Below are 72,089 nucleotides of genomic sequence, written 5' to 3' on the forward strand. Positions count from 1 at the left end.
TATCCCCAACACACCTAATAGGTGCACTAGTTCGGCGAAGAGATAGTGAAATACAGGTGGTATAAATAAGTATGAGCAGTAGCAACGGTGCCGTAAAAGTGCTTGGCGCGTAGTTGATGGTGGTGGTATTGCAGCAGTAGTAACGCAAGAAAACGAAGAAACAAGCAAGTAGTAACTCAGCAGTAGTAACGCAAGAGTAGTAAACAAGCAGTAGTAACTCAGCAGTATTTAGGAACAAGGCCTAGGGATTACACTTTCACTAGTGGACACTCTCAACATTGATCACATAACATAATAGATAAATGCATACTCTACACTTTTGTTGGATGATGAACACATTGCGTAGGATTACACGAACCCTCAATGCCGGAGTTAACAAGCTCCACAATAATGCTCATGTTTTAGTAACCTTTAGTGTAAGATAGATCAACAGACTAAACCAAGTACTAGCATAGCATGCACACTGTCACCTTCATGCATATGTAGGAGGAATAGATCACATCAATATTATCATAGCAATAGTTAACTTCGCAATCTTCAAGAGATCATGATCATAGCATAAACCAAGTACTAACATGGTGCACGCACCGTCACCTTTGCACACATGCAGGAGGAATAAAACTACTTTAATAACACATCACTAGAGTAGCACATAGATAAATTGTGATACAAACTCATATGAATCTCAATGAGATCATTGTATTGAAGTACATGGAAGAGAGATGAACCACATAGCTACCGGTGACAGCCCCGAGCCTCGATGGAGAACTACTCCTCCTCATGGGAGCAAGCAGCGGTGATGAAGATGGCGGTGGAGATGGCAGCGGTGTCGATGGAGGAGCCTTCCGGGGCACTTCCCGTCCCGGCAGGGTGCCGGAACGCAGTTCCGTCCCCCGAATTGGAGTTTCGCGACGGTGGCGGCGCCCCGGAGTCTTTCTCGGAGTTTCGTCAATTGGTACCGTGTTTTTAGGTCGAAAGGGGTTATATAGGCGAAGAGGCGGCGCAGAGGGTCGACAGGTGGCCTCACCCTAGGCCGGCGCGGCCAGAGGCCAGCCCGCGCGGCCCTATGGTGTGGGGCCCCTCGGCCCCTCTCCGACTCTTCTTCGGTGTTCGGAGCCTTCCGGGAAAAATAGGAGGTTTGGCGTTGATTTCGTCCAATTCCGAGAATATTGCCCGAACAGCCTTTCTGGAACCAAAAACAAGCAGAACAAAGAACCGGCCTTTCGGCATCTTGTTAATAGGTTAGTTCCACAAAATGCACGAATATGACATAAAGTGTGCATAAAACATGTAGATAACATCAATAATGTGGCATGGAACATAAGAAATTATCGATACGTTGGAGACGTATCAGCATCCCCAAGCTTAGTTCTGCTCGTCCCGAGCAGGTAAAACGATAACAAAGATAATTTCTGGAGTGACATGCCATCATAACCTTGATCATACTATTTGTAAAGCATATGTAGTGAATGCAGCGATCAAAACAATGTATATGACATGAGTAAACAAGTGAATCATATAGCAAATACTTTTCATGAATAGCACTTTCAAGACAAGCATCAATAAGTCTTGCATAAGAGTTACTCATAAAGCAATAAATTCTTAGTAATAGGTATTGAAGCAACATAATGGAAGATTAAGTTTCAGCGGTTGCTTTCAACTTGTAACATGTATATCTCATGGATAATTGTCAATGCAAAGCAATATAACAAATGCAATATGCAAATATGTAAGAATCAATGCACAGTTCACACAAGTGTTTGCTTCTTGAGGTGGATAGAAATAGGTGAACCGACTCAACATTGAAAGTAAAAGAATGGTCCTCCATAGAGGAAAAGCATCGATTGCTATATTTGTGCTAGAGCTTTGATTTTGAAAACATGAAACAATTTTGTCAACGGTAGTAATAAAGCATATGCATCATGTAAATTATATCTTATAAGTTGCAAGCCTCATGCATAGTGTACCAATAGTGCCCGCACCTTGTCCTAATTAGCTTGGGTTAACACTGATCATCATTGCATAACATATGTTTCAACCAAGTGTCACAAAGGGGTACCTCTATGCCGCCTGTACAAGGGTCTAAGGAGATAGTTCGCATTGGATTTCTCGCTTTTGATCATTCTTCAACTTAGACACCCATACCGGGACAACATAGACAACAGATAATGGACTCCTCTTTTAATGCTTAAGCATTCAACAACGCTTAATTCTTTTCTCATAAGAGATTGAGGTTATTTGTCCAAAACTCGAAACTTCCACCATGATTCATGGCTTTAGTTAGCGGCCCAATGTTCTTCTCTAACAATATGCATACTCAAACCATTTGATTGTGAAAACCGCCCTTACTTCGTACAAGACGAACATGCATAGCAACTCACATGATATTCAACAATGAGTTGATGGCGTTCCCCGCAAACATGGTTATCGCACAACAAGCAACTTAATAAGAGATAAAGTGCATAATTACATATTCAATACCACAATAGTTTTTAAGCTATTTGTCCCATGAGCTATATATTGCAAAGGTGAATGATGGAATTTTAAAGGTAGCACTCAAGCAATTTACTTTGGAATGGCGGGAAAATACCATGTAGTATAGGTAGGTATGGTGGACATAAATGGCATAGTGGTTGTTTGGCTCAGGATTTGGATGCATGAGAAGTATTCCCTCTCGATACAAGGTTTAGGCTAGCAAGGTTGTTTGAAGCAAACACAAGCACGAACTAGTACAGCAAAACTCACATAAAAGACATATTACAAGCATTATAAATCTATACATCGTCTTCCTTGTTGTTCAAACATCTTACTAGAAAATATCTAGACTCTAGAGAAACCACTCATGCAAACCAAATTTTAACAAGCTCTATGTATTTCTTCACTAATAAGTGTAAGGTATATGATGCAAGAGCTTAAACATGAGCACAACAATTGCCAAGTATCACATTACCCAAGACATTATAGCAATTACTACATGTAGCATTTTCCAATTCCAACCATATAACAATTTAACGAAGAGGAAACTTCGCCATGAATATTATGAGCTAAGAACACATGTGTTCATACGAACCAGCGGAGCGTGTCTCTCTCCCACACAAGCATTTATTAAAACAAAAACAAAAACAAAAACAAACCGACGCTCCAAGAAAAAGCACATAAGATGTGATGGAATAAAAATATAGTTTCAGGGGAGGAACCTGATAATGTTGTCGATGAAGAAGGGGATGCCTTGGGCATCCCCAAGCTTAGACGCTTGAGTCTTCTTGATATATGCAGGGGTGAACCACCGGGTGCATCCCCAAGCTTAGAGTTTTCACTCTTCTTGATCATAGTATATCATCCTCCTCTCTTGACCCTTGAAAACTTCCTCCACACCAAACTCGAAACAACTCATTAGAGGGTTAGTGGACAATAAAAATTAACATGTTCAGAGGTGACACAATCATTCTTAATACTTCTGGACATTGCATAATGCTACTGGACATTAGTGGATCAAAGAAATTCATCCAACATAGCGAAAGAGGCAATGCGAAATAAAAGGCAGAATCTGTCAAAACAGAACAGTCCGTAAAGATAGATTTTATTAGGCCACCAGACTTGCTCAATCGAAAATGCTCAAATTGAATGAAAGTTGCGTACATATCTGAGGATCACTCACGTAAATTGGCATAATTTTCTGAGTTACCTACAGAGAATTAGACCCAGATTCGTGACAGCAAAGAAATCTGTTTCTGCGCAGTAATCCAAATCTAGTACTTACTTTACTATCAAAGACTTTACTTGGCACAACAAAATACAAAACTAAGATAAGGAGAGGTTGCTACAGTAGTAAACAACTTCCAAGGCACAAATATAAAACAAAGTACTGTAGTAAAATAACACATGGGTTATCTCCCAAGAAGTTCTTTTCTTTATAGCCATTAAGATGGGCTCAGCAGTTTTAATGATGCACTCGCAAGAGATAGTATGTGAAGCAAAAGAGAGCATCAAGAGGCAAATTAAAAACACATTTAAGCCTAACATGCTTCCTATGAAGAGGAATCTTGTACACAAATGAATTCATGAAGAACAAAGTGACAAGCATAAGAGGATAAAACACGAGTAACTTCAAGATTCTCAACATAAAGAGGGGAAACTTAATATTATTAAGATGCATATAACCATATTTCCCTCTCTCATAATAACTTTCAGTAGCATCATTGATGAAATCCACAATATACCCATCACTTAAAACATTCTTATCATGGTTCATATGCATAGAAGTATCATTAATTTTGGCATAAGGAGAGTTCTTTTCATTAATAGTAATTGGAGCAGGATTATTATCAAGAATTTGAACATGGTAGACAAGTTGCATATTAAGAGAATTGTTTTTGGTAACCCAATCATGACTATGACAAGTTTCATAAGGATAGTTAGAACCTATATCATAGCATTCTTTGTAATAAACATCGGAGATCGGAGGCACAGTTGTCATCATAAGAAATAGAATAGTTATCTTTCACAATCGGTTTATCTGTGTCCGCACCATTATTGTTATTAGAAGGAGATGTATCAAGAACATAATGACCAGTAGCTAAAGGATTTGCAAACACCTCTTCCCCAAGCTTAGAGCTTTCTATATCATTATGGGAGGAAGCATGGATAACACTGACACTATGGCAATCATTATCATCATCATTTTCAGAATTAATTTCCCAGAGATTTGCAATATCAAAAGTAGTGTGCTCATTCAAATCATGATTGCTAATGTATGTAAAGGGCATAGGAAGATCATCGTATTTAGATTCATTATCACAATAATCATCAGGAGCAACATACTTACGGTTACCTATCGTTATCTCATATACGCGGGGATATGCTGTTACCTCTTTCTTTTTATTCTCCTTCTTCTTCTTCTTCTTCTTATTCTTCTTCTTCGTTCCCTTCTTCTTCTCCTTCTCTTCCTTCTCATCATTCCCTTCTTCAGGAGGGAGAGGCTTGAAGGGTGGCTTGTCCGCATAACCTGATTTACTTTCAGAAACAATAGAAGAAACTTGGGAGGATCCCTCCTTTTCATTAATTAGTTGAAAACACACAAGCGGTCCTATCATATTTTGGCAAGGTGTCATCTTCTAAAATATTTTGTATGTAAGTATTTGTATGGCTATTATCAATGCAACAAGAAAAACACCCATGCATGACATCATCAATATCAAGATCACTCATATGTAACAAAGAGATTTTTCTCGACAGTTCTTCACACCCCAAAAATAAAGTAAGTTCATCATGCCGATTAGGAGTAATTTCATCATCACAATACAAATTTGCAGCACTCATTGGGTTCAAAATATCACTGGAGGAACATTGAAAATTAAAATGACCCACTTCATGGCAAACTTCACAAATAAAAGGATAGAGGGCACAAACTTTTTTACCAAGATCATCTAGAGCCCTAAACCACTTTCTAGTTTTTTCCTTAGCATGATGGATGCAATATTCATCTTTGATTTGATTAATTCCACAAGGTCTATGTATTCCACAAAAATTAACATGCTTATAGGAAATAGCATTCTTAGGAGTTTGAGCATGCTTATTGCAATAATTAACAACAATTTCATTCTTCATGCAAGCCTCTTTAAAAGGTTCATGATACTTATCAAAATTATTTTTAGGCAATTCGAAATGAGAAGCAAAGGCTTTATAAAGATTTGCAAGCAACTTGAGAGTCAAGACCATAAGTAGCACTCATATTTCGAAATTCATCGGTATCCATAAAAGCTTCAATGCATTCATAATCATAATTTATACTCGACTCTTTACCTTCATTGTTCTCCCATCCTTCAGCGTTGTCCTCAATCCGATCAAGGAGGTCCCACCTAGCTTCAACCTCCTTGCTTGTGAAAGATCCCTCCGAACACGCGTCCGGATAGTCCTTGTGTTGTCCCGAAAGCCTCGCATAAAAATTGTTAACAATAACATTACTGGGGAGCTCATGAATGGGGCATTTGAGCATTAGTGATTTCAATCTCCCCCACGCTTGAGAAATACTCTCTCCATCACGAGGATAAAAGTTATAAATATAATTCCTATCAATATGCACTTCATGCGGAGGATAAAATTTAGAATAAAAGAGAGATGCAATTTCCTCCCAACCAAGAGAATGCCTATTCTTCAACAATTTATACCAATGCGCCGCTTTACCGGACATGCGAAACGGAGAATAGCTTCTTCCTCACTTCATCCATAGAGATACCCGCACACTTGAATAACCCACATAATTCGTGCAAAAATAGTAAATGATCTCTAGGATGGACAGTTCCATCCCCTTTATAGTGGTTGTCCATAACACGTTCAATAATTTTCATGGGTATTTTATACGGAATACTTTCAGCAGGTGGATTTAAAATATCAGAAGCATTATTAGAGTTATCGCATATGGGAGATAAAGCATTATCATAACAAATTTTCTCCCCTAAAGATGGGAAGCTAAAAAGACCACAAAAACTAGCTTCCCCAAGCTTAGACTTCTTCATAGCATTAGCGAGTAATTGCATTCATACTAATAACATCGCTACTAACATGCAAATAAGGTTCCATAGGTTTTTTAATTTTCGAATCAAACAATTCTAAATCAGGAAAAAGATTAAAAAGCTCACTAAATTTTTTGTTGTTTTCCATTATGCCTAACTAGTGTAAACAAGAAACAAAAAGTTGCAATTGCAGGATCTAAAGGAAATAGCTTCGAGTACTTACAATGACGGAAAATAGCTTGGTAGCCGAGGTCCGGAGTGTGAGTACCTTTTACCTTTCCTCCCCGGCAACGGCGCCAGAAAAGTGCTTGATGTCTACGGGAGCTTCTATTCTTGTAGACAGTGTTGGGCCTCCAAGTGCGAGAGGTTTGTAGAACAGCAAGCAAGTTTCCCTTAAGTGGATACCCAAGGTTTATCGAACTCGGGGAGGAAGAGGTCAAAGATATCCCTCTCATGCAACCCTGCAACCACAAAGCAAGAAGTCTCTTGTGTCCCCAACACACCAAATAGGTGCACTAGTTCGGCGAAGAGATAGTGAAATACAGGTGGTATAAATAAGTATGAGCAAGTAGCAACGGTGCCGTAAAAGTGCTTGGCGCGTAGTTGATGGTGGTGGTATTGCAGCAGTAGTAACGCGATAGAAACAATAAACAAGCAGTAGTAACTCAGCAGTAGTAACGCGAGTAGTAGTAAACAAGCAAGTAGTAACTCAGCAGTATTTAGGAACAAGGCCTAGGGATTACACTTTCACTAGTGGACACTCTCAACATTGATCACATAACGGAATAGATAAATGCATACTCTACACTTTTGTTGGATGATGAACACATTGCGTAGGATTACACGAACCCTCAATGCCGGAGTTAACAAGCTCCACAATAATGCTCATGTTTTAGTAACCTTTAGTGTAAGATAGATCAACGAGACTAAACCAAGTACTAGCATAGCATGCACACTCGTCACCTTCATGCATATGTAGGAGGAATAGATCACATCAATATTATCATAGCAATAGTTAACTTCGCAATCTTCAAGAGATCATGATCATAGCATAAACCAAGTACTAACATGGTGCACGCATCTGTCACCTTTGCACACATGCAGGAGGAATAAAACTACTTTAATAACACATCACTAGAGTAGCACATAGATAAATTGTGATACAAACTCATATGAATCTCAATGAGATCATTGTATTGAAGTACATGGAAGAGAGATGAACCACATAGCTACCGGTACAGCCCCGAGCCTCGATGGAGAACTACTCCCTCCTCATGGGAGCAAGCAGCGGTGATGAAGATGGCGGTGGAGATGGCAGCGGTGTCGATGGAGGAGCCTTCCGGGGCACTTCCCCGTCCCGGCAGGGTGCCGGAACAGAGTTCTGTCCCCCGAATTGGAGTTTCGCGACGGTGGCGGCGCCCCTGGAGTCTTTCTGGAGTTTCGTCAATTGGTATCGAGGTTTTAGGTTGAAAGGGGTTATATAGGCGAAGAGGCGGCGCAGGAGGGTCGACAGGGTGGCCTCACCCTAGGCCGGCGCGGCCAGAGGCCAGCCCGCGCGGCCCTATGGTGTGGGGCCCCCCTGGCCCCTCTCCGACTCTTCTTCGGTGTTCTGGAGCCTTCCGGGAAAAATAGGAGGTTTGGCGTTGATTTCGTCCAATTCCGAGAATATTGTCCGAACAGCCTTTCTGGAACCAAAAACAGCAGAAAACAGCAACTGGCCTTTCGGCATCTTGTTAATAGGTTAGTTCCACAAAATGCACGAATATGACATAAAGTGTGCATAAAACATGTAGATAACATCAATAATGTGGCATGGAACATAAGAAATTATCGATACGTTGGAGACGTATCAATGCGCACAGCAGCAAGTTTTCCCTCAGAAAGAAACCAAGGTTTATCGAACCAGGAGGAGCCAAGAAGCACGTTGAAGGTTGATGGCGGCGGGATGTAGTGCGGCGCAACACCAGGGATTCCGGCGCCAACGTGGAACCCGCACAACACAACCAAAGTACTTTGCCCCAATGAAACAGGTGAGGTTGTCAATCTCACCGGCTTGCCGTAACAAAGGATTAACCGTATTGTGTGGAAGATGATTGTTTGCAGAGAAAACAAGTAAAACAAGTATTGCAACAGATTTGTATTTCGAGTATTAAAGAATGGACCGGGGTCCACAGTTCACTAGAGGTGTCTCTCCCATAAGATAAAAGCATGTTGGGTGAACAAATTACGGTCGGGCAATTGACAAATAGAGAGGGCATAACAATGCACATACATGTCATGATAAGTATAGTGAGATTTAATTGGGCATTACGAAAAAGTACATAGACCGCCATCCAACCGCATCTATGCCTAAAAAGTCCACCTTCGAGGTTATCATCCGAACCCCTTCCAGTATTAAGTTGCAAAGCAACGAGACAATTGCATTAAGTATGGTGCGTAATGTAATCAACAACTACATCCTCGGACATAGCGCCAATGTTTTATCCCTAGTGGCAACATCACAACACAACCTTAGAACTTTCTCGTCACTGTCCCGGTGTCAATGCGGGCATGAACCCACTATCGAGCATAAATACTCCCTCTTGGAGTTAAAAGCAAAAACTTGGCCAGAGCCTCTACCGGTAACGGAGAGCATGCAAGATCATAAACAACACATATGTAATAACTTGATAATTAACATAACATGGTATTCTCTATCCATCGGATCCCGACAAACACAACATAGAGTATTACGGATAGATGATCTTGATCATGTTAGGCAACTCACAAGATCCAACAATGAAGCACAATGAGGAGAAGACAACCATCTAGCTACTGCTATGGACCCATAGTCCAGGGGTGAACTACTCACTCATCACTCCGGAGGCGACCATGGCGGTGTAGAGTCCTCCGGGAGATGAATCCCCTCTCCGGCAGGGCGCCGGAGGAGATCTCCAGAATCCCCCGAGATGGGATCGGCGGCGGCGGCGTCTCTGGAAGGTTTTCCGTATCGTGGTTTTTCGCCTCAGGGTTTTCGCGATGGAGGCTTTAAGTAGGCGGAAGGGCAGAGTCGGGGGGCTGACGAGGGGCCCACACCACAGGGCGGCGCGGGCCCCCCCTTGGCCGCGCCGCCATGTGGTGTCGCCACCTCGTGGCCCACTTCGTATGCTCTTCGGTCTTCTGGAAGGTTCGTGGCAAAATAGGACCCTGGGACTTGATTTCGTCCAATTCCGAGAATATTTCGTTACTAGGATTTCGAAACCAAAAACAGCAGAAAACAACAGAATCGGCACTTCGGCATCTTGTTAATAGGTTAGTTCCAGAAAATGCACGAATATGACCTAAAGTGTGCATAAAACATGTAGGTATCATCAATAATATGGCATAGAACATAAGAAATTATCGATACGTCGGAGACGTATCAAGCTGATTGAAGGAGACGGTCACGGACATCCAACAAGAACTGGTCGCGGTCCAGAATTTGTCGCTCCACTGCCTGCTTACGAATCTCGCCTGGAGTATAATCACGAAGAGACGGAGGGTCACAACCATACACAATCCTAAAAGGTGTGTCCTTCAGCGCCGAGTGATAGGAAGTGTTGTAGCAGTACTCAGCCCATGGTAACCATTGAAGCCACTGTCGAGGCCTATCCCCAGTAATGCATCTAAAGTACATAGTGATGACCTTATTCACTGCCTCAGACTGGCCGTCCGACTGTGGATGGAATGCGGAACTCATGTCTAAGCGTGTACCCGCAGCCGCAAATAAAGCTTTCTGAAATCCCGAAATTAATACCACATCTCTGTCCGAAACAATGGACATAGGAAAACTGTGAAGACGAACAATATGGGAGAAAAACTCCTTAGCAACCGTCTCAGCAGTATATGGATGTGCCAAAGAAATAAAATGGGCATACTTGGAGAAACGATCCACCACTGTAAGGATGACACTCCTACCGCCCACCTTAGGTAATGCCTCAATAAAATCCATGGAGATGTCTTCCCAAACACGAGATTGTACTGTCAATGGCTGTAACAGTCCAGCGGGATGAAGTTGCTCTGTCTTATTGCCTAGGCAAACTGTACAAGCACGAATATACTGCTGTAGGGCGGATCATGCTTGTGGCAAATAAAAATCCCAGCGTAGGCGATGCAAAGACTTCGGATACCTTCATGACCATCATCGTGAGCTGCCGCGAAGACCTCCCCGACAAGCGGCGACGAGGGAGGCACATAAGCCCGTTGCTGGAACCTAACAATGTCGTCGACCAATGCCCAAGGCTGTCCCAACTCGCCCGACTCAAGCTGTTCCCGAAAGGCGACCAATGGTAGGTCTGTGTGCGCGGCCTGACGGAGAGCCTCAAATAGATCAAAAGAAGCCCCGATGATAGCGCGGTATGGCCGGTAGAAACCTCACGGCGAGAAAGAGCGTCGGCGACAATGTTTAGTCGTCCTGGTTTATACTCCACTCGTAAAGTCAAAGCCCAAAAGCTTGCCAACCCAATGATGCTGCAGAATTGTGGCCAGGCACTGGTCCAGCAAAAATTTGAGGCTGTAATGATCAGTTTTGACAATGAAAGCATGACCCCAGAGATAAGGGCGCCAATGCCGCACGGCTTGAACAAGCCCTATGAGTTTCCTCTCATATATAGCTAGAGAAACATGTCGTGGAGCGATGGGTTTGCTAAAGTAGGCAATTGGCCCTTCTCCCTGATGCATCACGGCACCAAAACCAGATCCAGAAGCATCACATTCCACAATGAACGGAGCTGTAAAATCAGGCAACTGAAGAACCGATGCAGTAGTGAGTGCAACCTTAAGGGCATCAAATGCGGTCGCCGCCTGGTCAGTCCAGAGAAATCCATCCTTCTTCAGTAGTGCGGTGAGGGGTGCCGCAATGGTGTCGAACACCTTAATGAACTTGCGGTAGTATCCCACCAAACACAAAAATCCCCTCACAGCTCGAACTGTACGGGGTACCGGCCAGTCGACCACGGCGAGGACCTTATCGTTGTCCATGGCCACTCCTTCCGCAGAGATGACATGTCCCAGATAGACCATAGATTCCTCCCCAAAAGAGCACTTGGAGCGCTTGAGATACAACTGATGTGTGCGCATAGCCTCCAAGACGAGCTTGACATGATGAAGGTGGTCCGACCACGAGGAGCTGTATATCACAATGTCGTCAAAGAAAACCAGATTAAATCGACGAAGGAAAGGTCCAAGTACATCGTTCATCGGTGCTTGGAAGGTCGCGTGCGCATTGGTTAACCCAAATTCCATCACCACAAACTCGAAATGGCCCTCATGAGTGCGGAACACCGTTTTGTGGATGTCTTCCGGGGCCATTCGAACTTGATGGTAGCCTGATCGAAGGTCCAGCTTCGTGAAAAATCGGGCGCCTTTCAGCTCGTCTACCAGCTCATCCACAACTGGAATAGGGAACTTGTCCTTGATGGTGACCATGTTGAGACCATGAAAATCGATACAAAAACGCCATGTACCATCATGCTTGCGGACCAGGAGCACATGTGATGAGAACACCGATGAGCTGTGGCGGATAAGGCCCCGAGCAAGCATCTCTGCACATTGACGTTCCAGTTCATCCTTCTGAATAGCCGGGTAGCGGTAGGGCCGGGTGTCGACGGGCTGCGTCCCGAGAATGAGGTGAATATGATGGTCATGGGTGCGTGGTGGCGGTAGACCCTGGGATCGGTGAAGACGTCCGAAAACACGACCAGGAGGTTGTCGAGAAGAGCTCTGCCCTCGCAGACATGTATGTGTGCAGGCCGGCCTGAAGAACCAAGACCTGTCCACTCCACCCGATGGTCAGTGTGCCAAAACGACATCCACTGAGTGGTGAAATCCCACACAATGGGTCTGAGCGTCTTGAGAAAACGGGTACCAAGAACAACGTCAAACCCGCCCAATGAAATGGCGTGCAAGTCGACTAAAAAACTCTCTGTGTCAATTGTGATCTCTGCCTGCTTGAGTAGTCCACGGCAAGTAACCTGGTCCCCATTAGCCACTGTGACTCCAAGGCGGCGATCAGAGGAGAAGGGCAACCCCACGACGGTGGCCAATTCCTCGTGGATGAAGTTATGCGTACTACCAAAATCCAGCAGGGCAACCAGGTCACGATCCCCGATACGTATAGCAACTTGCATGGTATCGCTGGTGGGAATGCCAGTGACAGCGAGAAGTGAAATTTTGGCCTCCTCGTGTGCATCCGCTAAGGCCTCCTCCTCGTCATCAGCGGACTGTATGTAGAACAACCGTTTGCAGCGATGTCCCCGCACAAACTTCTCGTCGCAATTGAAGCACAGGCCCTTGGCACGGCGGTCGTCCATCTCAGCAGGGGTGAGCTTTTTGAAAATGAGTGCTGGTGCTGACCCGACTGATTCATGGGCTGCCGGAGTGGGGCTGGCTGCGGTCCTGGACGGGCGGATTGGCCGAGCAGCAGTTGTGGCGGCTCCAGTAACAATGTTCATGTGCTCGAAGGATATGTCTAAGTCCATCGCGGCGTCCGAGCGTAGCAGGTTTCAACATCTCCACCTGCATCTTCATGGGCTCCCCCAAATTATTGGTGAATATATCCCGCTCCTCGGCGTCGGCGATTGGCTGGATCCGTGAGAGATTTTCGAGGAAGCGATTGGAGTAATCCGCGACAGTGCCAGTACGGCGTGTCGAGATCAGCTGACCGAAGGGGTTGGCGCGCGTCGGTGGTCCGAAGTGGCTTGAGATTAGGGTCTGAAACTCGCCCCAAGATGGCCGCTGACCCAGTTGTTCCTCGAGGTGGCCGTACCATAAGGCGGCGACATCGATGAGGTGGTACGAAGCCAACCAGGTCTTATCGGATTCCTGCGTTCGCCGACCGAGGAAGAAGAGGTTGCGGAACATCAACCATGCTCGTGGGTCGCTCGCCCCATCAAAGAGGGGAAAGTCGATTTTGTAGAGGTGGGGGCGCGATCAGATGCGTCCGCCATGGCAGGCGGTTCACCAACCCTGGCCGTAGACGTTGGCGCCTGCATGAGGCCTAGGCCACCAAGTTGGGGCGCGCCCTTCCCTTCAAGGCGAAGGAGAGCGAGATTGTGGGCACGTTGATGCTGAACTGTATCCGCGATATCGCCCTGAAGCTTTTGGGAGCATCTCGGCGATGGACTTGAGGGTGGCGCGGTCCGCCGCACGTTCAACCCTTGCTTGGTGATTTTCATCGGCGAGGCTGGTGAGGGTGGCGAGCACAGATTGGTGATCCTCCTGCTATTTGTCGATGATCTCGGCTAGGATTTGCGGAGGTGGCGGCAGAGGCGCCATGGCAGCCGCCGGGATCGAAGATGAATCTGATACCAAGTTGTCACGGGTTGGGGGAGGATTGGATCGTAGGTTGTAGGTGTGATCGGTGGGTGGCTTAGGGCGATAATCCCGTCGGCCTATGGTTGGAGAAGGAAGTGAGGATAGGCGCCTCGGCGCAGGAGCAAGAGGTGAGAGATTGGATTAATTCTTCTTGTCCATTAAAATGCATAGGGGTGGCTTTATATAATAGCCAATTACAGAATTTGCATCTAACTCTAACTCCAGTTTAGGTAATTGGCAGGGTAACCTTCTTCGAGACTAAACCTTTCCAATTATACCCAAACTCTACTAACTTAAACTAGGAAGACTGTAAGGGGTCGCAGGGCCCTTGCCCTTGCGATGGCTGTAGGATTGGCCCCACATGACACTCATGTTCAGAAATTTGCTAATTTTATTTTAGTTTAAAATTTATTAAATATTTCAATCATTTTTCTAAACATGGGCGGGCGCGGCAACGCGCGCTTTTATGGTCTAGTAAATTATATGGCTAGTGTATGTAGGACCCTCGCAAAAAAGGGAATATATATAGGTATGTGTATATCACATTTGGAACTAAATATCCAGTTATGTCACCTACACAAAAGTAAAAAAATGTATTGTACACAATATAGTAGTAGACATGTACTATTCATAATATATAGCGAAATTCAATACATGCCACAATCATCATCCTAATTACTGGAAAACCACACACGCCTCGATGCCACCAGAGAAACGAACATCATCATTCATCAGTTATCTTCCTTCCACACTTGATGAACAACCTCCACAACTTTCTTCTTCTGTATTGGCTTAGTTAGGTGGAGATCCATCCCTGCTTGGATGGTCTTCTGCAGGTCCTCTTCCTCAGAGTGCACAGTCAACGCGATGATTGGGGTGCAGATCCCGTAACGGCTTTCTTCCTCATGGATGCACTTTGTCTCTTCGTAGCCGTCCATCACCGGCATATGAAAAACATAGAAGATCGAGCAGTGTCAAAACCGTCATCAGAAACAAAAGATTGATTGAATTGACTTGCTTGGCATCGACAAATGGAAAATGTACCTGGCAATCCATGAATATCACGTCGTAGGGCAAGGCCACCCATTCCTCTGAAGCAGCACCACCACTTGCAATCTCAAGAGCATTGATGAACATTGCCACAACCTCGGATCCATCCACTGCTACCACAACAGTTGCAACTAGAGTGCTCAACATTTTCTTCTGAATAAACTGCAGCGCCCTCGTGGCTTCCACCAGCAGGACGCGCTTCCCTTCCAGAGGGTTGTCATCTTTAAGCTTGGGCGGCTCCTGGGGCACTTCAGCCGTATACGTGGTTTCAGACGACGCGGCGTGGCCTCCAGAGGCTTGTCGTCTCCAAGCCTGGGTGGCTCCTGGGCACTGCCGCCGCAGATGTGATTTCAGACGACGCGGCAGTGGCCTAATCCACCGCCGGTAGCTCATTGATGGTGATCCCAACATAATGTGAATGCTGTTGAGGAAATTGAGAGGCCTGGAGCTCTCTCATGACCTGGAGGAGCTTGCGCAGCCGGGAGCTGTGGATCGACTTACGCAGGTCCATGTCGCAGCTCGTCGCCTACTTGAGCCTCCTCGGATCCTCGGAGGAGGTCATTTAGGTCGCAATGCACGCCACCATGCACGGAACTTGGTGCTTGATCCTCACGAGGCTCAGCGCCTCCTGGAGTATCTCGTTGAGCCTCCCATCGGAGATGTCGACGATGATGAGCAGGCCGAATGGGTGGAGGTGCCCTTCGTGGTTGCCGCTGCTGTTCCGCAGGACCTGGGTGACCATCTCTTTGGAGCTGAAGCACCGGACAGTGATACGTTGCAAACGTATCTATAATTTTTGATGCTCCATGCTTATTTTACACCAATTTATGTATGCTTTTCTTACACTTCGTTGCACTTTTATACATTTTCCGACACTAACCTATTGACAAGATGCCACAATGTCAGTTCCCTGTTTTCTGCTGTTTTGTATTTCAGAAAAGTTGTACAGGAAATATTCTCAGAATTGGACGAAAGGAAAGCCGAAGATCTTATTTTTCCGTAACAAAGACGAAGTTCAAAGGGGGGGGACGAAGAGGCGCCATAGGGCGGCCAGACCAGGCCTAGGCGTGGCCCGGGCCCTGGCCGCGCCTAGGGGTGGTCTGGGCCTCCTGGCCTCCACCGGCCTCGCCCTTCCGCCTTGATGGTGCTGCCAAGGAAGTTGGCAATCACGTTGGGGAACCTAGAGAGGAAGGCGTGATGATCACATCAGCAAGTTTTACGTCAGTAAGAAACCTAGGTTTAATCGACCAATATGAGTAAGGCGTGACTTCTGAAGGTGTTGCTAGCTAACTAGTGGCAGGACGCACTACCAGCGTCAATAACAACGTGGAACCTGCACACAACACAACCAAAATACTTTGCCCCAACTTACAATGAGGTTATCAATCTCACCGGTTTTGCTGAACACAAATGATTAAACGTATCGAGTGGAAGGAGATGTTTGCAGTAATTAAAGAGAGCATAGCTTACAGTAAGAAAACAGAACAAGATTGCAGTGGATGAATTTATCAATATAAAGGAAAGGACCGGGGTCCACAGTTCACTAGAGGTGTCTCTCCATAAAGATAAATAACATGCTAGGTGAACAAATTACAGCTGGGTAATTGACAGAATACCGACCATACATGACAAGATGATTACTATGAGATTCATCTAGGAATTAGAACATAATACATAGACCGTAATCCAACTGTGTCTATGACTAATAATCCACCTTCCGGTTATCGTCCGAACCCCTTCCAGTATTAAGTTGCAAGCAATAGATTATCGCATTAAGCAATGTGTGTAAAGTAAACAATAGAGTTACCCTTGGATAAAACATTGTTGTTTTCTCTCTAGTAGCAACAACACATCTACAATCTTAGAAGTTATTGTCAATCTTCCATAAAACTAGAGGCATGAACCTACTATCAAGCATAAATACCCCCTCTTGGAGCCACAAGTATCTAGTTGGCCAGAGTATCTACTAGCAACAAAGAGCATGCAAGATCACAAATAACATGTGACAAGAATATATAATAGATCTCAACATATTAGACAATATTAATCGGATCCCAGCAAACACAACATGTAGCATTACGTAAGGATGATCTTGATCATGTAGGGCAGGTCACAAGATCTAAACATGAGGCACAAATTGGAGAAGACAACCATCTAGTTATTGCTATGGACCCATAGTCCAGGGATGAACTACTCACGCATCACTTCGGAGGCGGGCATGGCGATGTAGATGCCTCCGGTGATGATTTCCCCCTCCGGTAGGGTGCCGGGAAGAGCTTCAGAACCCTCCCGAGCTAGGGTCTGCAATGGCGGCCGTGACGGAACTTTTCGTAGATGGAGGCTCGAGTATTCAAGGTTTTCTCGAGATCATGAATAAATAGGACGATTGGCGATGTCGGTGGAGGGCAGGGGGCCCACACCACCCCTAGGAGCGGGCCAGGTCCAGGCCACGCCTAGGGCTGGTCTGGCCGCCCTGCTGCCTTTCTTCAACCTCCTCTGGACTCTGTCTTCGTTACGAAAAAATATTGACTTCGGCTTTTGTTTCGTCCAATTTTGAGAATATTCCCTATACAACTTTTCTGAAATACAAAACAAAAAAAAGGGAACTGGCACTGTGGCATCTTGTTAATAGGTTAGTGCCGGAAAATGTATAAAAGTGCAACGAAGCATGAGCAAAACATATATAAATTAGTGTAAAACAAGCATGGAGCATCAAAAGTTATAGATACGTTTGTGACGTATCACGCCTATAAGAAGCTTCCCGACGCGTGAACCCTAAAAAACCAGCCTCCATCCACGTAAAGTTCTGTAGCTCCGCCGCCGTCGCAGACAAGATTCGGGGGACAGAAGTCTCTGTTCCGGCACCCTGCCGGGACAGGGAATTGCACCCGGAGCCATCTCCATCGACTCCATCGCCATCTTCATCGCATTGCTGACTCCCATGATGAGGAGTGAGTAGTTCTCCCCCGAGGTTGAGGGCTTTACCGGTAGCTACATGGTCTATCTATCTCTCCATGTATGATTTTTATGTGATCATGAGCTTTGTAATCTAGTTTAATAAGTAGATGTTATTCTTCAACTATTGTGCTACTCAAGTGGTTTTATTATGTGAACTTCGGGAACACCTTGTCCCGCGGTGTGAAGGTGACAGTGTGCACACCGTGTTTGTTTCTTAAGCTTAATTTACATAAATATTTATGAATTGTGGTGACTAGTTAGTACCATCTTTGTATGCTCAGAGTGACAGCGTGGGGTGTCCATAATTGGGAATGCGAACTTTAAGGAATGCTTATGTAGCCCTACACAGTGAATTTGTGTTTATTAGCAAACCGGAGAGTGGTTCAGAGTAGCATAGTGAAATGATAATATCTATGTATTCAATTATGGTATCATTATTGAGAGTGTCCACTAGTGAAAGTATGATCCCTAGACCTTGTTTCCAAGCATTGATGCACCGTTTACAACCAGTCTGCTACATGTTTGCTTGCTGCCATTTTTATTTCAGATTGTAATTACTACTCATAATCATCCATATTACTTGTATTTCACTATCTCTTCGCCGAACTAGTGCACCTATACACCTGACAAGTGTATTGGGTGTGTTGGGGACACAAGAGATTTCTTGTATCGTAATTGTAGGGTTGCTTGAGAGGAATATCTTTAACCTCTACCTCCCCGAGTTTGATAAACCTTGGGTGATCCACTTAAGGGAAACTTGTTGTTGTTCTACAAACCACTGCACTTGGAGGCCCAACACTGTCTACAAGAATAGAAACGTGCGTAGACATCAGTCATCTACACCGTCCAAGTCATCACCGCCGCCCTGTGGCGAAGAGATCGACACTGGCCTGGACGGCGAGGCACCCACGGCGGCGCGCGCCTTCTCCATTGTCGGGGCGAGGAGCTCGGCGCGCGGGACGGGCCAGACCTTCATCCCGAGGTTCTCCATCCATGTCTGGAGGACCCGCCGGGTCTTGTCCCCGTGGACTAGGAGGACGCATTGCCCACCCTTGAAGCAGCCATGCTCCCTGAACAAGGACGGCGCCGCCCTCCCCTGCTCGATGTCCTCTTCAGCATCGCTGATCTTGAGGAAGACGTTGAATCCGAAGCACGTTTCCGCTTCTCCAGGCTCTTTGTCCTTGATGCTTATTTCACCACCCATCAAACGTACCTTATCAAAACAAGAACAACAAATAAGTAACAACATTGTAAGAAATACAAAGTAAAAAAAACATCACAGCCTGCAAAGTTATACATAGCCTGCAAACCAAAAGGTACACTAATACACAATACCTTGTGTTATTAACAAAAGCAACATAAGTGTTGTCTCTAGTTTTAAACCTAGTGAAAAAATAGCTTTTGGATCAATATGTAGCCATCCTAATTCACAAAGCAAAAAAAATACACCGTTATTTTTACTAAAGTTGCAAAAGGAAAAAAGAGTATAAATTTTACTAGTCTATAATTTATGCATCCGGTCATACAACTGTTTGATTGGATTACAATAAAAGCAAAGGATTTTCAGAACTCTAAGACGCAATATTGCAATTTCATGCCCATTTGAATCCTATGGGATATTTATTTCTTTGATTACATCATAATAAAAAAACAAAGGGTATTCTAAAGAAATAAAAGGATTATTTCCAAGAGGGTTGAGTGGATATAAAATTTATCATCAATATAGCGCAAATGAATCCTTAAAAAAAAATCCTTATGTTATTAGGTCCTACGATCAATCAGCAAACATAGAAAATTTTCTATGTATTACAATCCAAATTTCCCATGAAACTCCTTTTAATAAAATAGAGCATTGGCTACAATCACCGTTCTAATTGTGGTAGTTGAACATGAATAAATAATATAAGAACGTAAGCCACTTACAAAGGATTGCACAATGCCTAGGCCTAGGCCGGTGCCACCATGCCCTTCCTTTACCTGTACGTAGTTTTCAAATATAGATTTCCTTTTCTCCTTTGGAATCCCAACACCTATATCTACTACATCAAAGTAAAATTCAATAGCGTTAGGATCATTCTGAATAAGTGATCGGTTAGCATTGTGCTCGGCACCTTCTTCCCTCATTCCTAGCAGCCTTCGACAGAACACGCTCGCACGCCAGCGGGGGGCGAACCTAGATGGGGTGCTGATCATGGAAGTCCTTACGATAGGGCGGTTGGCCCACACACGGAGCACGACATGGCCGTCATGCGTGAACTTGATGGCATTTCCAAGAAGGTTGTCAAGGATCTATTTGAAGCGCTTGCGGTCATCGATGACCGCATCGCATCGAAGAACAGAGAAGTCATAGGGGTCCCAAACCACCTCAACGCCTCTATAAATACCGACGAAGTTCGCCATATCCATGGATTCTTCAAGGACGTCGGCCATGCTGAACTGCACCTCCTCCAATTGCATCTTCCCGGACTCCATCTTGCCCATGTCTAGTATGGTGTTAAGTATATCTGCAACACACGTGTTACATATATGAGCTGAATCAACATGTGTTGAACAAAGAAACTTGTTACACATCCAAGTACGCACATAACCAAGATGGAGCCTCTCAATGTGCTCCTACATCCGAAAACGTACACAACCAGGATGAATCGTACATTTGAATATTTGATAAAATATTAGCCTAGCTCTTTAATAGACAAAGACTAAACACATGGTGTGGCTAACATGAGTGCGGCCATCTATGTGAAATTGTGAACTACTCAAAACATTATATATATTCTTTCTTGGGAACTAAATGAATGTTAACTCGTCAAAAAATAGAACTGCACACTGTAGAAACTGTGGACTACTTTTTTTCTACTGGAAAAAGGTTCAACTGAACTATTGCACACTTTACAAATAAAAATTGTGAACTCATTATTTGTACAACCTCACTTTATATATGACGTGCAAATTTGTAGTGATGTGATTACATTAATTAGCTAAATTACCATGAACGGATCATATCTTCCAAAAAAAGTGGCAAGCATACATGACATGCATGGTATTGTTGACGTCAGAAACCCACTGGCGGGTAGAGACGGGCAACACCGTAGAGCCGGGAACAACTAGGGCTGCGGCTGGCCCTAGTCCCTCTGAGCGACGGCCCGCAAAGCCTTCTGGTCGCACGCACCGATGTTTATCACAAGGGCGTGCCACCTGACCTATACCTGGTCAGGAAGGTGTGGATGATGCCTCGCTTAGTTTCCTGCAGGGCACACACGTAAACGTTAAATACGAGCCTCGATCGGCTCTCAGGTTATCCCGTGAATCGGCTCAAGGAGCCGATCCACCCATGATTCAGACGAGGTGTCCGAATATATGGTGGTCCTGCTTGATCAAGGTAAAGCTGATGAGATCTACGACGATGTGGGGTTTTCACCGCATAATCGGATCATCCTACTCCAGGTTGGGCCTCGCGGCCACGCACGGTGATCGTAAGCCGATCCTAAACAGGGCCTAAAAACCAACACGAGGTTGATCCTCGGAACATCCTGCTTAGGGCCAACGAACGACACCCTACGTGCCGCTGGATCCTCCCCCCCTTTGTAAGGCCTAACTATTGCAGATATTAAACTAATCCTTGTAGAACAAGGAGCAATCGTAACGGATCAGATCTACTATACTACGATCAAGCGGGGTGCCGCCCTTACGCCTAAAATAGGCGTAAGGGCGGCTAGACATGCAAGGGTTGCACTACGAAAACATGTAACATGAAGAACAATGCTAACCCTAACATGTCTAAGATAACTACGCTGCTCGCCATCAAAAACGCTTCAGCACGAGCAACACATGAACAACATGGGTAGGCTTGTGCTGCCTAGATCGCAAGATGCGATCTAGGCAGCATGGTGCTTACCGGTAGAAACCCTCGAGACGAAGGAGTTGGCGATGCGCCGAGATTTGTTTGTGGTTGAACGTTTGTTGTTTATTCCATAAACCCTAGGTACATATTTATAGTCCAGGGGACTTTCTAATGTGGGCGTGCACTAAACCGTGCACGAGATAAACTCTAACTTTTAATCTAAATACAATCTATGGTAATTAAAGATACATGGGCAATATAGCCCAAATTCCCTAAACAAGGCCGCTTCAGAGATCTTCCACGTGTAATCTTTCAAGCCCATCTTGACCGCGGCCCACCTCTGACTTGGTCAAATTCTGGTGATAACACATGCCCCCCTGGTTTTGGAAATGACATTTCCAAAATCATTACGCTTTCTTTCGTCGGGTCATGTCGTGGCAGAGCAGAACCGCCGCAGAATCTTCCATCATTACGCCTCGCCTCCCGGGCTTCTCTGTATGAACTGTCAATCCCGGCCTCACGTCCTCGAGAACCGTCATGGCATTAAATCTCCACTACACTCTCTTTATTTATCTGTGCCGAACAATTCACCACTCCATCGCCTTGCTCTGCTCCGTTCACCAAACCAAAAACCCTTCTCTCCTGCAGCCATGTCTTCCTCTTCCTCCTCTGCTTCAGGCACCTCTCTCCAACCGTTGCCGAAGAACAAAGAAGAGGACGATCCCCACTCCGGGGCGCACCCCATCTCCTCTGACAAGGAGAAGAAGGGAGGAGAAGCAGAGAAGGCCAAGGCCTCCCCCTCCACCAGGCTCCCGCCGAAGAAGCGCTCACGCATGTGGGCAGACAGCGAGGACGACGGTGATGACGAGGAAGAAGAAGATGAGGAGGAGGAAGATGATTCCTCCGCCTCCATTGGGTATCCTCCAACGAAGCGCTTCCGCGGCTGGGCGGATAGCGAGGACGATGATGATGACGAGGAGGAGGAGGAGGCCCCAGCCGACGGCTGGGGCAGCAGCGACGAGGAGCTTCCTGGGAGCAGCGCCGACGATCTCGACGATGGCAACGATGAGGACAGCGACGACTAGTAGAATAGGACTAGAAGTATCAGTGCACTAGGCACTAGATCCCCCTTTTAAAAGCCATCGGCTCTTCTTGTAAAGCTGCCCCTTTGAATTAATGAGAATTGTTCTTCCAATTTCTCCTTTTATTAATCCAATTTCCATTCTTCCACCTGCCACACCAAGACCGATAGTGACGAATCGGGTCATTATTGTTTTTCTCGACCGTGGCATTTTGCAGTCCCGCAACCGATGACTATTCAGCCGATAGTGACCTGGGCTTGATCATGTCTGAGGGAGCTTCTTATGCAGAGCCAGCCGATTTGAACATAAATCGGCTTCTCAAAGCAGAGAGCCTTCAAGGTGAGCTGCCCCCCGAGCCTTCTTCATTTCTTGCCGGCCAGATAGGCTCATTTCTGTTGGTGGATCTGATGCGATCCATCCTTGACCTGATCTGCACGTCCAGGCTGCTCTTGGCCTTGTCCTTGAAGGGAAGATCCGAGCTCTTATTTCTCTTGAGTCGATGGCCACGCATCGGCTTTTGTATCCTTAAGTCGATGTCTGCTGCATCGGCTGTGCTCGAATTTTTTTCGAATTTTCAGATTTTTACGGCCGACTCGTGCATCGGCCCCCATACTTTCAAACCCATCGACAAAGGATGAGATGCTTCCATTGCATATCCATATCCTCGTGTTATATCCACTTGGGTGCCCCCCGAGCCGATTCTGTCAAGAGATTTGATGGTATCGGCTCTGTTGAATAACGTGCTAAACCCAGACAAAGTGGAGGGTGAGGATAATTTTGGCCGATTGCTGGAATCGGCCCCCATGTTGCTTGTTCGATGAAGGTTTTGTAATGTCCCTTCATAAATTTTTGGGGCCGATCACAAGGATCAGCCTCGCCATGCTAGCTTATTGACGAGCCCTTGCTACTCGCTCAGGCCGGCAGACAAAACCAGCCCAATCTCTGATTTCATCCTGTTGGTGTGCTCGCCGTCGTCCACCTTGAGTGCGTCGTGTAAACGTGGAGCCCTAAGCTTCGTCGGAAGAACGAGCACCATGTTCGTGCCAGCCGATGTTCCATCATCGGCTTTCCTTTGCTTGGGGCGCCACTCTTTTCTTTGTGGACGACCCTCTTCATCCGGGGTTCGCTGAACCTTCGCAGCGCGATCAGGCCTTGCCTTTCTCAATGTATGCAAGTATAACCTCTCGGCTTCTTCCAGGCCGCGCAATCGTTGAACCCTGCGTTTCTGGGAACGTCTGAGTCCGTCAGGGCACCACCTTGGTCGGTGGTACCTGTCTTCTTCTTCTTCTTGTCCCTCGTTTTCCGAATCCTCGAGATCTTCCCATCGAGGGGACTCAGCGCGTTTGCTCTCGTGGCGGGAGAGGTCCTAAGCGTTCGAATACGGACACGTTGGCTGCCTCCTTCTTCTTCCGGTTGCATTCCGGGCAATTGCCGATTGTTGGCAATCGGCTCATTCCTCGAATCCCAGCGAGTGCTCGAAGAAAGGACAATCCCAGTGCCTGTCCTCGTCGTCTTGCTCCCTTGCCTTTCCCTTGGCACAACGCTCGTGCTCCTCCTCCTCGCGATTCTGCCGACGATGTCTTCTGGCTTCTCTGGCCAGACGAACTCTTTCATCGTCGTCGCCGGACCGTCGGCGTTGGTCGTACTGACTCACATACTTGTTGAGGAGGTGATCAGAGAGAGGTCGCTGATATCTTATGTTCTTCACTTCTCCCTCGGTTACGTAGCGCTTGTCGTCTTGGCGGAGCCGATCGCGTGGAGCGGCTTCCTCCGTTTCTTTGTTATGAGAGCAGCTGCCCTCATCTCCATCCTTGCCAGCGTGGTGTCCAAGATCTACCATGTTGATATTGCACAGGAAACCCGGCTGGCACCCCGCATGGCAAGCATACTCCACCATGTTCACGGCGGGGAAGGGCTGGGTATCGACCTTCATGGCGTACTGGTTAAAAATTAGACGCCCGTTCTCTATCGCCGCTTGGATGTGCTGACGCCACACCCTGCAGTCGTTGGTAGCATGGGAGAGCGAGTTATGCCATTTGCAGTATGGCTTACCATTCAGCTCTTGCGCCGTGGGGAATTTGAGACCTTCCGGTATCTTCAACTGCTTTTCCTTGAGTAGGAGGTCGAAGATTTGCTCGGCCTTGGTCACGTCAAAGTCAAATCCCCTGGGCGGGCCCGGTGGCTTTACCCATTTGCAGGACACGGGGTTCCTCCCCGAGTCCACACGCCCATCGCTACTTCTTGGTCTCCCGCAGGAACTTCGTCTTCCTCTCGCATCGACCGGGGCTATCGCACGCTTGAACTTGTCTTGGTACAGGTCCGGGTGGCGCTGTTCATATGCTGAAAGTTTCTGAACCACGTGCGCCAGCGAGGGATAATCTGCTTGGGAGGCCATGTCCTTGAGCTGTGTTGCAAGGCCCGCTACTGCCAACTCGACTGCTTCCTTTTCAGTTTATACGAACCGAATAGCATCGGTTCCTAAGATTCCTGAAGCGTTGGATGTACTCTGTCACAGTTTCTCCGCGCTTCTGACGTAGCTGTGCTAGATCGGCAATGCTAGACTCAGAAGCTTCTGAATGATATTGCTCATGGAATTGCTCTTCCAACTGCTTCCAAGTTTGGATGGAGTTCGGTGGTAGCGATGTGTACCACCCGAAAGCCGATCCTGTGAGGGACTGTGAGAAGAACCTCACGCGCAACTCATCTGACGCTGAGATCGTGCCCAGCTGTGCCAAATATCGGCTCACATGCTCGATGGAGTTGGACCCCTCTGACCCACTGAACTTTGTGAAGTCCGGGAGCCGATATTTGGGTGGCAGCGGGATCAGTTCGTAGCTGTTGGGGTACGGCTTGGTGTAGCCGAACGCCTTCCTTTTCGGCATCATACCGAACTGATCTTTCGGAATTGCACAGATCTGATCCGCCGTGATGGCTGAAGGTGTCGAACCCCGAAGATTCGCCGGGGTGGCATACTTGACCAGCCATGCTTGCTTTTCCGGTTCTAAGCCAACTGCAGGAGCTGGGCCTTGGAGGTTCGTCGGGGTGGCGTACTTAGCCAGCCAAGATTGCTTCTCAGGATCGGCTCCTAACGTTCCTCCTGCCGTTCCAGAGGCCGCTGATATTGCAGCCTGGTTCGAGAGTGCCCAGGTGTTGCAGTCCGGCACGTATGCGCACGTGTACCCGTGCGGGATCTCCTTAGGTGGCTCAGGTAGGAATTGGTAGTCACTAGGATCACCGCCAACCTTGTAGACGACGTATGCCGATGAGTTCGGCAGTTCCGGCGCTGCCCATGCGAACGGCTGGGGCTGGAGCGGCATCTCTCCTTTGAAAGTCCCCAGAGCCGGTCCCGACGGGGAGTACCGGTGACTCATGATTTCCTGGACGACGCGCGAGCGACACGCTCCAAGGTGTTCACCAGGCTCTCAGAGTGGCGGTGCAGCGAGTGAGCCACCATGTAGTTGATCTCCTGCCGCAGTGACCTGGTGCGTTCTTCTGACGGGGCGGACAGGTCCACTCCATCGAGCGCGCCTTCGGGCGTGAAACCCTTCCACCTGACGCCGTGGGAGCGGGTTCGGTGGAAGGAGCCGATGAGTTCGGCTTCGAGGGTTGCCTTGATCTCGTCATGCTTCTTTTTGAGCTCATCAGGCAGATCCGCGTATGTGACCGGAGTGTCTTCCGCCATCTTGGATGTAGATGGCGATGTCGTGGATGTCGTCAGTGGTCCCACCGGGCGTGCCAGAATGTGTTGACGTCAGAAACCCACCGGCGGGTAGAGACGGGCAACACCGTAGAGCCGGGAACAACTAGGGCTGCGGCTGGCCCTAGTCCCTCTGAGCGACGGCCCGCAAAGCCTCCTGGTCGCACGCACCGATGTTTATCACAAGGGCGTGCCACCTGACCTATACCTGGTCAGGAATGTGTGGATGATGCCTCGCTTAGTTTCCTGCAGGGCACACACGTAAACGTTAAATACGAGCCTCGATCGGCTCTCAGGTTATCCCGTGAATCGGCTCAAGGAGCCGATCCACCCATGATTCAGACGAGGTGTCCGAATATATGGTGGTCCTGCTTGATCAAGGTAAAGCTGATGAGATCTACGACGATGTGGGATTTTCACCGCATAATCGGATCATCCTACTCCAGGTTGGGCCTCGCGGCCACGCACGGTGATCGTAAGCCGATCCTAAACAGGGCCTAAAAACCAACACGAGGTTGATCCTCGGAACATCCTGCTTAGGGCCAACGAACGACACCCTACGTGCCGCTGGATCCTCCCCCCCTTTGTAAGGCCTAACTATTGCAGATATCTTATATTTACTAATTGGAGACTCCCTAGGAGACACCACGTTAATCCTTAACGTTAGCAAACTTCAGCCATCTAATTAACCGATGATCAATCGGGAGCCATTGGATAATGCCCGACTCCCATGTAGTCCCGCACGCCAAGGTGACGTCAAGAAACAGGACTCTTCTCTTTCCTATCGTGCCTCTCGGAACGTAACCAGGCAATGATTTTCAATGTTCGTGGCGACCTCTCGGAGGCGAGAAATCTGGCCGCAGGGCTACATGTGAGAATCCTCCAATTAATTGGCTGGCCAAGATCCATGGAAAAAATCTGCCAACGTGTTAGTCACATGCCGCTCGGCAGGGGGCGGCGAAGCTGGATTGATCCAGAAACAGTCCGGCTGATCCCAGATAAGTAGTGCACGTACTTTTCTTCCTAATCTATCCAGGAGCTGATCAATATGATGAATTTCTCTTGCTGCTTCCACTCACGGTGATCTCCTGTGATTGATTTTGCGTGACTGCATGGCCACGTGTGGTTTTACCCCGGCGGTACACCCGGAAACAGTCTGTCTGATCCCAAGTAGTGCACTTTTTTCCCCTTAATCTATCCAGAAGTAGATCAATATGATGATTTTTTCTTGCTTCTTCCACTCAGGGTGATCTAACTGTGATTGATTTAGCATTACTGCATGGTCACGTGTGGTTTACCCAGCGGTAGCATATATTCTTAATAGGCTTTTAGCAATTATTCTTTTATGTTTCTGTACTAGCTGGTTGCATGTTCTGAAGTTATATACAGCTTTAGATAAGCCTCATTAAGATAAATATTTTTGGTACAATCTTATGTATCTCAGCTGATCTTATTTTACACCAATGTAAAACATTATAATAGAATAGTTTTTATCAAAGAAAAATCATGTTATGGTATTGCATTGCAGCTTTCTTGACTACAGCTTGAAGCATCCAATTTTATTATAGGTTTTTCAAATTCAAAGAAAACAGCATGATCGAACTACAAGCCACGTTGACACGTTCGGTTTGGTTTCTGATTTTTATATAGTTCGTTACAGATCGTGAGATATTTAAAATAGAGTTGGCACGAGGCTAGAAACAGTTTGTTTCGTACACGATCGTCCATGTAAACAGTTGCGATTCAGCCGACCCTGATTAAAGAGACTGAGTAACCTAATCCTCTAACGGGACGTCCTAGAATTTCTTTCCTTTGTAAAGAACGGGTGGTCCCTAAGTTTATTTCTTATGTATATGCTGCTTAAAGTAATTAATCGTACAAGTTTCTTAGAAAACGCTAATCCTACAAGTACTTCTAACGAGTAGACCGCCATAGGAGTCTGATCGGTTTACTACTCCTAACGAGTACTTCTTGGTTAAACTTGATCGGGTCCGGATGTTGCTCCGAAAAATGGCTTTGGTAAAAAAAAACCTTTTTTTAACTGACTTGGAAAAATAACTGATACTAGGTTCAAGTCCGGGCAGACAAGCTTTGATTGACTGTTTTTTGCTCTATCTAGCCGTTGCATGGAAAAAAAATTACACCGTCCGTGTGCTCCTATAAAAAATAAATGTGTTAAGAATAATTGCAACACAAATTTAGCATTCAGTATGATGGGATGTCGATGGCTCTGCCACGAACAGACAACAGAATTTGGAACACCATGACACTATAGAGAGGACAATACAGTTGGCTCGCCAAGCTCCTCCTCCTATGTCACCGGACATTTGTTGTCACCTACATCAGTTTTATGCAAATGCAAAATGGTAATTATATCATCTTGGGTATATTTTCATAAGCTCTCATCCTGAACATATTTACCTGCATCTTATTTCTATTCTAGAAATTATTGATGTGTTTACCCCAGATTTAGTTATGAAACCATCTTTTAGGATCAGTTAAACTAGCGAAGAAAGCATTTATGAATTCACTTTACTATATTGTCTATTGTAAAACTGGTAATTAATCTGGGTTTGGCAATCCTGTATGCAGGTGTGAACATGATTTTATTGACAATTAGGCAAACATTGAAGCCATTCTCTGCTAAACCTGACACTAATTGCAGTCGGTAGCACTTTTTATTTATTACATTAGTTAATTTTAAAGGTCGTTCAATATATGTTCAATATTAGTAAAACTGCAACAACACAGGTAGCATCATATTGTAATATCAAAATAGTAACTTAATATTTGTTGTTTGGTACAAATGATTCTCATGAGTGACGATTTTTTTTTTTTTTTGCATATGGCTTGCCTGTTTCATTACATATAGCTAGGCGTAGCTACATGTATTTTTCTCCAATTACTCACTTTCTAGATGCTTATCCTATGAGGAAAATAAGAAAAAAATAGTTGGTCTTTCCGGACCTGCTCTACGGTTAGGTGCTAACTTATAATTTGTTACAGCATGGCCATGATTTCTCATACTAAACATCCTAAAATTCAAATATGGCAATCAAGCCAAACAAGTTTTATGCATGTCCGTGCATTTGGGACTTGGCAAACCACAAGAGCTAGCTGAAAAAAGCATGCTGCATCTACCCTTTAACTGGATGAAACACAATGGCGGAGATTTCACCAAACAGAGATGTCAACGTTTGTCTGAGATACATGAAGTTCTATCTGGTATGCAATTATTTTTTTCAATGAAATCGATGTTTCGAGGTGAAAATCATCACATTTGTCCTATATCCACTAATACTTCATATTCCAGCTACATTCTATATTTCTATGGCAAACTAGGCGGAGGAAGGCATGATGATGTTCTTTGTGTGCAGGTTACCGGGTTGGGTGTTGGATAACTAATACAACTTTGCTTTTGTTGTTTTTACTTGCATGTAAAAAAAAGGTATGGTCATTTCGAATATGACGCGACTTTTCCATTTGTATTCAACTCTGGAAACCATATAAGTATGACCATTTTTGCAAACATAATGTGGAGGATATTTTATTCCATTGTAAGAATAGATTGTTAGCATGTATATAACTTGAGCCAATTCAGATGTCTACGTAATTATTTACCCAAGGACTATTTGCGCATTTTTTGTGATTATACTATTGGTTGTTGTTTTGTGATAAATGGATTATACATGTAGAAATTACCAAAGGAAAGGACTCATAGACAATGTAGACAACATGGAAATAGAAGTTGCAGTTGCATGCATAAGCTCGACTGAACTAAAAGAGATGCAAATGACAATTGAATATAGGGGAATATCTACAAAAACAAAAAAATCATGAAGGTTTAGTAGAAAGAGTTGAGTTGACAAGGGTGTGCTATTAAACTTTCAACAATGGTGAGAACAAATTTTATAATAAATAACTTCAAGAGATTGAAGACAGACTATGTGAGCCCCGTATGCCAAGACGGTGCCAGCCTCCCTAGCATCATGCCGACCCCTGTTGTCGCGCTTCAGGCCGTGTCGATCATGCGCCCTGCACTCTTCGCCTTTTTGCCCGGTGAACAAATAGACTAATCGTTGGAATAAGGAAGCCGATGACGGCCGATCGCAATTTAATCTTGCGACCGGCTGTCATCGGTTTCCTTATTCCAACGATCAACCTATTGGTTCACCGGGCAAGAAGGCGAACAGTGCAGGGCGCGGGACACACGGCTTGAAGCGCGGCAACACGGCCCGGCATAATGCTGGGCAGGCCGGCACGGTCTTTGCATCAAGGACTCGTTCACTCGGACAGCGAGGGACTGGCGTGGTTCTGCGCCGGAGATGCAGATCGGCGTTGTTGTGTCGTCAAGCACCCGTTGACGGAACGCCGAACGGGGAAAGGGGGCCCTTCTGCAAAGTATTTGTGTTGACCAACAATGTATGAGGCACATATTCTATTTTGTCATTCCATTTGCTTTGAGATTTTCAAAATGCCGATGATTAAAATGTTTGGTCACCGTACACTCGGGGGTGGCGTAAGTGAGCTCGGTAAGATAGCACAAATATCAATCTCTTGTGCATCGGACTTGGCCTCACTGACGCCATCCCTAAATGTTAATATTTGTGTTGACCAACAATGTATGAGGCACTTATTCCATTTTGTCATTCCATTTGCTTTGAGATTTTCAAAATGCCGATGATTAAAATGTTTGGTCACCGTACACTCGGGGGCGGCGTAAGTGAGTCTGGTAAGATAGCACAAATATCAATCTCTTGTGCATCGGACTTGGTCTCACTTACACCGTCCCCTGAATGTTAATATTTGTGTTGACCAACAATGTATGAGGCATTTATTCCATTTCTCTTGTGCATCGGACTTGTTGGTCTCACTTTCTTCCATTTTCATCATAGTAGGAACTCGGATGAAGGACCCCGATGCAAGCGAGCTCTGGTGGGTAGAGATGACAGAGCAAAGGAGGAACCGGATGAAGACTACTTTGTATCTCGAAATTGTGAATTTTGTATGAATTAAGAGTTGTATGCAAAACATTTGACACTTGCCACTATATATGTATCTCGATCGGGCTCTAAGTAATGTGATGATGATGTCTATGTTATATCTGTGCAATGTACATGATATTTATATTATATCTGAATGTTGCTGTATATAACCTGTGTATCTGTGTATCTGTATTGCTGTCTATAAACTGCATGTGTATGTGTATAGCAGGCAGCACAAAATCTTGTATAATACAAGAAAATTCTGTGGCGCACTAAAAACCAATTCTGTGGCGCACGCTTTTCTGTGGCGCACCTAAGAACTAGTGCGCCACAGAAACCTTAATTCTGTGGCGCAAGGGCAGGTGCGCCACAGAAACCTTATTTTTGTGGCGACGTTTCTGTGGCGCACCTCCCGTGCGCCTGATGACCCACAAGTATAGGGGATCGCAACAGTCTTCGAGGGAAGTATTACCCAATTTATTGATTCGACACAAGGGGAGACAAAGAACACTTGGAAGCCTTAACAACGGAGTTGTCAATTCAGTTGCACCTGGAAACAGACTTGCTCGCAAGAGTTTATCAGTAGTAACAGTTTTATAGCAGTAGCAGTAGTGAAATAACGGCAGCAGAGTAACAAAGACAGCAGTAGTGATTATAGTAAACAGCAGGATTAAAATATTGTAGGCACGGGGACGGATGACGGGTGTTGCATGGATGAGAGAAACTCATGTAACAATCATAGCAGGGCATTTGCGGATAATAATAAAACGGTGTCCAAGTACTAATCAATCAATAGGCATGTGTTCCAATTATAGTCGTACGTGCTCGCAATGAGAAACTTGCACAACATCTTTTGTCCTACCAGCCGGTGGCAGCCGGGCCTCAAGGGAAACTACTGGATATTAAGGTACTCCTTTTAATAGAGTACCGGAGCAAAGCATTAACACTCCGTGAACACATGTGATCCTCACATCGCTACCATCCCCTCCGGTTGTCCCAATTCTTGTCACTTCGGGGCCTTTGGTTCCGGACAGCGACATGTGTATACAACTTATAGGTAAGACCATAAACAATGAATATCTTGATGAAGCAATAACATGTTCAGATCTGAGATCATGGCACTCGGGCCCTAGTGACAAGCATTAAGCATAACAAGTTGCAACAATATCATAAAAGTACCATCTACGGACACTAGGCACTATGTCCTAACAATCTTATGCTATTACATGACCAATCTCATCCAATCCCTACCATCCCCTTCACCTACAGCGGGGGAATTACTCACACATGGATGGGGGAAACATGGCTGGTTGATGTAGAGGCGTTGGCGGTGATGGCGGTGATGATCTCCTCCAATTCCCCGTCCCGGCGGAGTGCCGAACGGAGACTTCGGCTCCCGCGACGGAGTTTCGCGATGTGGCGGCGTTCTGGAGGGTTTCTGGCGACTTCGACTTCTCTCCGTGTGTTTTTAGGTCGAAACGAATAAGTAGTCCGAAGGAGGGCGTCGGAGGCCGGCCGAGGGGGCCACACCACCTGGCCGCGCGGGCCCCCCCTGGGCCGCGCCACCTGGTGGTGTGGGGCCCTCGGGCCTCCACTTCAAGTTCCCTTCTGGCTCCGTTAGTTTCCCGGGAAAATAGGGCCTTCTGCATAAATTCCGAGGTTTTTCCCGAAAGTTGGATTTCTGCACAAAAACGAGACACCAGAGCAGTTCTGCTGAAAACAGCGTTAGTCCGTGTTAGTTGCATCCAAAATACACAAATTAGAGGTCAAACAATAGCAAAAGTGTTCGGGAAAGTAGATACGTTTTGGACGTATCAACTCCCCCAAGCTTAGCTTATTGCTTGTCCTCAAGCAATTCGGTTAACAACTGAGCGATAAAAGAACTTTCACGAACACATTTGCTCATATGATGTATATATTCTCATGATATGGCTAATACTTAAGCAGTTCATAATGAGGCACATGCAAATAAGATCATCTAACAGCTATGTCAATCATGGAGAGGTACCAACAATTAATAATAAGCATCAAGAATCATGTACATAAGCAAGATTGCAATGTTCATAAGAGAGTATGATAAAGTGGTATCTCGCTTGCCTGTATTTGATTGGCAAAACATAAATGCCCGGGCACCTCTGGAGTTCATAGAAAGACTAGAAGTAGTGATTGTCAAAGATAAAAGCATCAAAGTTGTACCACAACCAATCATATTTTGAGACAAGCATATTATACTAAGAATGACAGTTGTGCTCTCAAGAAAGTGCTCAAAGAAAGGATGGAGACATAACATAAAAGTAAAAGATTGACCCTTCGCAGAGGGAAGCAGGGATTAACATGCGCTAGAGCTTTTCATTTTTATAAATCAGGAGTAAAATTATTTTGAGAGGTGTTTGTTGTTGTCAACGAATGATAATGGGTACACTAACTACCTCGCCAACCGGACTTTCAAGAGCGGCTCCCATGAATTATTGCATATTTATTTGGCACTCCTTCCAACCTTTCTTGCACAAACCATGGCTATCCGAATCCTCGGGTGCCTGCCAACAATCTCATACCATGAAGGAGTGCCTTTTTATTTTAGTTTTATTATGATGATGACACTCCCCCAACCTTTGCTTACAAAAGCCATGGCTAACCGAATCCTTCGGGTGCCGTCCAACAATCACAAACCATGGAGGAGTGTCTATTTAAGTTTAATTAATTCGGGACTCGGGAATCCCATTGCCGGCTCTTTTTGCAAAATTATTGGATAAGCGGATGTGCCACTATTCCATATGAGAGTCCGTCAAAAGTAAATGACAAGGTTGAAAGCTAAACACCACATACTTCCTCATGAGCTATGAAACATTAACACAAATTAAGAAGCATTTTGAAGGTTTTAAAGGTAGCGCATGAGAATTTACTTGGAATGGTTTGAAATGCCATGCATAGGTATTTATGGTGGACACTCTGGAATAACTTGGTTTTCATGTATTTGGAAGCACGAGCAGCGTTCCCGCTCAGTACAAGTGTAGGCTAGCAATAGACTAGGGAGCGACAAATCAAGAGAGCAGTAACTGTCATAATCATGCTTGCGGCAAAATAAATTAACAGATGCATAAAAGTGATACAAGAACTCTGAAGCAATATAGATCATCGAGGCTTAATTGACTTTTTGTTCAGTCATATGCATGCGTGAGCATGTGCCAAGTCGATATAAATGAATTATTCAGAGGAGGATACCACAATGCCATACTTACTTATGAATAAAACAATGCAAGCAAACATCCATGACATGCTACTCATATTAATAGATTGGAGCTAAACATGAGAGATCATAAACTACTAGACTTTCTCAAATAACATATACCTCACATGAACCAACTAAGCATGCTCACATGGATGAGTATATGTACAAAAATGAAAACAAATAGAGTTCATACCAGCCTCTCACCACAATCGGATTGTCGTAGATCGTCATTATTGCCTTTTCACTTGTGTAGCTTGGATAATATGAAATGAAAACCACGCTCCAGCCACCGAAGACCATTGAACTCATAAAGAACTTTACAAACCAAAGAAGAACAGCAAATATTTTTGGTGTTTTCAAATTTGAGAATAAGAACAAAAGGAAACAAACAAACAAAGCAAAATCTTTTTGGGTTTTCTTATAGCAAACTAGCAATAGCAAATAAAGCGAAACAAATGCAAGAAACCAAGATAAACAAATGGTGAAGAGAAACAACAGAAATATTTTTGGTCTTTTTGTGGTTTGGGAAAGAAACAAAGCAAAAACAAGAAATAGCAAACTAAAAGAAACACAGAAAAGCGAGATGGCAGAAATCTGCCAAAACCTGACAGCAGTACAGAAATCGATTTTTAAAAAAATCTTACGTTGCTCAGTTCAAAAAGTGTTCAACTAATGAAAGTTAGATAACAACCTGGGGAACCTGCACAAAAATTTGCAGCTCAAAATGACGCTCTGGCTATTTTTGAGAATTTTTACGGTAACGTTCCAGAATCTGTTTTCAGGCAGCACTTCCCCAAATATCATCTTCCTCTCATTAGAAAACCACTCAAACGAATAAAGCAAGTATGTGCAAGTATCCAGCAACCATAATATGCAAAGAATGAGTGATGCCGGTATACCTCCCCCCAAGCTTAGGCTTTTGGCCTAAGTGGAGTTCAACCCCAACGAGGGTCGTTCCTCGCCGGTGGGTAGTCCATGGAGTAGTCATAGTAAAGCTCCTGCGCAGAAGAAAAGCGTGGAGGCTCCGCATATCCACCATGTTGATGCGAGGAACTTGCTGCATCGGATGATGAGTCGAGGTCCTCCTCGACCTCTATGTCGTCTCTTGCATGTTGGCCTCCTCTCTCTATGTGTGCATTCAGTGCACCTTCTGTGACCGACCAATCTCCCCTGGAATCAAGGTTAGACAGAACAGGCGCAGGCAATCTTACTAATTTCTCAGTTTTCTTAGTTATTCTCCAGACTTTCTTATAAAATATCATCTTATAATACAGGTTACCCAAGTTGGAGGAATCTGAAACAAATTCATGTTTAATCATAGAGGCTATGTCAAGTTTTTCTACGGGGAACGGAATATCACAATGATGAGGTTCTACATTATGAAAAGCTAGTAAACGAGAGGCGATGAGGCCTCCACACACTCCACCTTTCTCACGGTTAGTAGCAAGTCTATAAGCTATTAATGCCCCCAAATTATAAGACCTACTATTTTGCAGTGCTGCAGCTAGAAAAGCCAAATCCGGGATAGAAAGTTTACTACCAATCCTTTTGGCGAGAACGCATTTGGTGATAAAATAAGCAAAGTAGCGGATAGCCGGGAGCTGAATACTAGTGATTTCACCATTTTCACCTGAGAAACTCCTTCCATCGCAAATCATCTTGTAAAGATCCGAGAGTTCTTGCGGCGATCCCCTTATCTTTTCGCACGACCCCCATTGCGGTATTCTAATTGCTGCACAAAAAGCACTAAATGGCAAGTTGACAGTTTTATTGTAAATTTTATACTGGACCGTGGGGTTAGATCGCGACCAATTAAACTTGAAGTCCTGCACAAAAGCCATAGTTAATTTTACATATTGTCTTGGCTCTCCTTCAACAAAGTCACTCAGCCCTGCACGAGAAATTAGAGTTTGAACATCTTCAAATATCCCCGCGCTTCTCATGAAATCCGCGCACGGGTAGTAAGAGGGGTATACTCCCTCTTCACGATTGACTATCATAACTTGTTGGACTTCCAATTCTTGCTGGTTCAAGTGATATCTATTCCATTCCATTTTCTGAAATTTCAACAACCAATAAAAATTTGATTTGATTTGGTGACATATAATTGAGGGAAACTACCATAGAAACTTGCTAGAGTACTAATCATGCATCAAAACTAGTTTCTACCACTTAGAACAAGCATGCAAGCTCACTAAACATGTTACCTACAGCAGCAAAATATTCAAGATATACTCAACCAAACAAAATTCTACTTGGATGGGTGGAGGAGTCACATACCGAAGAGCAAATGTGCCAAATTTCGGACAGAAATCTGGGCTGAGCAAAGAGATCGAGAAATCTGGAGCTCTGGAGCAAAAACGCGAGAGAGATGAACTTGGTACGAGTTTTTTCGGGAGAGAGAAGGTGCTGGGAGGAAGAGATGGCAAAGTGGGGCAGAGGGGAGCCCACACCACATGGTGGCGCGGCCACCTCCTTGGCCGCGCCGGCCAGTGGTGTGGCGCCCTCTGGTGCCCCACAGGTCATCCTCTGGTGTTCCCGTGTGCCTCGTCGAAAAATAGGACCAACGGTATAATTTTCGCGAATTTTTGAAAACTTTGAAAAATGCACATTTTCTGGGTATTAGGTTTATTATTACTGGCCAGGAAATTTTTTTTTGAAATCTCAAATCAACTAAGAAACTTTGCAAATTAAAAGTGCTACAGCAACTAAAGCAAGTGGAGAAAGAAAGAGATGTTGTTTACCTCCTCTATGCATATAAAAGGTATTTGTTAACAAGGTTGATCAAGTCTTGTCACCAAATAAATTTTACATAGCATATGAAGAAATAAACCTCAAATCAATCATGTTACCTTGAATTGTATTGATATGGATCCAATCACAAGAGTTTGATATTCTTCTTTATGCTCATATATAGGACAATCGATGGATCCCACTTTGATAGTTCTCACATGAGAGATAGTATTAACTCCGCACGCTTTCTCAATCCTCTTGGGGAAATAAACGGTATGTTCCCTATCATCAACATTGAAAGTAACCTTTCCTTTATTGCAATCAATAACAGCCCCTGCGGTGTTAAGAAAAGGTCTCCCAAGAATAATAGACATATTATCATCTTCGAGCATTTCCAATACAACAAAATCAGTTAATATCAAGCAGTTAGTAGTAACTTGAACAGGGACATTCTCACATATACCAACAGGAATAGCAGTAGATTTATCAGCCATTTGCAAAGATATATCAGTAGGTATCAACTTATCTAAGTAAAGTCTCTTATAAAGAGAAAAAGGCATAACACTAACACCGGCTCCCAAGTCACATAGAGCAGTTTTAACATAATTATTCTTAATAGAACAAGGAATAGTAGGTATACCGGGTCGCCCAACTTCTTTGGAATTTTGCCATTGAAAGAGTAATTAGCAAGCATAGTGGAAATTTCCTCATTGGGGATTTTCCTTTTGTTAGTAACAATATCTTTCATATACTTTGAATAAGGAGGCAATTTAATAGCATCGATCAAAGGGATTTGCAAGAATAAAGGTTTCATCCAATCACAGAATTTATTATAGTGTTCTTCTTCCTTTGATTTTAGTTTCTTAGCAGGAAAAGGCATTGACTTTTGCACCCAAGGTTCTCTTTCATTACCATGTTTCTCAGTAATAAAGTCTTCTTTAGTATACTTTTTATTTTTAGCATGCTTTTCAGGTTCTTCTTCAACCTCTTCTTTATCCGGAGTATCATTCTTATCATTATCATGTTCATTACCACTTTCAGTTTCAGCATCGAAATAGAAATACTATTAGGATCATTAACAGAGTTCGAGAGGATTCTACAACATTTTTATGTTTCTTTTTCTTTTTCTTCTTAGAATGAGCACTAGGTTCAATGCGTTGAGAATCTTGTTCAATTCTTTTGGGATGCCCTTCAGGATATAGAGGATCCTGGGTAGAGACACCACCTCTAGTTGTTACTTCATAAGCATGTTTCTCTTTAGAATTATTCCCTAACAAGTCATTTTGCACTTTAGTGAGTTGATCAATTTGAGTTTGAATCATTTGAAAATGTTTGACAAGCATCTTAACATCATTGGAGGTTCTCTCCACAATATCATGCAATTGACTAATAGCTTGAGAATTTTCCATTAAATGATTCTCTACTCTCATATTAAAATTTTCTTGCTTAACAATATAATTATCAAACTCATCTAAGCATTGTGCAGGAGGTTTCGAATACGGAATATCTTCCCTAGTAAAGCGTTGAAGGGAATTTACCTCAATCATGGATGAAGGGGGAATTATCTCACATATATCTTCTATAGGAGGTAGATTCTTCACATCTTCGGATTTAATACCTTTCTCCTTGAGAGACTTCTTGGCTTCCCTCATATCTTCATCATTCAATTTAATTAAACCCCTCTTCTTCACTATTGGCGTTGGAGTTGGTTCAGGCGTAGTCCAATCATCATGATTCCGGCCTATTTTAGCCAATAATTCTTCAGACGTCGTCCGGAGTTCTTTTCCCGAAAACACAACCAGCACAACTATCCAGGTATGCCCTAGACTCAATGGTTAGTCCACTATAAAATATATCAAGTAAATCATGCTTTTCCGGATCATGCTCAGAGCCGAGCTCTAATAAGAGAGCAAAATCTCGACCAAGCCTCGGGCAATTTCTCTTCATCTCCCCGTTCAAAATTATAAATTCTCTCGCAAAGCAATATGTTGAGCACTAGCAGGAAAGTATTTGCGGAAGAAAACATCAAGCAATTCTTTCGGACTTCTAATAGAATTTGGTGGCAAATTATTATACCAAGTTTTAGCGTCATCCTTTAATGAGAATGGAAAGATTTTAGCAACAAAGTAAGTACGCATCTTGACATCATCAGAAAACAAGCTACTCAGAGTAGATAACTCAGTCATGTGTTCAACAACACTTTCTTTTTCGGTACCACAAAAGGGTGTTTTCTCAACAATAGCTATATGAGATAGATCAAGAGAAAAATCATAATCTTTATCCCTAATATTTATAGGAGATCCGGCAAATTTAGGATCGAGGAGACAGTTTATATCTAACGATGTGTTCTCACAAGCAACTTTTTAATTTTTCTTGCATCAGTAGTAGCATTGCATTTTTCAATAAAATCATCATCGAGCTCCACATAATCTTCCTCAAGATCATCACTAGAGTATTCAAGTTCAGGTGAACTAACAGGTGTAGTAGCATTAGGAGTTTCAGTATTTTCAATTTGTCTAGATTTAGCAATTGTAGCATCTAGAAAAGATCCCAATGAACCACTATCATCAAGCACAGCAGAAACATTATCAATATTATGAGAGTGTTCAGATTCAGCAGATGTATCCGCATGCGAAGCATGTGGCGGTGAAACAAGTTTATCAATCACAGATGGTGAATCAAGAGCAGCAGAGGTATTCAGAATTGTACCTTTTCTTGTAGTGGATGGTAATATAGCGATCTTAGTATCGCGAGGTTTACCCATGATGGAGAATTTGCAGCGAACAATATTAATCCAAGTGAACTTCCAAATAAAGCTATGCTCCCCGGCAACGGCGCCGAAAAATAGTCTTGATGACCCACAAGTATAGGGGATCGCAACAGTCTTCGAGGGAAGTATTACCCAATTTATTGATTCGACACAAGGGGAGACAAAGAACACTTGGAAGCCTTAACAACGGAGTTGTCAATTCAGTTGCACCTGGAAACAGATTTGCTCGCAAGAGTTTATCAGTAGTAACAGTTTTATAGCGATAGCGAGTAGTGAAATAACGGCAGCAGAGTAACAAAGACAGCAAGTAGTGATTATAGTAAACAGCAGGATTAAAATATCGTAGGCACGGGGACGGATGACGGGCGTTGCATGGATGAGAGAAACTCATGTAACAATCATAGCAGGGCATTTGCGGATAATAATAAAACGGTGTCCAAGTACTAATCAATCAATAGGCATGTGTTCCAATTATAGTCGTACGTGCTCGCAATGAGAAACTTGCACAACATCTTTTGTCCTACCAGCCGGTGGCAGCCGGGCCTCAAGGGAAACTACTGGATATTAATGTACTCCTTTTAATAGAGTACCGGAGCAAAGCATTAACACTCCGTGAACACATGTGATCCTCACATCGCTACCATCCCCTCCGGTTGTCCCAATTCTTGTCACTTCGGGGCCTTTGGTTCCGGACAGCGTACATGTGTATACAACTTATAGGTAAGACCATAAACAATGAATATCTTGATGAAGCAATAACATGTTCAGATCTGAGATCATGGCACCCGGGCCCTAGTGACAAGCATTAAGCATAACAAGTTGCAACAATATCATAAAAGTACCATCTACGGACACTAGGCACTATGCCCTAACAATCTTATGCTATTACATGACCAATCTCATCCAATCCCTACCATCCCCTTCACCTACAGCGGGGGAATTACTCACACATGGATGGGGGAAACATGGCTGGTTGATGTAGAGGCGTTGGCGGTGATGGCGGTGATGATCTCCTCCAATTCCCCGTCCCGGCGGAGTGCCAGAACGGAGACTTCTGGCTCCCGCGACGGAGTTTCGCGATGTGGCGGCGTTCTGGAGGGTTTCTGGCGACTTCGACTTCTCTCCGTGTGTTTTTAGGTCGAAACGAATAAGTAGTCCGAAGGAGGGCGTCGGAGGCCGGCCGAGGGGGCCACACCACCTGGCCGCGCGGGCCCCCCCTGGGCCGCGCCACCTGGTGGTGTGGGGCCCTCGGGCCTCCACTTCAAGTTCCCTTCTGGCTCCGTTAGTTTCCTGGGAAAATAGGGCCTTCTGCATAAATTCCGAGGTTTTTCCCGAAAGTTGGATTTCTGCACAAAAACGAGACACCAGAGCAGTTCTGCTGAAAACAGCGTTAGTCCGTGTTAGTTGCATCCAAAATACACAAATTAGAGGTCAAACAATAGCAAAAGTGTTCGGGAAAGTAGATACGTTTTGGACGTATCAGCGCCACAGAATCCATTTTTCGTGCGCCACTGATGAGGCTTTTCCTACTAGTGGAAGCACCCGTGGCACAACTTGACTGCGGCCCACGGCCGGTCATCTTCGAGAAGCCACGAGAAAGAAGCTACAGGCATCTGAAGGCCCTATACTTGCGAGGTTACATCAATGGGCAGCCTGTCAACAAGATGTTGGTAGACACCGGAGCGGCGAGTTAACATTATGCCATACTCCATGCTACGTCGGTTAGGACGCTCCAGCTCGGATCTGATCAAGACGAACGTGACACTGAGCGATTTCAACGGACAAGCATCTGACGCACAAGGTGTTCTGAGTGTGGATCTGACCGTAGGGAGACTGAAGAAGCTCGGGGGTAACTCACCCCGAAGGTCCTCTCCTCTTGAGAGCCGATTTAGCTCAAATCGGCTGGCTCTGCATGAGAAGCTCCCTCAGACATAATCAAGCCCAGGTCCATTCAGCTAATTTGCGTATCCTCGTCTCTGTTTCGCCTTGGCTGAGACTCGGGGGGCAACAGGCCTGGTAGATGCTCTATTGAGGAGCCGATTGGGGTACCATCGGCTGATCTTCGTTGCAACCTTCTTCACAAAATGATGAGCGCTCGCTGAAGGGGATCGCTGAAACCGGTGGGAGAAATTTAAGGGCTCTCCTGGAAATTCCACATTATCTACCGGATAGAAAATCATCAGGTGAAGAATTGAAGGATGAATCGTAAAGGACCGATGCATTACTATCGGCTCATTTCGCATTGGCAAAGGGGACAAATCGGCTAAAATAAGATCAAAGGAAATCGGCAAAATCAGAGTGGGGAAAGTTCTTCATTGATGGATTTCTTACATGAAGAGCTGATTACTCTCAAAAGAACTAATCCTTGTAGAACAAGGAGCAATCGTAACGGATCAGATCTACTATACTACGATCAAGCGGGGTGCCGCCCTTACGCCTAAAATAGGCGTAAGGGCGGCTAGACATGCAAGGGTTGCACTACGAAAACATGTAACATGAAGAACAATGCTAACCCTAACATGTCTAAGATAACTACGCTGCTCGCCATCAAAAACGCTTCAGCACGAGCAACGCATGAACAACATGGGTAGGCTTGTGCTGCCTAGATCGCAAGATGCGATCTAGGCAGCATGGTGCTTACCGGTAGAAACCCTCGAGACGAAGGAGTTGGCGATGCACCGAGATTTGTTTGTGGTTGAACGTTTGTTGTTTATTCCATAAACCCTAGGTACATATTTATAGTCCAGGGGACTTTCTAATGTGGGCGTGCACTAAACCGTGCACGAGATAAACTCTAACTTTTAATCTAAATACAATCTATGGTAATTAAAGATACATGGGCAATATAGCCCAAATTCCCTAAACAAGGCCGCTTCAGAGATCTTCCACGTGTAATCTTCCAAGCCCATCTTGACCGCGGCCCACCTCTGACTTGGTCAAATTCTGGTGATAACAGGTATGTAGGGAGATATATGGATGTATGAAACTGACCAAAGAGTTTCTTGGTGCCAATCTCCATCTGGTCGAGGTAGTAGGTGAGGTTGGGGTTTGCCCGCGCCTCTGTCCGGGAGACATTGATGAGTCCGGCGACAGCAGCGAGCGAGGAACGGATGTCGTGGCTAGCGGACGCGAATGCGTTGCTCTTATTCATGCTCTTGCGCTCTGCCTGCTGGAGCACTTCCTTCTGCCTCATGATGTCACCCTGGAGCACCGCCTCCCGCGACCCCGACCGCCACAACGCCCGCGCCATGAAGAAGCACGCCACAGCCGCCATGGCCGGGAGCAAGCACACGACAGAGACCATGGCCACCCCTATCTCGTGAAACATGGCCTCCTTTTGCCACACCAGCCGGAGTCCCTGAAGAAGAAGGAGATGATTATCTCTGGTGATGTTAGTACTATGCTGTTGCGGCAGACGACCAATCTGAAATTTTCAAGCATGTTGCGTCCGTGGTAGCTGCTAGTACGATGAAAGGATCGAAGTGAGGAGCAAAAAATCATGGAGGTTCAATCTTTCGGATCAGTGGCGGACCTAAGATTTTATCAATGGGCATGCCGCACAAAAAATTTAATGGCCATTTCAATAGAAGCTTTTTACCAATTCAACAAACAATTATAAAATTTGCATCTAATATGATATAAAAGCAATAAATAATAAGCAATCATGAATTAAGTTGGAAAGTTGTATAAATTACAATTCCTTGATGCAGGTTCATGGGTAATGTATAAGTTTCTCTTCATAACTAAACAGTTTGAGCAAAAATGCATATAGGACAATGTATAGCATGTACAACATGTTTAGCAATACCCCGCAAAAAAGAAAAAAAAAACAAGTTTAGCAAAACTTAGCAATGATATGAATCAATAGTTCATAGATTAGTACAGTGCCTGCTGAGTCTGGATGCATGGGGCGTACCGACGTGGATTACCGTGGCCTCGTGGGATCCCGGCCGGCGATGGACGAACTGGCTTGTTTGCGCTTTGCGGCGTATCGGCCCAAGCAGCAAAGGGAGAACTGGCGTCTAGGTTCTTGGCCCGGTGTGCCGCGTGACGGCGTGACCAACATCCAGACAGATTGGATCATCTGAAGCGGCGATCGATGATTCGCTCATGCTCATATGGACGAGGACGACTGGACGAGTGTGGCGGCATGGCCGGCTGGTCGCTGGCGAACTGCCGTCGGCTGGACCTAGCTAGCTGGGCATGGGCGTGGCGCCAGCCTCTGGCGACCTAACATCTCTATTCGCTGATCGTGGAGAGGAGACGAGCGGAGACTGCAGGCGGGGTCGTGGGATCAATCTAAGCAGTCGGACGCGGTCGCTAGTACTGCTTATCCCCTAATTTTTCTCTCGATAAAACATCTCCGATTGCCTGATTAGCCCAGTCCTTAAGATTTTCTGCTATGCATGGCTGGGCTGTCTGCTTCGGATCCGTGTGATATGGAAGCAAATCTGTTTTCCATCACTTCTCCTCATGGAAAGTTTCTAGTTTTTACGTAGGCATGCACCTTATCATCCTGGATAGTTAATGACATTTGTTTTGTGAAGATTTCGCAGATACTTGACTCGTTAATACGTGCGACGGTATAATTACCTCACTATTAAAAGCTTAATTTGGTGGTGCTGTGTTTGCAAAGGGAGAAAGATGGGCCGTCCTTATGTCTATAGTTAGAAAAGTTTGCTCCCACGAAGTCATCACGTTTCTACTACCATTAGATTTGCATCCAACGGTAAAGATTTGCTCATCTACTCTTATGTATCCCAACCACATCTTCGTCGGCCCTATGTTGATTCATTATCCATACAACAAAATGGAAGAAATACTCTGAAAAAATGGAAGCAATAATTGTGTTAGACATCATAGGTGGATGCAGGTTTCTACGCTAGGGCCACAAACATATAAACATGCTAATGTACATGTATAGAATTTACTAAATAAAGTGATAGAGATAGATGGTAAGATCTCACAAGCATCCTAGATTAAATGATTACGTCAAAATGTGCAAATATGCAGATAAGAATATTAATATTTCTAAGAACGTAAATAAATGTATGAGTGAATGTCGCAATTCTACATCTCAAAAGGATGTGATGTGATACGTGTGCTACCGGTCGGTCTACGTGCCCGGGTATGCCTATGCCCGCCCAGCTACATACTACACTGATGCCCTGCTCATGCGCGCCTGCGAGATGCTGGGATCGATTAGGTAAGAGTATTTTCCTAGCGTAATATTGACTGGCTTAGATCCATATGAGCAAATGCGATTTAGTATGGTATGGGCCCCGACCCTTCCACCATGCTAGATCCACCCCAGTTAGATATGCTTTGTACGATTCCCTCAAAAAAGATATGCTTTGTACGGAGTACGTGCTTGTATCCCTAAAAAAAAAGAGTATGTAGGGATGATGCATGCTTTCCTAATAAAACAAAGATGATGCATGCACACGTACCAGGTGTACACCTCCAGAGAGGTCGAATCTCGTGCACGCGACTGTGTACTCCCTCTGGTGGGACCCGATTCGGACATCGTGGAGCTCTAGCTTGGGAGCGTCAACGACGGACGCGGTGTATTTGATGTCTGAGAATAGATCCTCCATCTTCTTGTTCTTCTTCATGTCAGAACCAACGACCAAAGGTTTATAGCATGTGGATGCGTTGTCCTTAGTGTCGGTGATCGAGTAGTATGCGTCTACGGCGCCGAAGCCTACAGCGGCCCGATCGGCGGTCGGTCGGACGTCCTTAATGGGGACGAAGGCGGAGACCATGCCAGTGTCGCCGACTGGCGCGGAGAAGACCACCATATGGATGTTGGGGAGGGCCAACCCGGCCCCGAGGGCCACCAGTGAGCCGCTCTTTGCGTCCTCTAGGGCCCGTGCGGCGTTCGGCAGGTGCTTCGGCGGCGGCACTGCCGCGACGTGTCCGACGTGGACGCCGGTCACCGGATCAGCGACCTGTTTGTACCACTTGCCGCGGCGGCTGACGAACATCTTTATGGACCGACGCCCTTGCCATTGATAAGGGGTTGCCCGATCTTCTCAGTAAGCGCGGTGGTGATGATGATCACGGGATGAACACATCGGAGATAACTTGATGATGAAGTGGATGATAACTTGTATGACGCAACGAGATCTCTAGATTGGTCCCTGTCGCCAATGCAACAACTCTCAACCCTGCAAGATATTCGCAACTCCACACACTTGCGCACGTAGCCGCCGACCACGAAGCGGTAAGTTGCAACCGTCTAATTCCCAATGGAACAACAGATCACACAAGACTTTTCAGGGTTTACACCAAATCAATGCAATATGGTGTAAGAATTCGATAGAGTTGCAAAGCAATCAACTATGAACTAGGGTTTATCTTAAACATGGTCTAAGCCTAATTTGGGGGCGTCCTGAGCACTTATATAGGGGTTCAGGACGACCAAGGTTCGAGAAAATAGAATAATAACCGACCCAGATCGGGATCTGGTCGAGACAGACTCGGACACGGCCGGCTCAGGAGCCGGTCGACCGGGCCTGGGGCCGGCCGGTCCGGTTTGATCGGGCCTGGGGCCGGATCGTGACCGGGCGCGCGGAGACGAGAAACAGAACGTCCCCGGCTGGCACCAGTGCAGGATCCGGTTGAAACCGGGCTCACCCGGCGTGGGGGTCGGTTGGACCGGGTCTGGCGCCGGGTCGGCCGGCGTGGCGGCCGGTCGGACCGGGCCTGGCGCCGGGCTGGACTGCTTCCTCTGCTTCTTTCCTCGCGCATGCCTCCCGCTCCTCCCTCGCGCGACCATGGGATGTCTTCATGTCCAGCTCCATGTCTAGCTTCACGTCCAGCTGCTCCTCTTCTCCTCGTGCGATGCTTGCTCCCTCTTCATACCTGATCATACATAAGTAATAGGACTTATGCAATATAAAGTTCTCATTGATCAAAGTATCACTTAGGAACAAGTTCACATGTTGTTTGAGTAGCTTCGCACGAGCTCGTGTCATTGGTCCAATCCTGACTTCATTGGACTTGAGCTTCACAGCAGCATCGTCTTCATCTTGTAATGACGGAGGTAGTAGTGTAGTAGGGATGTCCTCATCATATCCCCCTTCAAAAGGCGTCGACCTCGACGCTCCAAGGTCTTCTCCGTCATACGGTGTCAAATCAGCCATGTTGAAAGAATTGCTGACACCAAACTCATCAATTGGAAGATCTATAGAGTATGCATTATCGCTGATCTTGGCGAGCACTTTGTAAGGACCAGCACCACGAGGAAGCAACTTGGACTTTCGTAGCTTCGGGAACCTATCCTTGCGAAAATGTACCCAGACCATATCACCAGGCTTGAACAACATCTCCTTGCGTTTCGTGTTCATCCTTGCAGCATTGCTCTTGCCTTTCTTCTCTATCAACTCTTTAGTCTTCGCATGAATCTTTCGCACAAAATCTGCCCTCTTTGATGCCTCCATATTGACTCTCTCATGTATGGGCAAAGGCAACAAGTCAAGTGGAGTAATGGGTTTGAAACCATACACCACCTCAAAGGGACACAACTCTGTGGTACAATGTACCGCCCTGTTGTAAGCAAACTTCACATGCGGTAAACAATCTTCCAACTCCTTCAGGTTCTTCTTGATCATGGATCTCAACAGTTGTGACAATGTTCTATTCACCACTTCAGTTTGACCATCAGTTTGGGGATGACAAGTAGTACTGAAAAGTAGCTTAGTCCCCAGCTTTCTCCAAAGCGTCTTCCAGAAGTATCTCATAAACTTCACGTCACTATCAGAAACAATAGTCTTCGGGACTCCATGTAGACGTACAATCTCCCTGAAAAACAGGTTAGCAATATGCGATGCATCGTCGCTCTTGTGGCAAGCAATAAAGTGTGACATCTTAGAAAATCTATCCACTACCACAAATATAGAATCATGGCCTCTCTTGGTACGCGGCAAACCCAACACAAAATCCATAGTAATGTATTCCCATGGTGTAGTAGGTGCCAGTAAAGGAGTATACAAACCGTGAGGCTTCAGCTTGGACTTGGACTTGTTGCAAGTAATGTGTCTCTTCACATATCTGTCCACATCCCGCCTCATCTTTGGCCAATAAAAGTGGTCAACTAGCATGAGTAGCGTCTTCTCACGCCCAAAGTGACCCATCAAATCTCCAGCATGTGATTCCTGCAATAAGAGCAAATGCACAGACGATTCTGGAACATCAATGAGATATGATGATGCAAATAATAGTATGCGTAAGATCAGAATTAATATGGGCATGATGTCCTATCATAGAGATGATGCAACACATCTCTCTTATACTCCACAAGAAATGGAAAACTCCATGCAAACTTCTATTAAGAATTAACAGAGCATAGCAATACGTACTTTGACATGATGTTTGAATATCAGATATGGTACCTTGAACAAACAAGATCATCACTACTATCACGTGACGAACATAGGACATGCATTCACTTTATCCCTAGCGAGGTAGCAAAATAAAAGGCCAAGGCCATAATAGATCATGAAAATATTGTCACTATCCAATCACTAAAACCATGCTACTCCATCTAATGCACACATCACCCCACAAACGCACTTGTATAGATGTTGGATCAGAACAAATACTTAAGAATGGGGTACATAATATGGATCTATCAATACATCTTACACATAATACGATCAGATCTCATAGCATAATATCATAGAATAAGGATCCACCACATAGGTATTTCAAATATGTTCATAATCATGTGAGGCAGCTCATATGGCACTAAGAACTATGAAGAACATGAGAGAAATAGATCAAGCTACTGCCACAAACCTGTAGTCCAAAGGTGGACTACTCTCCGTTAATCATGGTGATGATGGTGAAAACGTTGGAGAAGGTGGAGATCCCTCCGACGGTGATCCCAACGAAGTTCCCCCTCCAATCTTCTCTGCTGCAGCCTCCGTTTTCGTGTTTTTGTGTTTGTGCGGCACTCCCCTCCTGAGAACTTTCCGGGGCCATATATATAGTGTTTTTAGGTCAAAATACGTCGATGGGCAATAAGATCACGCGATTTCGACGATCGACGACCGAAAGAGCACAGGTGGCGCGCCACCTGAGGTCTTTTAGGCATCATGCCTCTCCAGGTGTGGTTCCAGGGACCAGGGTGCTTCCCCCGATGAAAAAGTGATGCTCCAAAAATCCTAGGTCAATTTGACTCCGTATAGGTCTCTGAAAGTGAAAAATACACAAAACAGGATTTTCCTTTTCTATAAAGTTATGAACCAAATAAAGGGGATCATCGGTAAATCCCCATAAATCAATGTAAAACATGGTATTATCATCATATATGTTGCAAATATGTGGGACTTCAATATGATATAGAACGAAGTTCATGTATGCATTTTACATGCATCAACCACCTATTGATCCATCACAATTGAGGGATTCCACATGGTTATTTGTGAAAGCGTAGTGAGTCCTTTCTTATCCCCTTCTTCGATGCAATAGTGCACCGATCACGTTATGTCACTTCCCGCCGTATGCACTACCATACTTCCAAAATTAGTTTCCTCTCGTGTCCAAAGGAAAATATTACATGGTCGACTTCATATAATATCACTCGATAAAACTAACACACAATCATATCACAAAGTCATAAATCATCTTTATTCATATCGAAATATTGCTAGGGTTTCTCCATCTCCCCAAGAACAAGGTAAACTACTCACATATGGAAGCAATCAAGAACACCATCATAATCTTGCGAATGGAATAAGGATGATGATGCAAATTCAAGTACAAATCCACAATGTCAATGATGATTACAACTGGATGGAATGAAAGGGATGGAGATGGTGTTAGTGCAGCAGTTGATGATGAAGGGGATGATGTCTTGTCCTCATATCGGTCCGGGTAGCAACTTGGGTGATGATTTCTCTCGTTCCTCCTTGAGATCTCCTCTGGGATGGCGTTCTGGTGTTTTTGGCGGATGGGGGTATCGGATCTCAAATCTGTTTGCGCGAGGTGAAAGTATTTGACGAGGCGGTTCTCCTGCGTGTCGTACGGGTGAACCATACGGATAGTGTCCCCCGTACCGATGCCAGCTAAACTCACTGGAAGTTCTCCTTCGTCCTCCTTTGGCCCAGGTGCGTGGTTAAGTGTTTAGATGATTTTTATCACGTTAAAATACTATAAAAATGATAGTTTTTATTGATATTCTATCATTGCCTAAATATTTTAAGATCCTGCTAAAACAAGCAAAAAGGTGCACGGGAGTGCAGTAAAATGCCAAAATCGTATTGGTATGCGAGGGTATCTATATAAAATAAAAGGGTAAAAACACTCTAAAAATGCACTCATCAATAAACATTCTTCTCTTTGCAAGTTATTTACTGGTGTACCTGTTGATCTGTTTTTAATGATTTGGAATTGTTTGTTGGGTATGGGCAACAAAAATTTGTTCCAATAACACGCACTCTAGAGTGGCTCATTCTTATGTGTTCCATCGTTCTGATATAAATAAGAAAATTATAAAAAGCCATCAAATTTATGGTTAGGATTTTAAAAATCACCACTATTTGTAACAATTAAAAAAACATCACTACGGTGCTAACACGTAACAAAAATACTGATTTTCTCCGACGGCCATTTAATCATGAAATTGATTGGTGGGTTCCGCTGTCAGGCTTACGTTGCACGATGAAAATGGTCTAGGGCTACAGACGTTACATTGATTTCAATTCTGGGTCTTTTTGCAATTTCTCAAGGGAATGCTTGTCTCCTCCTCCTGTGACTCTTGAGAGCCTCAAGGTGAACATAGGAGTTAATCGTTGTCGGCTACTTGCCTACTTTCCGATGGACAACGAGTATTGCTAAAAGGGAACCGAGGGTCGATGACACCCCAGGCCTCGCCAACGTCCAGCCCACGGCCAACGAAGAAGACCAAGTCGCCTCGTTGGCCTCTCCTTCATCCATCCCCATCTCTCTAACACAACCGTCACCATTGCTTCGGTCAGCAATTGCCGTTGGAGGAAGCCTCTGAAATTGCCGTTGGAGGAAGCCTCTGAAATATGAGTTGGCTATCTGTGGGGAACGAGCAATACGTGGGCGAAGAAAGATGACGAAGTTGGGCCATCGCACCCACTGATCGATGGCTAGTAAGGTGATTCTTAGTTTATATTTAGTTATTTTTCATTTAAACTTGTAATATATAACAAAATTTTAATAAAAATTTAAACTGATGTCAAATTTTAGTTGCTGTAGCTTAAATCGCGTGTTTATTTAAAAAGCCCGTGGGGAATGCCCACGTCGACCTTCCCCAAACGGTCTGTGAGCGCCGAACACTGTTGGGATGCTCTAACTCTCACGAAAATTGCACCTTGCCGCACGCAAGGGAAATGTAGTCGAACTCGTATGGCGTAAAAGCACTCCCCGATTCCTTAGCGCGTTCCGGGAGGTTTCTCGACGGCGAGGTGACCCACCCAACCTCCCAAGTCACGCATGCCATCAACCGCCGGCGATAGTCAAACACGCGGAACCTTACGAGACCCGTCTCTTTCACTCGGTAATGGCTGGCCACTTCCTTTCCCCCTCTTCTTCATTTGATCCGGTCACGGCCAACGGCGAGGCTCCCCACAACTGCGGTCTTCTCCATCGTATCTCCTATCTAAAGAAGATCGCCATCGGAAGGAGCAGAGTAGCGAGACACACAGACCGACCTGCTTTCTTCCTTTGACTAGGATAGACACGATGGATGAGATCATGAACAAGATGGGCTCCTACTGGTTGGGGCAGAAGGCCAACAAGGAGATGTCGTCGGCCGGCAACGACCTCGAGGTCCGTGCACGGGACAGAATCCTATCCCTGCTCTGTTTTGCTCTGTTCTGTTCTTTGTTAGCAGCGTGTTTCTGTCAGTTTTCGTTTGGTCATAGAACTGGTATTTATCGTCCAAGGCGTTGCTAGCATGTTTATGCCACCGTTCATGTTCCCTGTGATATTCAGAAACTCAACTCTGTTAAATGTTAACTAAGACTAAATATCGGATGAACTGCTTGGGCTGATGATGAAAATTTCTTTGACCGATCGATCCGATTGTGCAGTCGCTCTCGACCAGCGTCGGGGACGGGGCGAAATGGCTGGTGAACAAGATGAAAGGCAAGATGCAGAAGCCGCTGGCGGAGCTGCTCAAGGAGCACGACCTGCCGGTAGGGCTGTTCCCGCGGGAGGCAACCAACTACGAGTTCGACCCGGAGACGCGGCGCCTGACGGTGCACATCCCGGCCGTTTGCGAGGTCGGCTACAGGGACGGCTCCGAGCTGCGCTTCGACACCATGGTGGCCGGCACGCTGGACAAGGGCAGCCTGGCGGCGGTGGAGGGCCTCAAGGCCAAGGTGCTCGTCTGGGCCAGGGTCACCGCCGTCAAGGCTGACGCCGCCAAGGTCTACTTCGCCGTGGGCATCAACAAGTCGCGCAGCCGCGAGGCCTACGAGGTCGTCAGGGGCGCCATCACCGTCGACAAGTTCTAGTCGCGCTAGCTTGCACCGTCGCACGTTTGTTGTTGAGATGATGTTTGCAGAACAATCGCGTGCTTGTTCTACCTGTTCTTTTGTAACAGGGGAATTCTAAAGTCTTTTTTGCAACTTTAACAAGCTTACATAGTGATGTACGGAGTATATTGGTTATGTGTTGTAAGTTCGACGACGATGCATACAAGTTCGAATTGTAGCGTGCCAACTTTTGTTTTCTTTGGGTTATGCGGCTGTGCTAACTATGACCGTGTAGTGACGGGAATGAAAATTAATATGTTTCGGGACATAAATTTGTAATGAGCAACACGCAGAGGATAGTTAATGCTGAAGCTAAGGATGAACCAGATACAGAATATAGTGGAATCACGTGTGAACTTGTAGAAGAGATGAAGAGGAAATGCAAACCAATATGTTCAGCATTCCATGTGTGAGTGCCATGCAAAGTAAGAGAAGCTAGTTAATGTTGCAGCTTTTGGAGAACCCGATGGCACACAAAATTATTATCGAAGTAACTAGTGTGACGAGTTTAAATAAATTTATACTGCAGGATAGCAAAGCGATAGCATGCAGGAACTAATAGTAGTCAGTTACTTTGTTAGCTTATGATGAAGTAGATATAAATAACAATGGCATCACCTGTAGTACAGAGAATACAAACCAACATGTTCAGTTAGAACAAGATTGGCATGAACAAACTAGTAACAGGCTATAATTTTTGTAACAACGACTGGGCAAGATAGAAGTTATATGATGGCTACATCTACAGAGCAGGGAATGCAAACCAAAATGTTCAATCACTCAAAGTTAGCAGTGAACAAGAAAATAGCAGGGTGTTACTGTCATAGCTAGGAATAAACTTAAAGAGCTTCAAACAAACAAGCATCTGAACCCAGAACATGACACTAAAACAAGAGATTTACATTAGGAGAAGCACTTTGTGGGAGTCACTGCAGATCTTCCTGAGGTTGATAGATCCACTGATGAAGTACAATACATGTGCTACTTGGGGTTGGAGAGACGGCCATTACACTTCATGGTTACTCATCTCATCTGCAAAAACGTAACGGCGCATCGTTAGCAAAATAGATTCCCCCAAGATTAAACAAGAACTTGCAGGCAAGCAATAGAAAAGCGACAGTAGAAGAGTTTAGATCATGCACGGTGAAGCAGATCCGGTTCATGCACAACAGTGTCGGTGAGCTAGATCCGATGCGGTGGACGACGGATCCGGCGAAGCGGCTCCGGTGGAGTGGACGATACCGCAGCTGAAGCGACTGCGGTAGAATGCTTGATGAGTATATGGTTTCGAGATTCGGCTGGATGATCCAGTCCGGTTGATGACGGCGTCGATGAAGCGGCTCCGACAGACATACGAATGAGGAGGATCGCGCGGCCTCGGGTAGGCCAGGGAAGTCCAGCGGGGATGTTCCGGTGCGGTGGTCATGGAGGTATAAGAGAGAGGGACTTGGAAAGTTCCGGTGGGTGGTCTGAGGGAACTGAATTTTTTTGGGAGGGTTTCCGGGGCTAGGGAGGTGGTGATCGAAAAAATGATGGGCAGACCCCCACCAACCGACTTTGTTGTCATCTCCATAGGGGTAGAATGAGAATTTTGAAGCGTGTGAAATATTTGTATTTTGTGGGCGGGAAGTTTTGCCGCTATGAGATTTTGAATTTGGCTACGGTCCAAGTATAATGATAAAAAATTGTGACACCGTACTAGTACCTCTGTTCAAGGCCGAGTACAAAATCAAATAATCATCATGTTGAATATCGGTTACTACCAGATCATCATCTATCTTCTTAATCCCATTCAAAAATGCGTTTGAAATATTTCAGATTTGGTGGGAGATTTTGCCGTCCGACTGAGATTTCATTTCAAATATGGCTATGGTCCAAGTAATATAATATAATAATAATATAAAGATGGTAGACCCTACTAAGTACTAGTTCAACTGCTCCGGCGGTCACATCAAGCCATCATCGTTAGAAACAATATCAGTTATTCCCATGTTCTCCAAACTACAATTCAAATAAGCTTCTAAAATATTTTAGATTTAATTGGTTAGACGGTTGCTACTCAATTGAGATTTGATTTTGAGTCTAGCTACACTGCCTCTGTTCAGGAATACAGGGCCTAGAGTCACATCAAGTCATAATCACAACCAAATTCGGTTCACATGCTCTCTAGTTCAAAAATGTGTACCTAAAATTTCGGGTATATACCTTTAGAGTTTCAGAGCAAATTTACTTGTTTTATTCCTTTTACGATTGATACGTTTGGATTTGAGCAGATGTGTGCATCCTAGTTATGCAGTGGCCAGGCCTAATGCTACTATAAAACCTTTTCAGTACAAAAACATCATCTATCAATAAAAACTCCCATTTGTTAGGGTTTGGTAGGAGGTTTTACCGCTCAGTTGAGATTTTGATCAAATATGGAAAACTTTCTTGTCCAATTTAGATTAAAACTAGCTCGACATCAGTACGCTGAGTGTGAGCCAACATGAGGCTCAATCTTTCGCTCGACTCAATCAAAGCTAGCCTAAATTCTAAGACGAGCTGAGCTGAGTCACGCAAACTCAACTCGTTTACATCCCTTCACATAGTGGGACATAGTGAATATGAATTTTTATGCAAATTAGTAAGTGCATACCATACCATATTCCCAACGAAAATTGGATAGCATGATCTTAACCTCAAATGAACATAGTACTTCACCATAGGCTAATTAATAATTATGCTTTTCTGCAAGGACCAAACAGTTAGTATCAGGAACCATACATATATATATAGTTGCATCTAGGTCATTCCTGCTTTGTCTACATAGAAAAATAGGTACCATCAAATCCATAGAATAAGATTGGGTGAATTTTCCTACCTGTCTATCGTCCATTTGAGATCCAACACATCAGATATGCTCTGAGTTTGATCTACAAGTTAAACCAGACTATTTTATATTCACAACCACTTTGCTTAAATGGAATGGAACCTTTTTTATTTTTTCCGAACACTGAGTCAACAAGGCTGAGTCAAAAATCCACATTCTAATAAGGAACTATATTAAACTTTTGCAGTAGCAAACGAAACCAAAAGTCAGAAGTGCAGGTCGGCTGAGTCCCAAAGGCACAACACAATTAATAAGAAAGTTGCAAGCTTATATGAAAGGGGCTATGCAATCCAGTTATACGCACATTAACACCCATCCTCGTGTTTGACAGAAGAGAAATTCAAGACCCGAAACTCGAAGGTAGGTACATGAAGCTTTACAAGGGCTAAGGGGGCACCAACAGTTTTAGATTAAATTAAACCACATGTTCGACAAGTCAAACTTGAGACCTTGGCTATGATATCATTTAAGTTCGAACTGGTTGAAAAGGCTAGGCAATTAATTAGTAAAACATCCACATGAACAACTACCAAGTTGTGGTGATCCTGCATACCACTGCATGTTGTAGTATGCTAGTCGTTGATATAACATTCACGAAGTACCATTCCGCAAATATTACATCCCTCAGAGTAGTACAACAGAACATAGCAGGTCCATAACTCATTCATTTATTATTACAAGCATAATATACATATCTCGGAGCTCCTCTTGGGTCCTAAGAGGAATACCCCTGGGTTCGAGGCGAACCCAACTTAACTTACAATATAGAAGTTTAACTAGGTTATACATTTATTCCATTGAGCAGCTAAGTATTAAGAGTTCACACTGCTCGGATACTACTACTATTACTCGGTGATTCTAGACTTGATCTCCTCCGGAAGCCTCCCCGGTTCCGTAGACTATAAGGTAGTCTACGCCTTCAACACCTCCGGAGAGGTCCGGTTCTTCATAGCCGATGATCTCGGCTCCTTCAGGGTTGTCGTGGTCCTCCTCCAGACGGTTCAGACAATCTAAGCAGAGGATTTAAGAGTGGGATGAGTACGAGCGTACTCAACAAGTTCATTATAGAGAAGAGGTGTTTAATGCACTAGCTACGATACTAGACCAGAAAGTCTAATACCAATGCAAGTTTTGATAAACATTTCTTCAAGAGGTTGCTTTTATTACGAAGAGCTATGTCCGTCGGCCTTCACCGGTTTACTAGAACTTCATGGAGTTCCTTTCCGGCGGCGTTCGCAGTTCCAAATCCCGGAACGGGGAGTGACGGAGTCACGGTTCTTTACACTCTGCGAGAGGTGTGTTGCTTTACCCATAAGAGATCTTAACCTTGGTGCCAACCGGGCAGCTTTCCCGTCCACACTTCCTATGGTGTGAGGCCCGGTATAAGGTCTAGCCAATCATGTTCCTCCGCTACCTCGAACACCCACCCTTTGTTGCAAACCCCGACCACGGGTCCACGCCGGTCCCATTATTCCCATAGATTTCAGGGTGGACCCCGACCACGACGTCAATGCGGGGCTCTACCATACATTCCTACGCCGGCAGCTGCAACCCATCATAGACCGCAATACCGTGGGGACTTAGGACTCCCCGGCCTCACCGCTTGCTCCTTCGGGTGACAAGTGTACTACGGACAATGCCGTGGGGACTTAGGACTCCCCGGCCTCACCGCTTGCCCCCTTGGATTACAAGTGTACTACGGTAAAGCGCATCCGTTGATGAACGAGAGGTGGAAACACTTTTGACTACTCCGTCCCACTCCGGATCTTATGGTTAACACGGGTATTACGGCACAAGAATCATCTGGACGACATTTGTTGTTTAATCCTAGATGGATATAAACCCGTGCAATGGAACCTCCACCATATCAACACAATCCATGGTTCCATTGCCCACCACATAGTCATATTCATAGTTATGAAAATAGTGGTTTTGCTTTTCATGCGATAGTGATAAACGTAGTACTTTGCAACTAATTTGGTAAAAATACTCAATTGACATGAGCAAGTGATGAACTTGCCTAAACACTGCAAAGTTTTGCAGTTGGATGGTGTGGACTGACCCTTGTCCTCTGTTTCTGAAAAATAGCATCATTGTCCAATAAGGGAAATGGTTAAAGAAGCATTGATGCATGATTCCAATTTTAGGGTTTGTTCCCCCCTTCTGATGTCTTATTATTTCATGTGAGAGGTTAATACTAAGAATAATTTAGGGATACTCTGTTTAGGGTAAAATACAACCTTGAAGTGTTGTCAAGGTGTTTTTAAAGTCCAAAAGCATTTATGGGCTTATTTTCATTATTGAAAATATAAGGTGTGATTTAAATGATTAATATAATCATCAAATTAAGACTTATTCTTAGTTTTCTTCAAAAATTCCTTTTGATATTTTATTCAGGTAGAGAATTTTATGTTGATCAGTTTTCATATTTTTAATTATTTTTTTAGAGCTATTAAACATTTCTTATACAATTTCAAAGTTTCTGTATTTAAATGGAATTATGAAATGATCTGAATTGCCCCTGGGCCCACATGTCAGTGCGGCCCAGCGGGTTAGGTCGCACCCGAGCCACCAGTTCGGCTCGGTCGGCCCACTCGTCCTCTCCTCTCTTCCTCGCGCAGAAACCCTAATCCCCTCCTCGTCTCTCTAGCGACCCGCGTCGCCCCGCCGTCGCCGAATTAATACGGCCGTCTCCGGCCAACTCCGGCGGCATGGTTGGTCGCAAAAGAACCGCCGCTCGACGGCGAACACGTTGGTCCGCGTCGATTCGGTTCTTGCCGCCTCCTCGACTTGCCCCCGTCGCCTCTGTTCGCCTACCGAGAGGATCCACGGCGATCTCTTCGCCGCCGATGCTCCTGGTGCCGAGGCGCGGCCGTGTGCCTCGCCATGGTGGTCCAGGCGTTGCGGCGAGGTGGTGCCTGGCTTGGCGTGGCCTGGCGCCGCCGTTCGCCCGGCGTGCGCCGCCGTGCCGCCATGGCTGTGCCCTTCTCCGATTAACTTGTGAGTTCACACCGCCTCCCTCCTTCTCTACTACCTGTTCTTCCTCTTCTCCTTCCTATCTAGTCTAGCTTTGGCCACGGGCCTGTTTCTCCTTGTGCCTATGTTGTGCCGTGCTTTACTAGCCATAGCCATAGCTTGTGTTGCTGCTCCACCTCGATTTGCTCTGCTGCCTGTGCTTGCTGTAGATGCGCGTGTGCTACTGCTGCTATGGTGCTGCTGCTATGCTGCTATCATGGCCATTGCTTATGAATTCATGCTTGTGCTTGTGCTGCTGCTGCCCTGTGCCTCTGTTCTTGATGCTATTTCTGCTGGATCATCAAGTGTATTCAATTACTTGCCCTGGCTTGATTAATGTGTGTGATTCTTGCAAATTTGCAAGAACCAGTGCTATCTGTGTAGTTCTCTTGGGCTTTTCTTCACTATAAAGCTCTGTTTAGCTTGTGTATTGGCTAATTAACTCCACATCTTGTTGGTGTGCTACTGGATACAATTGTAATTCATGTATTTGCTTATCTGTGATGTAATTATTCATGATCTGTGGCTGTTTAATTCATATGATCTATGGTTGGTGCTAGGCTTGGCTTTAGCATGTACTTCCATGCCCTGTCAAGCCCTGATGATCAACTGATCATCAGTTGCTTGATACTGGACTGCTGTTCCAACCTCACTGAGGCTTTTCCTAGTGTCAGAGTGACCTATTGGCTTGTGCTTGTGTATTATTTTACTTGCCCAAGCATCTGTTGATGCTTGCAGTGATCCCTTGGATCCCTGACAAGATGCTGGTGCTTTGATTACTTGTTTGTTTCATTTATCTGTATTTCCTTGCTTTATTAGATGGATAAATGATGTGAACTGCTAGCGAGTAATGATCTCATGGATGAATTGATGAGACTAGAGGGATGCCAACCACTGGTTGGGTACCCTAGCTCATACTGAACCCTATTGGGTGATGATGTGATGTGCTGGGCTTGGTGGCTTCATTGTTTTGGTGGTTGAGGTGGCCTCAACAACATTTCTTGCTGTTCAGGAAGCTCCCACACTTGTTGGCTTGGGTTGTATGGACAACTGCTCTCTGGCCTGACCATATTTGGTTGCCAGCAGCTTTTGATGTTGACAAACATGAATAGACACTTGATAGTCTATCTGTCTGATGGTATAGTGGCCATAGGTGCTAAGTGAATCTGGCTAGTTGAATAGGATTATCCCTTGTTGGATATCTTTGATTATGCCACTGGTTTGGCATAGCCAATGTTCCCAGGGTTCCTTCCTATTGGTTTTCCTCTTGTTTTCTTGCACCAATTTGGCTAGTAGCCATATGATGACTCACATATAGGGTTTCTACCCACTTTGCTTCTGTGACTTGTGCATATGATGGATTTATATGAGCAAAACCTTGCTTGCTCATGATTTATTGGTATACCTCACTCCAGCTCCTAGATAAAGTTGTTGTGGTAGAGGATTTGCTTCTGGTTGGTTGGTTTGCTTCAGTGATGAGCTGGTGCTTGCCCTGCTCCTCCTTGTAAGCTTGATGCTTGGATTGTTTCTGGTGACTGTGGAATGGATTGAACATCAATAGCTATTCTTGTGTTCTTGTGTTCTTGGTGACTTACCCAGTGAAGCTGCTGTCGATGAACTGTTGGTTGTGGCGGTGGAAAAGGTTTTATACTATCTCTGCTTTGCTCTCTTGGTCGACAGCAGAGCCTGGCACACTTGGGTGACTCACTAGATGTGTGTGTGCTGTGCTCCATGCACACAGCCTTGTGAGCAGACTGTGTGTGTGTATCCTGATGCTTTGCATCAGGCTTGGGACTTGGCTGTGAGCTGATCAGCTCGGCAGCTTTGGTCATATCCTCTCTCTTTTCATTTATTTTCTAACATGCCACTTGGCATAACTTGCTTTCTTTGTGTTTGTGTGCAGGGAAACCAGAAGATGATCAAGATGAAGAAGGTCATCTTGATCAACCATTTCAAGAAGATTATCTTGTGTAGTTTAGGACATTTCAATTATTTGTAATTTTTTTCCTTTATTTTCTTTCTTCTATTTTGCCAATTTATGTAATGTGTTGTAATATTTCATATTACTCCCTCCGTTCCTTTCTATAGTGCCTATTCTTTTTTGGCACGTAAATTAGCGCAAGCAATTGTTTTAACACAAAACCCCCTACCAATCTGAGAGAGAAAAAAAGGAAAAGAAATCAGATCCGAGGTTGCCATAACCATTCGCGTGAAGGATCGTATCTCCCTTTATTCTCGCTGGTGAAATCCTCTCGATCCAACTGATCGCGTGAAGGCCTCGCTCTCCCCCGCTATTCTTCTTTCTCTGGCGCGCATTCTTTCTGTGGCAACGCTTCATCTCTTCAGCCGTGGCAACGCCGGCCTTAGTCCTGTCCTCCTTCACCATGCAACATGCAGCGGAGGAATTCATGCGAGAGAGAGATCGAGAGATCGGCCAGCGAATACTCCAGCGGAGGAGTCTACGTGAGATCGGCCAGCGAGGAGTGCGTGAGATCGGCCAGATTCGTTCAGATCGTACGAATACAGAGGGGCCGTGCGGAGGGAGTAATAGAGAGGAGACGTGCGACCACAGATTGGCTCCACGTTTTCAGCACCAAACATATCGGTTACCTTATGTTATGGCGGAAACAGATACGTTTGCAGATTTCGTGAACGAGAACAGAACGGTGGAAGGATTTCTTTGCAAAAAAACAAAACTTTACTCTTATATTTTGAAATAAAAGTGAAAAAACAATAGGCACTATAGAAAGGAACGGAGGGAGTACTATTCTGGATATTGTAATTGACAATGTATTATGTGTGATTATCAATAAAGCTCCAATTTTCCTTAATGAGCTTTATATAATTGTTGTACTATTTATGTTCTTGATTACTTATAATTGTTTATTGAATTATCTCAAGTTTGAATTATGAGATATCATTTGATGTTTGAATTTGAAATGCAAATTCAAATTTGGTTTGAATTCAATCATGCAACTTAATTTTTAATTCAATCATGCAACTTAAGATTGTGATGCAATATCTCTTCTCTCTTCTCAAAACCCTAGTTTAGTTGAATAAGAGCAAGTTTGTCGCACTCTCGAAACCCTAACCCTGTAAGGTGTCGAGAGAGAAACTTGTCCCCCTTCGATGCAGTTTTGTTTTAAAAGCGCGAAATTTCCCTAGAATTTACGATGCAATGCACATCCCTTTCTAAAATCTACCCCTCGATCGTCTCTAAATCTGGGACATTACACAAGTTGATCCCAACCGCAGATAAATGCATCCACCAACAAAAATAGGAACGATGCCTTAATCTAAGGAAACATTTCGCAAAACCAATGTACTCACTATGTTAGTGTTCATCTCCAATTATATATGGCATTTTCTTAGTCTTTGGGGGATTATAACGAACTTGATTGGACTCGTGAAGTAGGGCATCACATGCTTCTGGTCTCGATCTCAACATGTCAACTTTTGTTCTTAGCATAGCTGTTGCAACTCGTTCTGCTTGGAGTTGTTCCTCCAAAACTTGAGCAGAGAAAGACTTGGACTTGGGCTTCAAAACTCAGCATTTCGCAGGAAAGTGTTTTTGGTGATATCTTTGTCATTCCCGGGTTTTTCCATCTCGAATTTCATATTAGCCTGACAAGTTTTAAGTTGTGTAAAAAGAAAAGTTATTATAGAGAAAAATGCAGATGGTAGATTTAATGTGTATGAACTACTTTTAATCCTACAAGTTGGCATGCTTGAGTATAATAAGGACCATCTATCTGTTGGAGATATGCCCAAGAGGCAATAATAAAAGTGGTTATTATATATCTTTGTGTTTATGATAAATTTTTATATACCATGCTATAATTGTATTAACCGAAACATTGATACATGTGTGTTATGTAAACAACAATGAGTCCCTAGTAAGCCTCTTAACTAGCTTGTTGATTAATAGATGATCATAGTTTCATGATCATAAACATTGGATGTTATTAATAACAAGGTTATGCCATTATATGAATGATGTAATGGACACACCGAATTAAGCGTATCATAAGATCACGTCATTAAGTTATTTGCTATAAGCTTTCGATACATAGTTACCTAGTCCTTTCGACCATGAGATCATGTAAATCACTTATACCGGAAAGGTACTTTGATTACATCAAACGCCACTGCGTAAATGGGTGGTTATAAAGGTGGGATTAAGTATCCGGAAAGTATGAGTTGAGGCATATGGATCAACGAGTGGGATTTGTCCATCCCGATGACGGATAGATATACTCTGGGCCCTCTCGGTGGAATGTCGTCTATATTAGCTTGCAAGCATATGAATGGTTCATAAGAGACCACATACCACGCTACGAGTAAAGAGTACTTGTCAGGAGACGAGGTTGAACAAGGTATAGAAATACCGATGATCAAACCTCGGACAAGTAAAATATCGCGTGACAAAGGGAATCGGTATCGTATGTGAATGGTTCATTCGATCACTAAGTCATCGTTGAATATGTGGGAGCCATTATGGATCTCCAGATCCCGCTATTGTTTATTGGTCGGAGAGAGGTCTCAACCATGTCTACATAGTTCGCGAACCGTAGGGTGACACACTTAAGGTTTGATGTCGTATTAGTAGATATTGAATATGGAATGGAGTTCGAAGTTTTGTTCAGAGTCTCGGATGGGATCCCGGACATCACGAGGAGTTCCGGAATGGTCCGGAGAATAAGATTCACATATAGGAAGTCATTTTATAAGTTTGAAAATGATCTGGTGCATTTATGGAAGGTTCTAGAAAAGTCCGGAAGAAATCACTTTGGATGGCGGAGTCCCGGAGGGACTCCACCTCTCATGGCCGGCCAACCCTAGAGGGGTGGAGTCCAAGGTGGACTCCACCAAGGTGGCCGGCCACCCCCCCTCAAGGAAGGGTGGGAGTCCCACTTGAGGTGGGAATCCCACCTTGGGTAGGTTTCCCTACACATGGAAGGTTTTGGATTGGGGTCTTATTCGAATACTTGTAGTCCAACACTTGGGGGTTCCACCTATATAATGAGGGGCAAGGGGAGGGGTCCGGCCACACCAAAGCCATAGCTGGCCGCACCCCCTATAGTGGCCAGCCACCCCCTCTCCCTAAACCCTAGTCGGCCCCTCCTCCTCCACCTCTCCCGCAACCGCTTAGCGAAGCTCCGCCGGAGATCTCCATCGACACTGCCACCACGCCGTCGTGCTGACGGGATTCAAGGAGGAGCTACTACTTCCGCTGCCCGCTGGAACGGGGAGAAGGACGTCGTCTTCATCAACACCGAACGTGTGACCGAGTACGGAGGTGCTGCCCGATTGTGGCACCGTCAAGATCTTCTACACGCTTTTGAAAGCGGCAAGTGATCATCTACCGCATCAACGAGAGCCTCCTCTTGTAGGCTTTGGAAATCTCCAAGGGTTAGTCTCGTTCATCCCCTCGTTGCTACCGTCTTCTAGATTGCATCTTGGCTTGGATTGCGTTCTCACGGTAGGAAATTTTTTGTTTTCTATGCTACGAATCCCTACAGTGGTATCAGAGCCGTGTCTATGCATAGATGCTTGCACGAGTAGAACACAATTGTTTTGTGGGCGTTGATGCTTTGTTGTCTTTAGTTTGAGTACTTTGCATCTTTGTGGCATAGTGGGATGAAGCGGCTCGAGCTAACTTTACATGACCGCGTTCATGAGATTTGCTCCACGCTCGACATGCAACTTGTGTTGCATAAGTGGCTTTGCGGGTGTCTGTCTCTCCTACTATAGTGAAGATTCAATTTACTCTTCTATTGACAACACTAGTATCACCGTTGTGGTTCATGTTCGTAGGTATATTAGATCTTACTCGAAAACCCTAAACCACGTAAAATATGCAAACCAAATTAGAGACGTCTAACTTGTTTTTGCAGGGTTTGGTGATGTGATATGGCCATAATGTGATGATGAATATGTATGAGATGATCATTATTGTATTGTGGCAACCGGCAGGAGCCTTATGGTTGTCTTTAAATTTCATGTTGAGTAGTATTTCAAAGAAGTTCTAATAGTTGCTACATGGAGAACAATCATGAAGACGACGCCATTGACCTTGACGCTACGCCGACGATGATGGAGATCATGCCCGTTGATGATGGAGATCATGTCCGTGCTTTGGAGATGAAGATCAAAGGCGCAAAGACAAAGGGGCCATATCATATCACATATGCATTGCATGTGATGTTAATCCTTTTGTGCATCTTATTTTGCTTAGATCGCGTCGGTAGCATTATAAGATGATCCCTCTCACTAAAATATCAAGATAATAAAGTGTTCATCCTTAGTAGCACCGTTACTAATACTTGTCGTTTCGAAACATCTCGTGATGATCGGGTATGATAGATTCAACAAGTGTATACAACGGGTGCAAGCCAGTTTTGCACACGCGGATACAAAGGTTGCCTTGACGAGACTAGCATGTACAGACATGGTCTCGGAATACGTGATACCGAAAGGTAGAGCATGAATCAGATGATTGATATGATGAACACTTTGAGTGTCCGCCATTGAAGTTACATCTCGTCTCGTGATGATCGGGCTTGATGTAATGGATTTGGTTCGTGTGATCACTAAGACAATGCGAGTGATATTATTTTGAGTGGGAGTTCACCTAGTTTTTAATTTTGTTGAATTAAAATTTGAACTCAATTTGTCATAAACATTAGTCTAAATTATTGCAAATATATGTTGTAGATATGGCGTCCTCAATCAATTTTAACCAATTCCTAGAGAAAGAAAAGCTTAAGAGCAACGGTAGCAACTTCACCGACTGGTTCCGTCATGTGAGGATTTTCCTTGCTGGCGGAAATCTGCAATATTTGCTTGATGCACCGCTAGGTGACCCTCCCAGTAAACTGAAACCGATGAAGTAAAGAATGTTTACGCGACTCGGAAAACTCGTTACTCTCAAGTTCAGTGTGCCATCCTATGCAGTCTGGAAGCCGATCTTCAAAAACGTTTTGAGCACCACGATCCTCATGAGTTGGTCAATGAGCTGAAAGCTATCTTTGAAACTCATTCGGCCGTGTAATGCTATGAAGCATCGAAACACTTCTTCAGTTGCATGATGGAAGAAGGCAGCTCCGTTAGTGAGCACATGCTCGCCATGACCGGGCATGCGAAGAAACTCAGTGATTTGGGAATAGTGATTCCTAACAGATTGGGATTAATCGTGTCCTTCAATCACTGCCACCTAGTTACAAGAACTTTGTGATGAACTACAATATGCAGAACATGAACAAAGAATTACCTGAACTCTTCGCCATGCTGAAATCTGCTGAGTTTGAGATAAAGAAAGAGCACCAAGTGTTGATGGTCAACAAGACTACTAGTTTCAAGAAATAGGGCAAGTCTAAAGGCAAATTCAAGAAGGGTGGCAAAAAAGCTGCCACGCCTCCTGTGAAACCTAAGACTGGCCCTAAGCCTGATGCTGAGTGCTATTACTGCAAGGAGAAGGGACACTGGAAGCGTAATTGCTCCAAGTATTTGGCGGATCTGAAGAGAGGCCTTGTCAAGAAGAAGAAAGAAGGTATTTCGATATACATGTTATAGATGTTTATCTTACTGGTTCTCGTACTAGTACCTGGGTATTTGATACTGGTTCGGTTGCTCATATTTGTAACTCGAAACAGGAACTAAAGAATAAACGAAGACTATTGAAGGTTGAAGTAACGATGCGCGTTGGAAATGGATCCAAGGTCAATGTGATCGCTGTCGGCACACTTCCTCTACATCTACCTTCGGGATTAGTTTTAAACCTCAATAATTGTTATTTTGTACCCGCGTTGAGCATGAACATTATATCTGGATCTTGTTTAATGCAAGATGGTTATTCATTCAAGTCTGAGAATAATGGTTGTTCTATTTTTATGAATAATATCTTTTATGGCCGAGCACCTGAAAAGAATGGTTTATTTCTATTAGATCTCGATAGTAATGATACACATATTCATAATGTTGATGCTAAACGAATTAAATTAAATGATAATTCTACTTATATGTGGCACTATCGTCTTGGTCATATTGGAGTGAAAAGCATGAAGAAACTCCATACTGATGGATTACTTGAATCACTTGACTTTGAGTCACTTGATAGATGCGAAGCATGTCTAATGGGAAAAATGACTAAGACTCCATTCTCTGGTATTATGGAGTGAGCTACAGATTTATTGGAAATCATACATACCGATGTGTGCGGACCAATGAGTGTAGCATCACGCGGTGGTTATCGTTATGTTCTAACCTTCACAAATGATCTGAGTAGATATGGGTATATCTATTTCATGAAACATAAATCCGAAACTTTCGAGAAGTTTAAGGAATTCCAAAGTGAAGTAGAAAATCAACGTAACAAGAAGATTAAATTTCTACGATCTGATCGCGGAGGTGAATATCTGAGTTATGAGTTTAGCATGCATTTAAAGAAATGCGGAATACTTTCACAATTGACACCGCCGGGAACACCACAACGAAGCGGTGTGTCCGAACGTCGTAATCGAACTCTCTTAGATATGGTTCGTTCTATGATGTCTCTTACTGATTTGCCGTTATCATTTTGGAGTTATGCATTAGAGACAACTGCATTCACTTTAAATAGGACACCATCTAAATCCGTTGATAAGACACCGTATGAATTATGGTTTAATAAGAAACCTAAGCTGTCGCTCCTTAAAGTTTGGGGTTGCGAAGCCTATGTAAAAAAGTTACAACCGGACAAGCTAGAACCCAAAGCGGAGAAATGCGTCTTCATAGGATACCCTAAGGAAACTATAGGGTACACTTTCTATCACAGTTCCGAAGGCAAAATCTTTGTTGCTAAGAACGGAACCTTTCTTGAGAAAGAATTTCTCACTAAAGAAGTGACTGGAAGAAAAGTAGAACTCGACGAGATTACTGAATCTTCTCTCGTTGATCATAGTAGCTCAGTACTGTTGCGGTCAAAAACCCACCGGCGAGTATCGACGGGCAACACCGTAGAGTGATGTCTACGGGAGCTTCTATTCTTGTAGACAGTGTTGGGCCTCCAAGTGCAGAGGTTTGTAGAACAGCAGCAAGTTTCCCTTAAGTGGATACCCAAGGTTTATCGAACTCAGGGAGGAAGAGGTCAAAGATATCCCTCTCATGCAACCCTGCAACCACAAAGCAAGAAGTCTCTTGTGTCCCCAACACACCTAATAGGTGCACTAGTTCGGCGAAGAGATAGTGAAATACAGGTGGTATAAATAAGTATGAGCAGTAGTAACGGTGCCAGAAAAGTGCTTGCTGGCGTGTAGTTGATGGTGGTAGTATTGCAGCAGTAGTAACACAGTAAAAACGAGTAAACAAGCAGTAGTAACTCAGCAGTATTTAGGAACAAGGCCTAGGGATTAGACTTTCACTAGTGGACACTCTCAACATTGATCACATAACAGAATAGATAAATGCATACTCTACACTTTTGTTGGATGATGAACACATTGCGTAGGATTACACGAACCCTCAATGCCGGAGTTAACAAGCTCCACAATAATGCTCATATTTTAGTAACCTTTAGTGTAAGATAGATCAACAGACTAAACCAAGTACTAGCATAGCATGCACACTGTCACCTTCATGCATATGTAGGAGGAATAGATCACATCAATATTATCATAGCAATAGTTAACTTCGCAATCTTCAAGAGATCATGATCATAGCATAAACCAAGTACTAACACGGTGCACGCACTCGTCACCTTTACACACGTGTAGGAGGAATAAAACTACTTTAATAACACATCACTAGAGTAGCACATAGATAGTAGTGATACAAACTCATATGAATCTCAATGAGATCATTGTATTGAAGTACATGGAAGAGAGATGAACCACATAGCTACCGGTACAGCCCCGAGCCTCGATGGAGAACTACTCCCTCCTCATGGGAGCAGCAGCGGTGATGAAGATGGCGGTGGAGATGGCAGCGGTGTCGATGGAGAAGCCTTCCGGGGCACTTCCCCGCTCCGGCAGGGTGCCGGAATAGAGATCCTGTCCCCCGGATCTTGGCTTCGCGATGGCGGCGGCTGCGGCAGGTTTCCGTGGGTTTCGTCAATTGGTATCGGGTTTTCGATCCGAGGGGCTTCTTATAGGCGAAGAGGCGGCGCAGGGGGTCACCAGGGTGCCCTCACCACCAGGTGGCGCGGCCGGGGCCTGGCCCGCGCCCAGTGTGGTGTGGGGCCCCCGGCCCATCTCCGGCAGCTCTCGAGTGTTCTGGATGGTTCCGGGAAAAATAGGAACCCGGGCGTTGATTTCGTCCGATTCCGAGAATATTTCGTTACTAGGATTTCTGAAACCAAAAACAGCAGAAAACGTGAACCGGCACTTCGGCATCTTGTTAATAGGTTAGTTCCGGAAAATGCACGAATATGACATAAAGTGTGCATAAAACATGTAGATAACATCAATAATGTGGCATGGAACACAAGAAATTATCGATACGTTGGAGACGTATCAGCATCCCCAAGCTTAGTTCTGCTCGTCCCGAGCAGGTAAAACGATAACAAGGATAATTTCTGGAGTGACATGCGATCATAAACTTGATCATACTATTTGTAAAGCATATGTAGTGAATGCAGCGATCAAAACAATGTGTATGACATGAGTAAACAAGTGAATCATAAAGCAAAGACTTTTCATGAATAGCACTTCAAGACAAGCATCAATAAGTCTTGCATAAGAGTTAACTCATAAAGCAATAATTCAAAGTAAAGGTACTGAAACAACACAAAGAAGATTAAGTTTCAGCGGTTGCTTTCAACTTGTAACATGTATATCTCATGGATAATTGTCAATGCAAAGCAATATAACAAATGCAATATGCAAATATGTAAGAATCAATGCACAGTTCACACAAGTGTTTGCTTCTTGAGGTGGAGAGAAATAGGTGAACTGACTCAACAATAAAAGTAAAAGAATGGTCCTTCAAAGAGGAAAGCATCGATTGCTATATTTGTGCTAGAGCTTTGATTTTGAAAACATAAAGAGAGCATAAAAGTAAAGTTTTGAGAGGTGTATGTTGTTGTCAACGAATGGTAGCGGGTACTCTAACCCCCTTGCCAGACAAACCTTCAAAGAGCGGCTCCCATTTTATTTTATTTTTGGATGGCACTCCTTCCAACCTTTCATTCACAAACCATGGCTAACCGAATCCTCGGGTGCCTGCCAACAATCTCATACCATGAAGGAGTACCTTTTTATTTTAGTTTTATTATGCTGACACTCCTCCCAACCTTTGCTTACACAAGCCATGGCTAACCGAATCCTTCGGGTGCTCGTCCAACAATCACATACCATGGAGGAGTGTCTATTTTTGTTAATTAATTTGGGATCGGGAATCCCATTGCCAGCTCTTTTTGCAAAATTATTGGATAAGCGGATGAAGCCACTAGTCCATTGGTGAAAGTTGCCCAACAAGATTGAAAGATAAACACCACATACTTCCTCATGAGCTATAAAACATTGACACAAATAAGAGGTAATAAATTTTGAATTGTTTAAAGGTAGCACTCAAGCAATTTACTTTGGAATGGCGGAAAATACCATGTAGTAGGTAGGTATGGTGGACACAAATGGCATAGTGGTTGGCTCAAGTATTTTGGATGCATGAGAAGTATTCCCTCTCGATACAAGGTTTAGGCTAGCAAGGCTTATTTGAAACAAACACAAGGATGAACGGTACAGCAAAACTCACATAAAAGACATATTTAAAACATTATAAGACTCTACACCGTCTTCCTTGTTGTTCAAACTCAATACTAGAAATTATCTAGACCTTAGAGAAACCAAATATGCAAACCAAATTTTAGCATGCTCTATGTATTTCTTCATTAATGGGTGCAAAGCATATGATGCAAGAGCTTAAACATGAGCACAACAATTGCCAAGTATCACATTACCCAAGACATTTTTAGCAATTACTACATGTATCATTTTCCAATTCCAACCATATAACAATTTAACGAAGAGGAAACTTCGCCATGAATATTATGAGCTAAGAACACATGTGTTCATATGAACCAGCGGAGCGTGTCTCTCTCCCACACAAGCATGATGTAATCCAATTTATTCAAACAAAAACAAAAACAAAAGCACACAGACGCTCCAAGTAAAGCACATAAGATGTGGCCGAATAAAAATGTAGTTTCGAGGGAGGAACCCGATAATGTTGTCGATGAAGAAGGGGATGCCTTGGGCATCCCCAAGCTTAGACGCTTGAGTCTTCTTGATATATGCAGGGGTGAACCACCGGGTGCATCCCCAAGCTTAGAGCTTTCACTCTCCTTGATCGTAGTATATCATCCTCCTCTCTTGACCCTTGAAAACTTCCTCCACACCAAACTCGAAACAACTCATTAGAGGGTTAGTGGACAATAAAAATTAACATGTTCAGAGGTGACACAATCATTCTTAACACTTCTGGACATTGCATAAAGCTACTGGACATTAATGGATCAAAGAAATTCATCCAACATAGCAAAAGAGGCAATGCGAAATAAAAGGCAGAATCTGTCAAAACAGAACAGTCCATAAAGATGGATTTTATTAGGCCACCAGACTTGCTCAAACTAAAATGCTCAAATTGAATGAAAGTTGCGTACATATCTGAGGATCACTCACGTAAATTTACATAATTTTCTGAGTTACCTACAGAGAATTAGACCCAGATTCGTGACAGCAAAGAAATCTGTTTCTGCGCAGTAATCCAAATCTAGTACTTACTTTACTATCAAAGACTTTACTTGGCACAACAAAACACAAAACTAAGATAAGGAGAGGTTGCTACAGTAGTAAACAACTTCCAAGACACAAATATAAAACAAAGTACTGTAGTAAAATAACACATGGGTTATCTCCCAAGAAGTTCTTTTCTTTATAGCCATTAAGATGGGCTCAAGCAGTTTTAATGATGCACTCGCAAGAGATAGTATGTGAAGCAAAAGAGAGCATCAAGAGGCAAATTAAAAACACATTTAAGCCTAACATGCTTCCTATGAAGAGGAATCTTGTACACAAATGAATTCATGAAGAACAAAGTGACAAGCATAAGAGGATAAAACACGAGTAACTTCAAGATTCTCAACATAAAGAGGGAAACTTAATATTATTAAGATGCATATAACCATATTTCCCTCTCTCATAATAACTTTCAGTAGCATCATTGATGAAATCCACAATATACCCATCACTTAAAACATTCTTATCATGGTTCATATGCATAGAAGTATCATTAATTTTGGCATAAGGAGAGTTCTTTTCATTAATAGTAATTGGAGCAGGATTATTATCAAGAATTTGAACATGGTAGACAAGTTGCATATTAAGAGAATTGTTTTTGGTAACCCAATCATGACTATGACAAGTTTCATAAGGATAGTTAGAACCTATATCATAGCATTCTTTGTAATAAACATCAGAGATCGGAGGCACAGTGTCATCATAAGAAATAGAATAGTTATCTTTCA

The 72,089-nt window shown here is 44.3% G+C and overlaps 1 protein-coding gene and 1 pseudogene across 1 annotated transcript; one reads left to right on the forward strand and one right to left on the reverse strand.

Moving 5' to 3' along the window:
• Window positions 1–14,575: 14,575 nt before the first annotated feature.
• LOC124695444 lies at window positions 14,576–46,176 on the reverse strand (annotated as a pseudogene).
• Window positions 46,177–51,720: 5,544 nt separating this feature from the next.
• On the forward strand, window positions 51,721–52,803 carry LOC124698132 (uncharacterized protein At5g01610-like). Its single transcript, XM_047230652.1, has 2 exons — window positions 51,721–51,994; window positions 52,258–52,803. Exons 1-2 carry the CDS (start codon window positions 51,908–51,910, stop codon window positions 52,681–52,683), a joined length of 513 nt encoding a protein of 170 aa, XP_047086608.1. The 5' UTR covers window positions 51,721–51,907; the 3' UTR covers window positions 52,684–52,803.
• The last annotated feature ends 19,286 nt before the right edge of the window (window positions 52,804–72,089 follow it).

The sequence above is a fragment of the Lolium rigidum genome, chromosome 3 (genome assembly GCF_022539505.1).
Source record: "Lolium rigidum isolate FL_2022 chromosome 3, APGP_CSIRO_Lrig_0.1, whole genome shotgun sequence".
NCBI classification, from domain to species: domain Eukaryota; kingdom Viridiplantae; phylum Streptophyta; class Magnoliopsida; order Poales; family Poaceae; genus Lolium; species Lolium rigidum.

Bases quoted from the DNA above. Each gene is read 5' to 3' on its own strand.
- LOC124698132 (XM_047230652.1), top strand. From the start codon at position 51,908: ATGGATGAGATCATGAACAAGATGGGCTCCTACTGGTTGGGGCAGAAG. The intron at 51,995-52,257 runs GTCCGTGCACGG...CCGATTGTGCAG, and splicing joins CGGCCGGCAACGACCTCGAG to TCGCTCTCGACCAGCGTCGG.